The 71,294-nt window shown below is 33.7% G+C and overlaps 7 protein-coding genes and 1 long non-coding RNA gene across 12 annotated transcripts; 3 read left to right on the top strand and 5 right to left on the bottom strand.

Annotated features, from left to right (window-relative positions):
• Positions 1-11,553: 11,553 nt before the first annotated feature.
• On the bottom strand, positions 11,554-23,597 carry LOC114172064 (endoglucanase 17-like). 2 transcript variants are annotated; one of them, XM_085668493.1, is made up of 6 exons: positions 23,365-23,597; positions 12,580-12,705; positions 12,336-12,493; positions 12,159-12,253; positions 11,933-12,058; positions 11,554-11,750 (listed from the first exon to the last, which is right to left on the bottom strand). In XM_085668493.1, exons 2-5 carry the CDS (start codon positions 12,700-12,702, stop codon positions 12,021-12,023), a joined length of 414 nt encoding a protein of 137 aa, XP_085524619.1. In that variant the 5' UTR covers positions 12,703-12,705; positions 23,365-23,597; the 3' UTR covers positions 11,554-11,750; positions 11,933-12,020. The 2 variants fall into 2 exon arrangements, with proteins under 2 accessions (XP_085524619.1, XP_085524620.1); XM_085668494.1 differs by lacking the exons at positions 11,933-12,058; positions 12,159-12,253 and having other exon boundaries at positions 23,365-23,596.
• Positions 17,362-18,624, bottom strand: LOC114170237 (uncharacterized). Its single transcript, XM_028055728.2, has one exon. It carries the CDS (start codon positions 18,622-18,624, stop codon positions 17,362-17,364), a length of 1,263 nt encoding a protein of 420 aa, XP_027911529.2.
• LOC146881649 (uncharacterized) lies at positions 18,964-20,557 on the bottom strand. The gene is made up of 2 exons (XM_085669280.1): positions 19,797-20,557; positions 18,964-19,177 (listed from the first exon to the last, which is right to left on the bottom strand). The coding sequence occupies exons 1-2, from the start codon at positions 20,555-20,557 to the stop codon at positions 18,964-18,966; spliced, it is 975 nt and encodes a 324-aa protein (XP_085525406.1).
• Positions 23,598-30,686: 7,089 nt separating the features above from the next.
• Positions 30,687-32,714, bottom strand: LOC146881648 (uncharacterized). The gene is made up of 2 exons (XM_085669279.1): positions 32,436-32,714; positions 30,687-31,367 (listed from the first exon to the last, which is right to left on the bottom strand). Exons 1-2 carry the CDS (start codon positions 32,712-32,714, stop codon positions 30,687-30,689), a joined length of 960 nt encoding a protein of 319 aa, XP_085525405.1.
• A 15-nt stretch (positions 32,715-32,729) lies between these two features.
• LOC146881647 (uncharacterized) lies at positions 32,730-34,643 on the bottom strand. The gene has a single exon (XM_085669278.1). It carries the CDS (start codon positions 34,641-34,643, stop codon positions 32,730-32,732), a length of 1,914 nt encoding a protein of 637 aa, XP_085525404.1.
• A 1,438-nt stretch (positions 34,644-36,081) lies between these two features.
• Positions 36,082-40,458, top strand: LOC114172065 (uncharacterized). 4 transcript variants are annotated; one of them, XR_003601822.2, is made up of 6 exons: positions 36,082-36,487; positions 37,830-37,935; positions 38,043-38,132; positions 38,650-38,759; positions 39,790-39,845; positions 40,052-40,458. It is a non-coding gene; the product is annotated as an uncharacterized LOC114172065 (long non-coding RNA). The 4 variants fall into 4 exon arrangements; XR_003601820.2 differs by having other exon boundaries at positions 39,790-40,458; XR_003601821.2 differs by having other exon boundaries at positions 38,028-38,132; positions 39,790-40,458.
• Positions 40,459-44,355: 3,897 nt separating this feature from the next.
• LOC114168734 (uncharacterized) lies at positions 44,356-45,370 on the top strand. Its single transcript, XM_085669277.1, has 4 exons — positions 44,356-44,733; positions 44,832-44,953; positions 45,027-45,111; positions 45,193-45,370. Exons 1-4 carry the CDS (start codon positions 44,648-44,650, stop codon positions 45,368-45,370), a joined length of 471 nt encoding a protein of 156 aa, XP_085525403.1. The 5' UTR covers positions 44,356-44,647.
• A 54-nt stretch (positions 45,371-45,424) lies between these two features.
• LOC114170236 (uncharacterized) lies at positions 45,425-46,209 on the top strand. The gene is made up of 3 exons (XM_028055727.2): positions 45,425-45,566; positions 45,657-45,777; positions 45,979-46,209. Exons 1-3 carry the CDS (start codon positions 45,517-45,519, stop codon positions 46,207-46,209), a joined length of 402 nt encoding a protein of 133 aa, XP_027911528.2. The 5' UTR covers positions 45,425-45,516.
• The last annotated feature ends 25,085 nt before the right edge of the window (positions 46,210-71,294 follow it).

The following is a 71,294-nucleotide window of genomic DNA, read 5'->3' as shown; positions in this document are numbered from 1 at the left end:
CTACACAAACAAAACAAACCAAAAAATTAGTTAGAAGCAAAAAAATTGATGTTAACCCTAAAACAATACGAATCGAGAGAATCGTCGAGATGGTTGGACGCGGCAAAAAGGTCCAATGAAGTTGAGAAGGAAGGGAGGTCGATGGCGTAGAAGTGGAGAATGCGTAAAACAGGTTAGGGTTCCACATAGGGAAAGTGAAGAGAGGTGGAGAACGTTATTTGGTGACGCGTTTGTGGAGGAAGAGCGAATAAGAGCGACTGAGGTGGAGGAGGAGGCAGAGAGGTAGAGGCGGAGCCAGAGGTGTGGCTAGGGTTTGAGGAAGAAGATAAGTGGAGAGTGCGTGAAGGTTTGAGAGAGAAAGTGAAGAGATAGAGAGGAAGTGAAAGGTTTGAGGAAGGAGAGAACTGAAGTGTGCGTAAACAGAGAGAGAAAATGAAGAGAGAGAGGAAGTCGAGAGAGATGATTAAAGTGAGTGTGGTGAAACGTGAAAATGGCTGAGACGGGATAAGAAGATGACACGTGTCCCATTTACCTTAAGAGGTAAAAAATTTAAAAATTTTCAAATTGAACAAATTCAGAGAAAATGACACGTGTAATTTTTTGCCTTTTGTGATTCTTCGAATTGTATTATAAATAGATCACACTTTATAACAAAAACTAGAGCATCCCACTACAGTGACTCTTGCTCAAGATAGACAATCTAGCCCATGCGAGATGTCATCTCGCTTAGGCGAGTCAGTCTCTCCTAAGCGAGGCTCTAATAGTGGCAAAAATTAAAAACTAGGCGAACTCTCGCTCAGGCTAAGTTGGCTCGCTTAGACAGGATTGTCTTCTCGCTTAAGCGACCTCAGCTCTCCTAGGCGAGACTTCGCGCAGGATCAGGGGTGGGTTTTCTGGTGTTTTCGCCTGGGCGAGAGCCACCCGCCGAGGCGAAAATACCAGATCACTCACTGTTCCCACAAGAAAAAGCATTGTATTCATGGCAGAATTCGATCAAGCAACCACACATACAATTTTTAGCCATCACTTTAGCACTCAGAGCTTGAATAAGACTCATCAAACATGATTCATGGGTTTAAGTAAGAAAAATTTACAGTTAGCTTCCCTTACCTTTTTAAAATCACCACAAGCAAGACTCAATCACAAGGGCACCTCAATTCCACAACCTAAGGGGCTGAAATTCATAAACTCAGAGTGAGTACAGGACCCTACTTCAGTTTTGGTAAGCATTGAACTCCAGAAATTCCAAAACTGGAGAGAATTGAGGAAAACCGAATTTGGCTTACCGGGAGGAGAAGATGACTCAGCTGGAGGAGGAGTTCTTCTTCTGGTTCCAGGTCCAGTAGCTTTAACAGAAGGGAGGAATGATTAGAAAGGGAAAATTTGAGCTCCTATTAGAGAAAAGGCTGTGTAGTTGGTTCTGAGGGAGGAAATCAGTGATGGTGGAGTGTGGTTTTGTGTTATGAGTAGGAGAAAGAAGAGAGTGTATAGAGAGGGGGAGATAGTGAGTGGGTTCTCACATCACCAATTAGTATATGTATTAATTTTCCAAATCAATCCTTTGCAATCTCTTTAAATTATCTTCTATCATAAAGATAAAGAAAACCGCAAGGTCCAATTTTTTGTTCCTCTCTTCTTGAATTAACCAAACTTCTTCACTTTTTCAAGCTTTTCTTGCCGTCTTCATGCAATGCTTAGCTTGGATTTTTGTGCTTTTCATAATTTCTTATTCTTAGATTTACATTAAGGTGTCATGAAGATTTAATCAATTTATTTCCACACCTCCATGAGCTCAACTTAGCTGTTGCACTAACACACCTCAAAATATCCAAAGAACATTTATGCAACTAAAAAGCTATTTTTAACATGTTTTTGTATCTTATGTTCAATAAACCCAGTTATAGGAAATCCCAATTAAATCAATCTTTAAGCACACAAATTCAATTAAATACCCGTAATTAAACATTAAATTAGGGCAAAAATATGCACTCATCACTTCGATATATACTTTCAGATTTCTTATCACCTTTGATTTTATGTTTGCAGCTGAGTTATTTAGTGATATTTAACCACTGGTAAAATGTTATTGTTTGTTCTCTCAAAAGATGTATTATTTCTTGACAAATCAACAAGAAATGTGAACAATGTGGTCATAATGAGTAAGATTTTATCTTTTGTTTCTATATAAACTTTGCTTAGCTTAAAATTGCAACAATTAATGTTATTTGCCGGACACATATGAGTATTATGTCGAGGAATGCCATTATTTGAAGATGAATGTGCTTCTATTGTTGAATTTCCAAGAGTTTTTTTTACTCTGCTTTTTGTTTTTCTCCTATTTCTTTGTTCAATGGTTCAATGAGTTGATAACTTGTAGAATGTAGACGTTATTACATGGTGCAACTAGAAATTAAGTTGATCTATTTAACAAGTCATTAGTAACATGTTTTTATAGCAAATTCCAGGTGCTAACTGCTTGTAGTTGTATTGTTGAATTTTTTTATTCTTTTCTAGATTACCAAGTTAAATTATATTAAATCAATTGGAGGCGACCTGATGTTGGTAACCGGTGAAGGTTTGTGTTGCAAATTAATAAGTATGTCGGGGTTCGAATGTTGGTTTTCAAGGTAACAATAATACTAGTAAATCATAAACTTATCATGATTTAGAATGAAAGTACAAACACATTTTTAACTTCTTTTATGCGTATTTTATCAAATATTGGTGGTTAGCTGAGGAGCTTTAGTTATTTTTTCGTTGCAGTTCTAGATGCACGACAAAGTTGACCATCATTAGTAGTTTTCCATAGATATAAGCAGAAAACATGTTTATCACAAATTCTTTTGGAAGGGTTGTTAGGTTCGAGTCGTTATAGTAAATCATAAGTTTTATTAGAGGTTTTAATTGTGGTTTTATTATTTAGTTTTGATTTCAACTCATTCTAGATCAATTATTAACTTCTTCGACAATGCCATTGTGATACAATTTTCTTTGTCTCAAATTTTCTCTTAATGGTTTATGTTCATCATGTTTCTGCAATAGGGCTTTGAAATTCTACTACTCAAATTGTGGTATATCTTAATTTTGACTACATCTCCGATTGTATTCAGATGTTAAAATGTTTAATTTTTGTTAGCAACAACATTTCCATGATGTTAGTAATCAATGAAGGTTTGTGTTGGAGATTTTTGGACAAACAACATTAATGGTTCTGAATTATTTATAAATAGTTACGTTTAGATCGATTGGACAAATAGAAAAAATACATTCTTTAAAATTAGTTTTTATTGGATTGTTGAACCTGAACATGTGTCAAAAATAAAGCCTATTAGTCACTATCTTTGACTTAAGTTTTTTCACTTAGATCATCATAGACCATTCTTCTCTAAGTTTTGCTATCGGCTAAAAAATACACATGAATTCAATGAATGGAAGTTGATCGCTTGACATGAATTAAAATGAAAAAAAAAGACAATCATCAAAAATTATGCTATGGTAATGTCTGAATATGTTGTTAACTAAATAACAAGAAAAAAAATGTTACATCTCACTAAGTACTTGGTCAACTATTTAGGTTTTCGTGTCACTGATGGTCAATAGTTTCTATATTGAAAAGAACAATTGATCACTTAGTAAAGCACAAATGTCTGATCACAATGAAAGGTTTTTTTTTTAGTTTTCTTTCCTCCAATTAAATACATATTATTATATTGACATATTTATTAACTATTTTATTATAACAATCATAATAATTAATATCCATAACTTTATAAAAATGTAATTTTGTTAAAAATTTCTTGAATATTTTTTACAAGATTTATACTAATGATATCACAGCTAATCTTTATAAACAATTACACTGAACAAAACAAGATTATGAAACTAATTTTAAAAATATAATAACAACCAAGTTATCATTAGTTAATTGACCAGAAAAATTTTCTTCAAATCATTTGCACAGACTTTAGGTACAAAAGAGTTATTTTTAATTTATCTAATTTAATCATAAAATATTATTTAGATCATATAAAGTATACTTTTAAAAATAATTTCATAAGCTAAGATATATAATTAAATTACAAAAGTTATATACACCTAAGTATGCGCACAACTAACATTCATTTTTTATTAGTTATTAGTAAAAAATTATCATATTGTTTATAATTATATTAACTTTCTTAAAAAATAATAACCTTAAACACATTAGTTTTATTTACATTATTATTAAAAAAATTAGTATTATTATTATTATTATTATTATTTTCTGAAATAAATATTATTTATTACTAAGAATAAATGTAATTAGTTATTTCATTGTTTTTATACAGTTATTCATTGTTTCATCGAATTTGGCAATTTTTTTTTTGCGATCAACTAGGCCAAATTTCAACATGGGATGGACTTGACTGACTTTCAGTCGTGGCTGAATGAATTTTGGTCGAGTCTGACTTGGTCGAATTTGGCAGAATTTTGGTTGGCGTCGACTCCACCAAATTTGAACAAATTTCGGTCGGGGACGACGTGACCAAATTTGGGCCAAGGCCAACTCAACAAAATTTCGGTCGGGATCAACATGACTGAATTTGATCGAATTTCGAGCAAAGCCGATTATCGGTCAAATTTCGATCAGGGTTGACTCCATTGACTTCGTCGGTCTGGGTCGACTCGGTTGAATATGGCCAAATTTTGATCACAATCGACTTAGTTGAATACGACCAAATTTCGTTCAGGGCTGATTCGATCGATTACGTCTAAATTTGGGCCAAGACTAACTCGGCCAATTTTAGTCGATACCAACATGAATGAATTTTGACTAGGGCCAAGTTGACTAAATTCGGTCAAATTTCGATCATGGAAACTCGGTTGATTTCGGCCAAATTTTGATTGTGACCAACTCGTTCGAATATGGTCAAATTTATTTTAGGACAAACTAAGCGCAATGCAGTTAAATTTGGATCAGCATCAACTTAGCCGAATACTTCCAAATTTGGTCCAGAACTGTATCGCGCAGCAGAATGTTTAGCGTTTGGACAAAAACCAAGAGGGGGTGAATTGGTTTTAAGTAATAAAATTAATACTTTAAAATTTTTCCAAAATTTTACCGATTAAATTAAATAGTAATTCCTTTAAACGTAATAGTAGATGAAATAAAGAGATAGAGAAGAAGCTTGAACACAAGTATTTATACTGGTTCAGATCAAAAGATCCTACGTCTAGTTGTTAATCTCTTCAAATAAAGAGATTAACTAAATCAATACCAAATATCATATTGCAATCTGATAAAGAATGAATAAGGAAAGAAAATACCTCTCTTGAAGCCACAATAGATGAACACCTTTCTCTGAATCACATAGAGAATCTTGACCTTAGCTTTCCTAACAACAACAGTAGTACTCAATCTCCTAGAAAACCTCTCAGGAAAAATTATCGCTCTACCCACACTAGGTTTTTCAAAGCTTCTTTTGAGAACACTCAGAGAACTCTCTTTGTAGACACAACACTAGCACTCTAGCTTCTCAAAAAAGGTAAGTTCGGAGTAACTCTGATGTTCCTTAAATAGGGGTTCCAAAAATTAGGTCAAAATTTGAACAGTCACGTTCAAACTGATAAGGAGTGATAATCGATTATTCCAGTGCATTTTTTGAAAACAAAATTTTGAGCAGATAATCGATTATCAGAGGTGATAATCGATTATTTCAGTGCTTTTCTGAAAAATTTGACTCAGCTCAGGATAATCGATTATCCTAAGTGATAATGAATTATCACATTGGTTTTTCGAAAAATACCAGAATTTTGGTCTTGCTTTTTGATTCTAACTATTCTAAGTACAATTTACAAGAGAACTTTAAACATAAAAACACATGTTCTTCATATTGACTTCCAGATGGCTTTTAGGCTTCTTTATCATCATCAAAATCTTGCTTCAACATTTGACTTGTATTTTGCTTTTTCCAACAATCTCCCTCTTTTTGATGATGATCAAAACAATATGTCTAAAGTATCTGCAATCAAAAATCTCATAGGTAGATTTGTTAGTAGCACTATTTGGTTTAAACTTTTAAACTTTTTCTCCCTCTGTTTTGATCATTTGAAAAAAGTTTAAGAAAATGATGCTCCCCCTCAATTGGACAATGGTAAATAAAATGGACTTTTATTAAGAAATTAAACCATGTCATCAGACATTTAACAATGATACAAACATTTAAAATTCTGGACTCATGTCATCATCTTCATCATATTTGTCAAATTTATGTTCTAGATTAGAAATCCTATAATCTAGTCCTCTAATTAAGCCAGTGACTTCTTCATGTCGGGTAGTGGAGATGAGAAAGAATTCTTCAAGTCTCTAGTTTAGATTTAAAATGTGATCCTCTAAAGAAGAGGATGAGCCACCAATCCCACTTGATAAACCAATATTGGTGTCAATAGGATGGATAGGAGCAGTGGGAGGATTATCTTCTTCTTCAGGGTCAGAGGGAGGCAGATCATCCTTGTGAATGTAAGTATTCCCAAAAGGAATAAATTTCATTTGCTTCAAGGAATTTTCCGTAATTTTGTTTGCATAAGTGGTGTTATGAGATTGTTCATCAGAGACATTGACGCCTTTGTACGCACAAATGCGAGAGATTAGTAGAGAATATGGAAGTGGATATTGAGGCAGTCACTTGGCTTTGAGCATTGTGTAAAGAATAATGCTTGGCCAATGAATAAGAATGTGATTGAGCATAACATATATAATCATGAGATCAACTTCACTGCACTGTGCATGATTTGTACCACGTGGACATAAAATCCAGATAATAAGATAGTGAAGTAGACGCTCATCAATTTTTAGAGGTCCTGCTAGCATTTGTTGACCTATTTCTTGATTTGGTCTTCGCAAAAATGATCTATAGGCAAATATTATGTTAAATCCTTCAATGCCAACAGTGCAGATTGGAGAGGTGCCATCATGAATGGGAAATTGAGCAACATTTTCCCAAATATCATCATCCAGAATGATGTCTACCCCTTTCACTTTTGTAAACCCCACTCCATCTCTGAATTTGTAGTTGAAGGCTCGTACCAGATCAGGATAGTAGGTACCCTACATCTCTGTGAAGAATTTGACCCCTTGTTCAACAAGAAAGGCGGGGAATTGTAAAGTGGTGATTTACAAACCATTAAGATTTGATGAATTTTGTAGTGATAAGAGGCTTGTCTTCCCATAAAGTGATGAATTCAGATCTCCTTTCTTCATCTGAAATCTAGCCTTCAATGGATGCAGTCCTAGGTGCAGTTGAGGGTTGAGTGGCATGAGATGCAAGCTTTCTACGAGAAGCTTCAACCATTGTTCAATTTGGAGGAGAAGGAAGCTTGGAAGTTTTTGAGAAAATGGGTGGTTCTTGAGTTTGTGAGGTGAGAAAAGAGTGTACCAGCGACCAAAATGGCTTGCATTTATAGAGAACTGTCTCCAACGGCCATATACACGGAGTTTAATGCAAATATAGCCGTTACAACGGCTAGTTTTTGAAATAATTTGGTCCAATGACGTGTAATAATCAATTATCTGAAAGTAATAATCGATTATTGTTTCAAAAAGCTGTGTAAAACATGAATCCTGACGAACTGATAATGGATTATTCCAGAGTTGTTTTGAAACTTGGCTTAGAATTAATGATAATCGATTATTACATCCAATAATCGATTATTCCATAATGGTTTGGAATTTTTAAGGGAGGCTGATAATCGATTATTGATAGTGATAATCGATTGTTGACGTTGTTTTTCGAATTTTTGAAGGAAATTGAGTTTTGGCACTTTTAAGAGATCTCTAATATGCCTAAGACTCTTCTTAGTTCATAAAATCTATCTTTAGCTAATGGTTTGGTAAAGATATCAGCTAATTGATGCTTTGTATCTACGTATTCTATCTCACAGTTCCCTTTACTTATGTGATCTCTTAAGAAGTGGTGTCTTATTTCAATGTGCTTTGTCCTAGAGTGCATTATGGGATGTTTGGTTAAGTTATTAACACTGGTATTATCACATTTCAGAGGTATATGATTTAGAAAAATATTATAGTCTTCTAATTGTTGTTTTATCCAAAGAATTTGAGCACAACAGTTTCCAGCTGCTATGTATTCAGCCTCTATAGTTGACAAAGCCACACAAGCTTGTTTCTTAGAGTGCCAAGAAACTAATGAACTTCCTAAGAGGTGACAAGTACCACTAGTACTTTTTCTATCTATTTTACAACCATCATAATCAGCGTCTGAATAGCTTATCAAACTAGGAGATGCTCCTGAAGGGTACCAAAGTCCAAAGCATGCAGTTCCTTTTAAATATTTGGTTTAATTAATCGTAAGGTACCCAGTTTGGTACTACTGTGTCAAATTGGTACCCGCTTTTAAAAAAGTGTCAATTGCATCCCAACTTTTGAAAATTGCTTCAATTAGGTACCTTTCAGACAGAGTTGACTAACGTCGTTAGTCAACGTGCCACGTGTCAATCTGTGGTTTTTTTTATTTTTTTAAAAAAATTAATTTTTTTTTAATTTTTAATTTTTTTTTAAATTTTAAAAAAAAAATTAAAAATGCCACGTGTCAAGTCCCTGTGTGTGACACGTGGCATTGTCAGTGCCACGTGGCATTGTAATGCCACGTGTCAGTGTCACTATCAGATGTCATTGTGATGATTTCGATTTAGTCCCCATTTATGTTTTTTCGTTTCAATTTAGTACCTACTTATGTGTATTTGATTCAATTTCGACCTAATAATTTTTAATAATTAAAATATTTTTTAATAAATTAAAAGTAATTAAGTATAAAAGTTTTAAAAAAATTAAGTATTTGATATTTATATTAAACTTTAGTGGTAAAAGTCATTTTATTAAGTCATTTTTAATAAAAAAAATATAGCATAACATTCATACAAATAATAAATTTGGTCTGAAATTGAGAGAAACATTATAAATATTAGTATTTAATTTTGTAAAAATATTTATACTTAATTATTTTTAATCTTATAAAAAATGGATTACACAAATTTTTTAATTATTAAAAAAAAATTGGGACAAAATTGAATCAGATACACATACTTAGATACTAAATTGAAACAAAAAGACATACAATGACATCTAATAGTGACAATGCCACGTGGCACTGACAATGCCACGTGGCACTGACAATGCCACGTGGCACTGACAATGCCACGTGTCACACACAGGGACTTGACACGTGGCATTTTTAATTTTTTTTTTTTTAAATTTTAAAAAAAAATTAAAAAATTAAAAAAAAATAAATTTTTTAAAAAAAAATCAAAAAAACCACAGATTGACACGTGGCACGTTGACTAACGGCGTTAGTCAACTCTGTCTGAAAGGGACCTAATTGAAGCAATTTTCAAAAGTTGGGATGCAATTGACACTTTTTTAAAAGCGGGTACCAATTTAACACACTAGTACAAAACTGGGTACCTTACGATTAATTAAACCTAAATATTTTAAGACTCTTTTCACAGTAGTAAGATGTGATTCTTTTGGATTGGCTTGAAAACGAGCACACACACATACAGATTACATAATATCAGGTCTACTTGCAGTAAGATACAACAAAGAACCTATCATGCCTCTAAACATAGTTTGATTTACCTCTGTTCCTGATTCATCTTTGTCTAAATAGCAAGAGGTTCCCATAAGAGTACTTGCTTCCTTAGTAGTATCTATTCCAAATTTCTTAAGTACTTCTTTATAGAACTTAGATTGAGAAATGAAGGTTCCATTTTCCATTTGCTTAATTTGTAGACCCAAAAAGAATGTCAATTCTCCTATCCTTGACATTTCAAATTCTCCCTGCATTATACTTGCAAGGCCCTTACATAGAGAATTATCAGTAGATCCAAATATTATGTTATCTACATTAATTTGGACTAGTAAAATATGCTTATCTACACTTTCAATAAAAAAGGTTAAATTAATTTTACCTCTTTCAAAATTATTTTCTAACAAAAATGTACTTAATTGTTCATACCAAGATCTAGGTGCTTGTTTTAATCTATACAATGCTTTCTTCAATTTATAAATGTGATTAGGAAACTTATAATCTTCAAAACCATGTGGTTGTTCAACATACACATTTTCTTTAATAAATCCATTTAAGAAAGCACTTTTAACATCCATCTGATACAGTTTTAATTTCATGAGAGAGGCATAAGCAAGAAGTAAACATATAGCTTCTAAGCTAGAAATTGGAGCATATGTCTCATCATAATCTATACCTTCTTCTTGTCTGTATCCCTTTGCTACAAGTCTAGCTTTGTTCTCAGTGATGTTTCCATCTTCATCCAGCTTGTTTCTGAACACCCACTTTGTTCCTATGACTTGGTGTGAATCATCCCTAGGAATGAGTCCCAAACTTCATTTCTTTCAAATTGATTCAGCTTTTCTTGCATTGCTATACACCATTGATCATCTTAAAGAGCTTCTTCTACATTTTTGGGTTCTCTTTGTGAAACAACAGCGATAGTCATACATAAATTTGACATATTTTTAGTTACTACTCCCTTTGCGAGGGAACAATCCCTAACTAATCCCTCGCAGATCCCTCGCAAAACGATTTAGCGAAGGATTAGTGAGAAAACAACGAGGACACTAAACCTTAGCTAAATTATAGGTAGCTAATTAGCGAGAGAACTACTCCCTAGCTAATCCCTAGCTAATGTATAGCTAATCCCTAGCAAACTACTTGAAGCAAATCTCTAGCTAATCCCTAGCAAACGGTTTGTAGCAAATCCTTAGCTAATCCTTAGCAAACGGTTTGTAGCAAATCCCTAGCTAATCCTTAGCAAACTATTTGTAACAAATCTCTAGCTAATCCCTAGCAAACTATTTGTAGCAAATTTCTAGCTAATCCCTAACAAAACGGTTGTAGCAAATCCCTCACTAATCCCTAGCAAAATGTTTGTAGCAAATCCCTAGCCAATCCTTAGCAAACTAATTGTAGCTAATCCCTAGCTAATCTCTAGCAAAATGTTTGTAACAAATCTCCAGCCAATCTCTAGCAAATTAATTGTAGCAAATCTCTAGTTAATCCTTAGCAAATTATTTGTAGCAAATCCCTAACTAATCCCTAGCAAAGTGGTTGTAGCAAATCCCTCGCTAATCCCTAGCAAAATGTTTGTAGCAAATTTCTAGCTAATCCCTAACAAAGTGGTTGTAACAAATCTTTGGTTCATCCCTAGCAAGTGGTTGTAGCTAAAAAGTTCTTTTAAACTTGTTTATAACAATTTATGAAGGCTTAATCCTTCCAGTGAACTATTTAGTCAAATTAACAACTTAACTTAATCTCCACCTTAATACCTTTTTATGCGTTTATATTCTAACCACAATATATTTACCGTATGCATTAATTTATTTCTTTTCTCTTCTCTATCAAAATATATGTACGCTCAATAAAACCAAAGTTGGGGATGTCGATGGTTTTGTGCAAAATGGTGATTGAATAATAGGAAGAAGAAATGTAAGAAATAATGACGTTATAAATACACTTATATTAAATAAACAATTGTAAACAACTCACACTGAGTATTGAATTCTGATTCCATGAAGAAGGAATAATTAACTTTTCTTGCCAGATTTCAATATAAATACATTATACTAATATTAATATGAAATAACTAATATTTATCACTTGTGCTTGGGTAATGATGAACTGAAAAAAGTGAAGAGTCTTCAACCCATGCATTCCATAGATTTTGTCAAAGAAAAAATCCTGCACAAACAAATCAACAGAATTCAGATTGCATATAAACAAATTAAAAACAAGCCTATGAAGAATCACAGTCAACTTTCGGCTTAGTCTGCTAAAAAAACCTAATTGATCATGTTCTTAAATTTTGTATAAATGTTTATTAAGAAATTCATCCTGAAAATTGAAAGATTAATTAATAATACCTAAGTTAAGACTTTGGATGTACATGTCCTTGATCCTATAAGGAAGGGTTGAGCAACTTGAACGCTCTCGGCACGTATCTTTTTCTCTTCAGAAGTTGGTTTCAAATTCTTCAGAAGTTGAACACACTATCATTGGACATAACATACATACACATACATAAGTGTGGTAGCAATAAGGTTTCTAAGGCTTAGTGGTACTGGTACTGGTGTCTCAAATGAACTTCACCTGGGGTATACTGGGTGGAAGAGAAAGAGGTCCCAGGAATTATGGAACAAACGAAATTGTCCGCATGGCCCTTGTAGTCATGGAGGGATTGTACCCTTTGAACCAGGAAAACAAAAACTATAAATTAGAAAACATTATGTTTATAGTTTTGTTTACAGTACAGTGAAGGATAGAAACCTTGGAAACAAGTATTCTTGCTCCAGAATGCTTGTTATCTCACGCAAAGGTGTTGTCAAACTCTGCAGCTCCAAGGATCTGGCCATTAACTTTAAGTTTAGGTACATTGGATTCTTGGTAGCCTTGTGCAGCGAGGCAGCACCCCACAACAGCTCATCCTACCATATTATTCACCAACAAATTTTGAGTAATAAGTATGTATCCTCTTGCTAAACTGAACATCCCTTAAAAGTTGAAAGCTTACCTGATAACCAAAGTAAGAGCAGTAAAAGGGGCACACAAAGGGTTTCAAGGCATTGTTGTAGGACCCCCTGTACTTTTCAGCAAACTGGAATAACTGTGTTGTTCGCTCTAATTTATCTATCATTATCTGAGGAGTGTCAAGCGAAAGGTTGGTTCCATTTAGAAAAGAAGCAATGAAAAAAAGCTAAATACTCTCCCTTATCCAACAACGATAGCAAAACTAGTTGGAAGTCATTTTCATTCACTTTTACTTTATAAATAAACGAATATTCAAAACAAAATAAAAAATGCGTATAAGAAAAACAAATTAAAACCTTCTACGATCCTTTATACAACACGGGACAGAGAAATAATTAAAACACATTCACAAGATAAAACTAAGCAATGAAAAAAAAACACTCACAGTTGAGCAAGATCAGTGTGTATCCTCTTTTGCCCTTACAACTACTAATAGCAACAATACAATCGTAGGGAGCAAAATCTTCCATGGATTGAGCGATATGTATAAGAATTCAGGTATTCATTAAGTTAAAATGCACTTGGAAGAAAAACCGACAAAAACACGCACACTAAATCCTAAATACATCTTTAAAACAACACGTAAATGCATATAAATACCATAAAAGAAATGTTTCGGGTGTAGGGACCAAGAGCCTACTAAGAACCTCTTCAATTTTACTCCCTCCTTCTCGAAATCTCCTTTCTTCACAACTGCGGTAACTTCTTCTCCAATGCGAAATTAAGATCCTCACCAACCTACCTTTGGGCCCTATTTATAGTTTCCAATGTGGGTCTGTGATTAGGGTTTCTTAATCATGGCCCAATGATCCTCTAATCAAAATTACTGACTTGTTTAACGTTAATTAATCCAGTTGACTGGTCTCATTTGGCCGTTCGACCGATGGCCGCTTGATTAGACTGGTTATCTTTTGATTTTAACAACTTAGTGAATAATTAATCTATACAGCCGATCGACCGATTGTCACATATAAGACGCTACGCGAACCAGCTAGGAGACTGATCGATCGATGGATCTCTATGGGTTGATGCGCGATCGACTTGGGGGCCAATCAAACGATTGTCCTTTACAAGTTAAAGCGTTGTTCGTGTGGGACCGAGCAACCGATGGTCCTTTATAGCGATGCGTAATTCATACGTAGGGCCGATCGACCAATGGTCCCTTACGAGGTAATGAATGGTTCGTTTGCGAGACCGATTGATCGATGGTCCCTTACGGAGTACCATGTAATTCATACGTAGGACCGATCGACCGGTGGTCCTATATAGTTCATCTGTGGGGTCGTTCGACCGGTGGACATGTTTTATATACGAGCCCTCCCAGCCTTGTTCGATGGACCGGAGGACTACACATGGCCGATGGCCCGATGGGGCATACGGTACACAAGCCCCCCAGCCTTGAGCGATGATGAAGGTGGAGCGAGAAGGTTTGCAAAGACTGTAGTGCCGATGGGCCGAAGGGGTTTCTTGACAGTTATCTTGCTTCGTAGATCGTGCCTGTCAGTTAGGATGCGAAGCGTTGTGAAGTACGGGCCGTTGATCTACGCGTGATCGTGTGGTCCTGGTGCTGCCACGTGTTCCTAGGCCTTTCTATAAATAGGTGTGTGTGGCCTTTCTTCTCTCTTTCTACCCGAGCCACCGATCGTCTTCTTCTTTCTACAGGTAATAATGTCTTCCAGCGCATCGAGTTCAGACGGATCCTCGGGTGGGGTGGTCGAGGTGTCCGGGGGCGACGAGGTTCCGATGGGGTAATGATCTCGGGGACCTGGTGGAGCGAACTAAGGTTTTTAGTGACGAGGTGGAGGACGGGTTTCTCCGGGTAAAGGTGTGTGCCAGTAACGAGAGGGTCTGCCATGGCAAGGGAGCGGCGAAGCTAGAGTTTTTCTATGTCTATGCTTGCCTATTCCACGATCTGGGTCTGACCGTGCCGTTCGCCGATTGGCAAATGGCGGTTCTACCAGAAATTCAATACGCACCGATCCAGATACACCCGAACGCCTGGGCGTCAATGCAGGCCTTTGAGGTTCTCTGCCGAATGGCTGGTCTGACAGCCACCATGCCTCTGTTCCTGCACTTCTATAAAACCCGACCCACCACGTCCAAAGGCTGGGTTTCCTTTCTTGGGGTGAACAAGAGTTTGTTCACCCTCTACCTTGCCTCGTACAAGGGTTTCAAGACCAACTTTCTCAAGGTTGCATTCCCGGCCGGGGCAGAAAGTACATATTCGATGTGGATGGTCGGTCGAAGTTCCCCCTGTACTGGACGGCGTTTCCTCCGCCTACTGATCCTTGGACGGAGGACCGTTTAACCCCCGCCGAGCGGGCTGACCTAGCCGTCCTCAAGACCCTCCCCGATAAGATCCCACCGAGGCCGCTGCTCCAATGCCTCCGCTCTCTGGACTTGTCGAGGGCGGTTTATGGTTAGTTGTTCTGATCTTTCCGATCGTTGTAGGAGTTGCTATTAACTTACGCGTTTTTTCTTGTTTGTAGATATCATGGCCCGAACGACGATCTCCAATGCTGAGTTCATGGCCCGCGCCCCTTCAGAGTGTTCCCGGTGGTCCCTCGACGGCTCCTTCTCCTGCAACTAATGCGTCGACCGGTGCCTCAACTGTTGTCACCCGGCCTCGATTTTTCGTCATCCACCCCAACTCTACTATTCTTGTCGCTGCGGTGAATAATGGAAAAAAGACTAAGAGGGATGACTCCCCCGCTGGCCGATCGTCGAAGAGGAGTAAGAAGGCCGAGGCTTCCGAGTCCTTGGCCACCGCCTTCCTCAGTAGCGAGGTTCGGCTTGAGGAGGAGGCCTTCTTCCACCTGGGTCATCGCGTCAAGGACATGCTGAAAGACGTATCTAAAGAGGAGGCTTTGCGGAGGGCCGAGGAATTGACCCTTAGGTTGCCTGCAATATATACCAAGTTTCCCCGGGCCGATCGGAGCAGGATCGACAGCCTAGAGAAGAAGCTCGCGGCGACAAGAGGTGAAGGCTTCCACATCGGACTTGAAGACCCAGTTCGATCGGATAAGTGTCATGAAGGCCGAGCATGCTAAGTGCGTCGGCCTACTTAAAGCTTCTGACGAAGGAGTAGCTGAAGGCCAAGGAGGCGGTCGATGAGCTGCGAAAACTTCAAAGGCGCTTTGATGACTTGTCATTGGAGCATTTGGTCGTCGTTGGATCGGCTGCTGACTAGCAGAAGAAAGCTAAAGAGTATCAGGCTGAGTTGCGTATTGCCGATGAGCAAGTCTTTGCTCAATACGAGACGGGCTTCCAGAACGTTGTCGATTAAGCCGTCTTCTTCTACCACTGCTCCCCCGATCGGTTCAATGTTCACTTAGGGTTGGTTGAAGGGAAACTGGAAAGATTTTTCGACCGGCTTGATGAAGCGACCGCTCCTCCTACTGATGACTCTTAGTTTAATTTAATTTTGTGTATATTTTGATATAACCGATCGAGTTCGATCGGCCTTGTGGTCGATCGCGCTCGATCGATTATTAGGCCATTTTTTGACAAACATTTACATGTATATGGCAAGTAACTTTTTCCTTTCTATCTGTTGGTTCGATCTTCTTTTATCGTTGTTGCTGGCGATCGGCCGTTTGATCTTTATTTATCGTTGTTACTGGCTATCGGCCGTTTGATCTTTATTTATCGTTGTTGCTGGCGATCGACCATTCGATCTTTATTTATCGTCGTTGCTGGCGATCGACCATTTGATCTTTATTTATCATTTTATGTTTGGGGCGGTCGGCCTATCCTTTAATAGTTTGATGTTAACGCGCGGGGCCATCGACCCATTTTGTAAACTTAATGTTTGAACAAGTGTGACGATTGGCCGCTATTTTGTGTTTGACTTCAATCGGGCGATCGACCCATGACTTCTTACTTAGTCTTATTTCTTCTATCAATTGTGTTGTTGACTTGGTTTGATTGTTACGCTTACGACACAAACGGTCCGACTTTATTACGCATTCATTTTTTAATTCCTTTAGATCGTTGGCGTCGTGCCTTGATCGTAGCCGACAGCTCGTGTCACTTATTTACCCGTAGGGTTAATTAGATCGCTCGGATCGCTGTTGACCGAGCGGAGCTTCCTCGTGGAAGCCCGCACCTTGATCGGTCAGGCTTTGCTCGGGTCCCATAGGGAGCCCCATCGATCGGTTAGCTGGAGTGGCGTTAAACACTTGTTTTATTGATAGTGTTATCAACAGTAATACATTTTTAAATGTGAAGCGTTCCATGTATTCGATATTTCCTTGTCGCTCAGGTATTCAAGCCGATATGCTCCGTTCTACAAGCTTTCGGTCACGCAGAACGGTCCTTCCCAGTTCGGTGCCAACTTCCCTTGTGTTGATTTCTTGCGCGCTTCGTTCATCTTCCTTCATACCAGGTCTCCTCGGATGAAGCTCCTCGGTTTCACCTTTGCGTTGTACCTTCTTGCCACTATCCTCTTGCATGTTTCGGCTCGCACGGCTGCTCTTTCTCTCTGCTCGGTCGTCCAGTTCAATTCCTCTCGCATGCGTCCGCAATTCACATCAAAGTTTTGCATCTCCCGCCGAAGGGTCTATTCTCCTACTTCAATTGGTAGCATAACATCTGTTTCGTACGTCAGATTGAAAGGGGATTCTACGGTCGTCCCATGCGGAGTGCACCGATAGGCCCAAAGGACCTGCGGAAGTTCGTCCACCCACGCTCCCTTGGCTTCTCCCAATCTTTTCTTCAGCTCCGCCACTATGACCTTGTTCATGGCTTCGGCTTGACCATTAGTCTAGGGATGCTCGACCGAGCTGGTTAGATGGCGTATCCCCACTTGCTTATAAAAATCCCTTAACTTCTTATCGATGAACTGCCGGCCGTTGTCGGTGATGATGGTATGGGGCAGGCCGAAGCGGCAGACTATGTTTCGCCACACAAACGAGTGGACTTGCCGAGCGATGATGTTAGTCAGGGCTTCTGCTTCGACCCACTTGGTGAAGTAATCTACGGTGACTAGTATGAACTTCTTTTGTGCTCTGCCGATAGGGAATGGACTGACGATGTCCATGCCCCACTGTGCGAACGGCCATGGGGCCGTTAGGCTGTGTAGTTCGGTCAGAGCTCTCTTGACATTGTTTCCATGGGCTTGGCAACCTTTGCATTTTCGTATCATAGCCTCACAGTCCTGCTCCATGGTCGGCCAGTAGTACCTTACCCGGAGTATTCGTGCTTTCATCGTCCTCCGTCCGGTGTGCGTCCCGCAAATGCCATTGTGGACCTCGTTCATGACGTATCCTGCTTCTTCCTCCGACAGGCATTTGAGGAGCGGCGCGGTGAAACCTCGTTTGTATAGATCCTCTCCGATAGTGACAAATCGGAGCGCCCGACGCTGCTCGATCGACTTCAGGTCTTTTCTGGCATCGCTTCTTCTCAGAAGTTCCCGCACATCACTTATCCAGTCCGCTGGCCGATCGACTACTGCGCATTCTCCTACCGAGGGTCTCATCAGGGTTTTCCTGATGATGGTTTTCAGCTGACCTTTCTCTTTTCCCTCTGCCAGCTTGGATAGCCTATCGACTCTGGCATTCTCCGCTCGGGGTATATGGTGGATAGTTACTTCTTCGAACTCTTTCATGGCTTCAACCATCTTATGATAATATTGCAGCAGCAGATCGTCTTTAACTTGATACTCCCCTTGCACTTGCCCGACCACGAGTCGCGAATCAGTGTTACATTTTAACCTTCTGGCGCCTAGATCCTTTGCTAGCCTCAGTCTGACGATCAATGCTTCATACTCTGCCTGGTTATTCGACGCTCTGAACTTGAATTGCAAGTAGTGGTCGACCGTAAAGCCACTCGGTCCTTCGATGACAATCCTTGCTCCTGCATTGCGTTTGTCCGACGAGCCATCGACGAAGAGGACCCATGTTTGTTCCGTCGGGGAGATCGGCCCGTGGAGTTCTACTGCGAAATCTGCCAAGTGTTGCCCCTTGACGGATCCTCTCGGCTGAAATTTAAGGCCGAACTCGGAGAGCTCGACCGACCACGCAATCATCCTCCCGGCTAGATCGGGCTTCCTGAGTATCACCTTTATCTACTGAAATGCCTCCTCGCATTGGTCGTCGCATTTATCTACGGTCTGCTTCTTCATGATCATCAGGATCAGCTTGATCTTCTCTGTTAGCTTGGGCAGGAAGCGCGCAAGGGATGTCAGACGCCCGACCAACCGTTGGATCTCCTTCAGATTTCTAGGGCTCCTCATCTCAGCGATGGCGGCACACTTGTCAGGGTTGGCTTCGATCCCTCGGTCAGTCAACATGAACCCCAAGAATTTGCCGGTCGGCACTCTGAACACACATTTCTCCGGGTTGAGACGCATGTTGTACTTGCGCACTTAGTGGAAGACCTCCTTTAGGTCGCGAACGTGACCCTCGACCGTCTGTGACTTTACGACCATGTCGTCTACATATACCTCCATGGATCGACCGATCTGCCCTCTGAAGACCCGATCCATAAGCCTTTGGTAGGTCGCCCCCGCATTCTTGAAATCGAACGACATGACTTCGTAGCAGAAGTTGGCTTGATCGGTGATGAACGCCGTTTTAGATCTGTTTGGACCATACATAGGGATCTAATTATACCCTAAGTATGCGTCCAGAAAGCTTAGGAAATTGTGCCCCGAAGCTCCATCCATAAGTCGATCGATGCTGGGCAAAGGGTATATGATGAAGGATTATCTTGTTCCTTTTTAAGATTATTGAATATGGTGTGAGTTGATTAAGAAAGCTAAGTGAAATCCCCACTGGACATTAAGATAGCAAGCTATCTAGATGTGAAGGTTCCTTTCACAAAACTCAAGAGAAGAAGATGATGGATTGATTCAAAACGAAAAGGAAATCGAAAGCACATAAACCATAGAAAACCAAGAACAATTAAAGGAAGAAGAAAACACAAAATGGAAAGGAAAGAAATGGTAAAAATGTGAGAAGCACGCCACTACAAGGCTAGGCTAGAAGCCATGGCAACCTTGAAGATGAGTGGATGTGTGCGGCCACTTGCTATGCAAGATAAGGCTTAAAAGTATTCACTCCCTAGGCAGGAAACTCTCACAAATGGTTAAGACACAAGAGTGTTTTTACTTCAAAATGTTCAACCCTTTTACATGTCTAGGAGCACCCCTTATATAGAAGAGTTTAGGAGCTTCTAAGCAAATAAAAGATTGCCAACTTTTGGGACATTACGTCAGGATGGATGCTCGGCATATCAGCTGATGACCATGCAAAGAGGTCCTGGTTTTCCAGGATGACCGCGCCCAGGAGTTCCTCCTCGTCCGGCTTCAGAGCTCCCCCTATCTTCGTGACTTGGCCTGGTTGCATCCCGATCGAGATCTCCTTGGTATCTCCCCTAGGTTGAATCTGATCCTCCGTATTCGTTCGGGGATCCAAATCAGTCATGGCAACCTCCGATCGGTGTTGTTTTCTAAGGCGGCTGTAGGGGGTAATCTTTAACCCAGCTGCGTAACACTGCCTGGCGATCTGCTGGTCCGCATGCACGGTGCATATCGTCCCCTTATCCGACGGGAACTTCATGGCCAAGTGTAAGGTTGAGACGATCGCTCCAAAGGCATTCAGGCAAGGTCTTCCTAGCAAGACATTGTAGGAAGTGTTAGCTTCAACTAACAGGAATCTAACCCTTACCTCTCGGCCGTCTCTCCTCGAGCCGATCCGGGTGTGGAGGTCCAGGTAACCCCTCGTGTCTACCCGCTCGCCCGAGAACCCAACGATCTGTTCGTTGTAAGGGACGATCAGGTCCTCAAACAAGTTCATCTTCCGAAAATTTTTCCAATATAAGATATTGACGGAGCTCCCTTGATCCACCAGAACCTTCCCGATTCCATATTTTGCTACCTCGATGGAGATGACCATAGGATCGTCATGATCAAGATCGGGAGCCTTGAAATCCTCATCGGTGAAGGTGATATGGGGCATTGACCACACCTTCTTTTCTACCAGATGGACCAACTTAAGCGCCCGGACGTGCCTCTTTCGAGTACATGAGCTCGATCCTTCTCCAGCGAATCCTCCCGAAATGGTATTGATGCAACCCCTTATGGGCTTATCCCTGCTCCGGCTACGACTCCTCCTCGGGTTCGGTGGACTCTGGACGACTCCCTCCTTCGCCTGTCAGGCTCCTGCTCTCTCCATTTCTCCCACTTGGCCGGTGCCTGCCTTCATGCTGGGCTTCTGTTCCTAACCGGGCTTCGCTGGGGGCGATCCTGCTAAATGTACTTCTTCAAATGCCCTTGTCGAATAAGCTCCTCAATCTTTTTGCGGAGTGTATGACATTCCTCCGTGGTGTGGTCGATCGTCCGATGATACTGACAGTGCTTGTTGCTATCGACGTCTGGAGGTGGAGGCTTCTTTCTGGATGCTGGAAGTGAATCGGTGCTGAAGGCCTCCAACAAGATCTTCGCCCAGGGGACGACCAAGGGGGTGTACGTTGTGAACTTGGGCATTTTCTTCTCGTTGGGCCGAGCAAGGGGTTTGCTCGGTCGAGGGGCGCTCTTCTGGGATGCTGCATCTTCCTTTTCCCTCTTCTTCACCGTAAACTCTTGCACGTCTTCCATCTGTATGAACTTGGCCGCTCGCTCCCTCATCTCCTCCATTGTCTTTGGCTTCTTGCAGCTTATCTTATCTGCAAACACGTCCGGCTGCAGTTCGTATGAAAAGTGATGTCGAGCGATTTCGTTGCTGAGGTCTTTTATCTTGACCGACATGCGGTTATATCGATCGAGGTAACTCCTCAGCGACTCCCCATCCTATTGGCGAATATTTACCAAGTTATCTACCGTTAGGATAGCCGGCCTCAGGGGAGCAAACTGCGTGCTGAACATGGCCTTCAGAGTGGCGAAGGAGTCGATGCTGTTGGCCGACAGCTCAGAGAACCACTCCAACGCCTCTCCGGTCAGGGAAGTCGAGAAAACGCGACACCAGATCAGGTCACTCACGGCATGGAACATCATCTGGTGGGTGAAGACCCGCATGTGGTTGTCAGGGTTTGTCGTCCCGTCATACTTGTCGAACGTCGGCATCTTCCATCTCTACGACAACGGGGTCTCCAATATGAATTGGGTGAAGGGGAAATTCCCCGACGCGTGGATCTGTTGTAGGGAAGGGTGACCTCCCTCGTTGGCCCCAAAACTCTTGGCCATCATGTGAGAGATGTTTCCCCTCGATGCGTGCGTCTTTTCCACCCTCAGGGGCTGCGATTGCTCCTGTCCTGTGGGAGGCAAGCGACTTTCCATCCGCTCGACTTCCCGATGCTGCTGCACACTGCTCAGTCTGAGCGGATCGGGCACAGTGGGGGTCGAAGGGATACCTTCCTCCTTTCGCCGAAGGGCGGCGTTCTCCTCTCGCAGAACTTGCATCTGCACCTCGTAGTTCCTCTGCATTTCATCCATCCTCTGTTGCATCGCCCTGATCATTTCCCTTGTATCTGCTTGATCATCCGCCATTCTTCCTCCGTCCACGTTGCTATTTCGGTTTCTTGTGGTCACCATAAGGGTGTATGGTGTAAAGAAGACTGCTCGGCCCCCCGGTGGGCGCCAAAATGTTTCAGGTGTAGGGACCAAGAGCCTACTAAGAACCTCTTCAATTTTACTCCTTCCTTCTCGAAATCTCCTTTCTTCACAACTGCGGTAACTTCTTCTCTAAGAAATCTATCTCCTCGCTCGATCGGTTGAATAGACGATCGGGGTACCTGTCTAAAAGGCTCCGATGTTTAAGTCAGTTGATGGGCCGATTGGTATATGAGTGTAACTGCAGTAATAAATGCGAAATTAAGATCCTCACCAACCTACCTTTGGGCCCTATTTATAGTTTCCGGTGTGGGCCTATGATTAGGGTTCCTTAATCATGGCCTAATGATCCTCTAATCAAAATTACTGACTTGTTTAACGTTAAATAATCTAGTTGACTAGTCTCATTTGGTCGTTCGACCGATGGCCGCTTGACTAGACTGGTTATCTTTTGATTTTAACAACTTAGTGAATAATTAATCTATACAGCCGATCGACCGATTGTCACATATAAGGCCGCTATGCGAACCACCTAGGAGACTGATCGACCGATGGATCTCTATGGGTTGATGCGCGATCGACTTGGGGGCCGATCAAACGATTGTCCTTTACAAGTTAAAGTGTTGTTCGTGTGGGACCGAGCGACCGATGGTCCTTTACAGTGATGCGTAATTCATACGTAGGGCCGATCGACCGATGGTCCCTTACGAGGTAATGAATGGTTCGTTTGCGAGACCGATTGACCGATGGTCTCTTACGGAGTACCATGTAATTCATATGTAGGACCGATCGACCGATGGTCCTATATAGTTCATCTGTGGGATCGTTCAACCGGTGGACATGTTTTATATACGAGCCCTCCCAGCCTTGTTCGATGGACCGGAGGACTGCACATGGCCGATGGCCCGATGGGGCGTATGGTACAAGAAACATTGCATTTCATAACCGAAAAAATAATCAACAATCACAGCTAAAAACAAGTCAATTGTTAAAAAAACCAATAAATGTCAGAAAATCAAGCAAACATCATCACGCACAAGCAACTAAACGCGGGAAATCTTTCAAATTAAGCAAAGGATAAAACTCCTAAAACAAAGAGAATGTGTTTGTGCATGTAAGGAATAAGTGTGTGTGTGTGTGAGTGAGAGAGAAAAAGAAAGAGAAACAAGCAAAGGAAGGAGAAAGTTGAAAGTAAGAAGAGGATAAAAATGCAAGAACCTCGACGGCAGCAACGAAAGGATGACGAATTTTGAGGAGGCAGTTATTGCGGAGCTCCTATGGATGCGAAACCCTAGAAGGAGAAGCGACGCGGTTGTGGTTGAGAGGAAAACAAATAAAAAAGCGAAGGAACGACGGAAGTGTACAGTGCTGCTTACGAACGAAGGAACGAACAGAGCTCCCATCAGCATTTTTTTTATTTCATTTTAAACTATGTAATTAATTACTATTGTTCAGTGCTGCTTGCGAAAGTGCAAGGAAACTAAACAAAATAATAGTGTTTTTATTAATTCTTCTAATATAAATATTTAAATTTTAAATGAATTTTTAAGTGTATAATTAAATTAAGTTAAATATTCGTATTTTATAAATAAAATACATACATACAATTTGTTTTTATTTATAATATATCATAAACAATTTATTTCATATTTAAAATGTTTAAAAAATTAAATAATATAAAACAAATTATACCATAAATATAATAATATATATAATAACATGTAACAATATAAATTAATTAATAATCCTTTTATTTGAATAAATTAATATAAAAAATATAAAAAAGCAGCGTAAAGATAATAAATTTTTAATCAAAATAATAATTAATCATTTGATTTTAAATATAATTAATAAGAATTGTTTTAATACCTTTTATAATAATATTTAACGGAAAGAAATATATTGTATTAGTTAAATTTTAGTTATTATTTTAATATATATATATATATATATATATATATATATATATATATAATAAATATAATTAACAAATAAAAGATTAATTTATATAAAAATAAAATATGTTTTGATAATTTGTTAATATATTGATAGTTTTTATAAATTTACTTAATAAATTCATATTTTATAGAATAGTTTGTATATTATTATTTTTAATTACAAATTCTATTTATTAGCTTTGGATTTCCAACAAAATCATTAATCATAATTAATTAGCTACCATACTATGTTGTATCTAATCTCTAATTAATTATAGCTACAATTTAGCTACCATATTATGTTGTGTTTAATCCCTAACTAATTAGCTATAATTTAACTACTATATTATGTTGTGTATAATTCCTAACTAATTAGCTATAACTTAGCTACAATATTTATGTTGTATTTAATCCCTAACTAATTAGCTACAACTTAGCTACCATATCATGTTGTGTATAATCCCTAACTAATTAGCTATAACTTAGCTACCATATTTGTGTTGTGTTTAATCCCTAACTAATTAGCTACAACTTAGTTACCATATTATGTTGTGTCTAGTCCCTTGCTAATTAGCTGCAACTTAGCTACCATATTTGTGTTGTATTTAATCTCTAACTAATTAGGTACAACTTAGCTACCATATTATGTTGTGTATAGTCCCTCGCTCATTAGCTACAATTTTAGTTTGTCGCTAATCCTTCGCTAATTAGCGAGCACAATTTTTCCTCGCAAATTAGCAAATTTCTTGTAGTGCAATGACATTTTCCAAAGACAATCCTCTAGGTGATTTCCAGCTTTTGGCAAGATCTTCAGGTTCAGCCAATGGGTTCTCATTTAGGTACATCGATCAAGAGCTTCTTTAAAATATTCTTCATCACCTGCATTTGTTTTATTTGACTCAAAAGGGTTCTCCTCAAGGTCCACAGTTTCATCAAAAACAACATGCATAGATTCTTCTACATTCAAGGTTCTTCTATTAAAAACTCTATAGGCTTTACTAGTAAATGAATATCCTAAGAAAATAGCTTCATCTGCTTTAGAATCAAATTTACCCAAGTTTTCTTTTCCATTGTTTAGGACAAAACATTTACATCCAAATATTTTTAAATGTGCTACATTAGGCTTTCTTCCTTTAAACAATTCATAAGGGGTATTTTTCAATATTGGTCTAATAAGCATTCTATTTAGTACATAACATCCCGTGCTCACAACATCAACCCAAAAATATTTGGGCACTTCATATTCGTTCAACATTGTGCGAGCTAATTCCTCTAAGGATCTATTTTTCCTTTCTACAACTCCATTTGGTTGAGGAGTTCTAGGTGCAAAAAAATTATGCATAATTTTGTTTTCTTCACAAAAGTTTTCAAACGATTCATTTTGAAATTCTCCTCCATGATCACTTCTCAAAACTTTAATTTTCAAATCTTTTTCATTTTGAATCACTTTTGCAAATTTCTTAAAAGCTTTATAGGCCTCACTTTTTAGTGTGAGAAAGAAAGTCCATGTATATCTTGAGTAATCATCAACAATAACAAGAGCATAGTAATTTCCCCCAAAACCTTTTGTCCTTGAAGGACCAAACAAATCCATATGCAAAAGTTCTAAAGGCTTTCATGTAAAAATCACATTTTTTGAATGAAATGATGATTTTACTTGTTTTCCTTTTTGACATGCATCACATAGTTTATCTTTTTCAAACTTTATTTTTGGCAATCCAATTACTAATTCTTTAGAAATTAGTTTGTTTAATTGTTGCATGTGAATATGAGCAGCTCGTTTATGCCATAACCAAGGATTTTTTTCTTCTTTAACAACCAAACAAGTTATATCACTAGATGATGCAGTATCAAGAAGTAAATGTTATTGTGTCTCATACCTTTCAAGGCTACTTCTTTGGAGTCCTTTTGATGAATAGTGCAGTAGTCACTCTCAAATATTACTTTGAGTCCTTTATCACATAATTGGCTTATGCTGAGAAGATTGTGCTTTCATCCTTCCACAAATAGTGCATCCTTGATCTCCAAAGTATTTCCTCCACCTACATCACTCGTTCCAAGTATTTTTTCCTTTGTTGTTATCCTCATATGTAATAAATCCTTGTTCCTTTCTTTTAAAGTTCTTAAACTTCGTTTTGTCTCTAGTCATGTGTCTTGAACAACCATTGTCAAGATACCACATTGATCTTCTTGATTTAGAAGTCATATGCAAAATAAGGAAACAATTCATTTAGGTCCCCAACAACTTGTTTGGGTCCTTGGGGTTAGAAGAAAAATATCTACTTATGAATAGGCACCCAATGATACTTCCGATTTGGAACACCAAAATGTTTAATATTGCATTTATTTGAAGTATGACCCTTTTTCATGCAATACAAACAAGTAGCAGTATGTGCATATGTATTCAAAGTATAAGAAGTTCCTTTTCTACTTAAACCTTACGAGTTCTATTAGTTTTTTTTTCTTATTATGAGTATGAGCATGTTTGATCTTATTTGGATTTTTCTTGAGATCAAATTTTTCACAGTTTTTATTTTCCAAAGCATCTTCAAGATGTTTCTCCAAAATACATATATCAAACATGTAACTTTTACAGCAAGCACATTCAACCGTTTCTTTTTCTTTATTTTCTAATATTGAAATTTTATTTTTCAAAATTTCTTCTTCTTCAAGAGATTTTTCAAAGTTACGTTGCAAATCTTTAAAATCAGATTTTAACTTTCTATGAGTAGTATCCAATTTACTAGATTTAACAAGTAATTGTTGAAATGTGCATCATACAGATCATCATAGTCATTTTCATAGCAAGTAGAATTTACCTCACTGTCAGAATCATCGTGATTATCTATCAAACAGATTTCGAACAGGTTTTGAATGGAAATATACTTGTTGGAAGAGTCCAGATGATCCATCTCCAGGAGACTTTTCTCGGGTTTTAAAACTCTACAACTATCCTGAATTTTATATAATGAAGGGAACACAAAAGTGGTTCAGGTTTGGACCTTGGAATGGCCTACGTTTTACAGGATCACCAAGTGTATATAACAACACCATTTTTTATATCAATATTTGGAGAGCTATTTTTCTGAAAAGTACAGAATCAGGGAGTTAGGAATGGTTTAGGGGTTTTGGACACCCTATGAGTCAGTCTTAGGTCCAACTGATTTGTGGAGATCCTTAAACATTGGGGTAGAATTAACTGGGCCTTACAAAAGTACTTCTAATTTAGTTCTTAAAATTTTCTATTGGCTAACATTTTGAATTGAATGGATCTTTACAAGGGCAGAGGTAAGATACAATTCGTAACTCGATGAGTATGAGGCACGACTGATTGAGTGTAAAGAAAATAGAGGAAAAGTACATACCATATGTAACACAAATTTTACTATACAAATTGTTCAATGAACTTAAAGCTTAGAGAATGAAACTTTTAAATATTGATAATGACAATCATTCACAGAGAGGAAACTGTTAGTTAAAAATAACTAGCATGGATTTAGTTAAAATTAATTAGCATGGAGATTTCTATAACTATAGCATGAATTAGTTAAAAATAATTTAACCGCAGGAGACTGTTAAAAATAAAAATTCAATCGAACCATGAAGACTTTTAAATGGTAATCATTTTACACTTTGATTTCATTCAAATGTTTGGTAAACGTGAAACCAGACTATGTAAGTCAGGGCTTTTAGCTTATACAATTACTTTGATATTGAAAAACTAACACCAAATTACCAAGCAAAAATGTTTAAATTACTCTTAACATTATTTTTGTAGTCGTGTTTTAATTTGTTGCTGTATTTTATACTGTTTTGTGTAACGTTACATGCGGACGTGATTTTATTCACTACAAGAATTTACTGTCTTTTCTTCGAATAAAAACGGATGTCACTACCAAAAAACAATGATAATTGGATGAGAGTGTGGTTCAACGACAACATGGACTACGTCTATTACCTATATGCAAAAGTCGTTTGCATAATGGAGACAAACACACAAATAGAAATTTGCTAAATAGTAACTGAAATCAATAATTGAAAAATTCAATTACAGTTAGTGACCAAAAGTTACTTTTATAATTTAGTAACCGAAATAGTATCAAATTTTTAGTTACAATAAATTACTCACTAAATTGATTACTAAATAATTATTAATTATACTATTTGTTTTATTTTAATTTTAGTTTTATTTTTTTTTATTTCCCCCTAATCTTTGGTTCCCTCCAAAATTTCACAATTTTATCCCAAATGAAAACTCTTTTTGCATGGACAATAATAAATTATCATCGGACTTAAATTTTATATTATCACAATCTTTGGACTTCTAGATTTTTAATAATTAGCTGAGTAAACTGTATTTTTTCTATTCTAAGTATCTTTAATTTGCTACTCATATTTTATAACATTATTCTAAAGGCCTTCATTGGTTTTTAGAAAAATCATTGACAGAACAATGCGAAGACAATTTGGACGTCCAAATGTTTGATCTATTCACCATTACTACAGCCACTAACAACTTTTTCGATGAAAATAAAATTGGCCAAGGTGGTTTTGGACTTGTATACAAGGTAATAGTTTTGAGCCTAGTAACTAAATAAAAGAACATTGATATATATATATATATATATATATATATATATATATATATATATATATATATATATATATATATATATATATATATATATATATATATATATATATATATATATATATATATATATATATATATATATATATATATATATATATATATATATATATATATATATATATATATATATATATATGGGTTAATTATGATTTTAGTCCCTCAAGTATGGATAATTTTTGGTTTTAGTCCCCCACGTAACGTTTGGTAATATTCAGTCCTCCACGTTTTAAATCTAATAGAATTGGTCCCCAATTTTAAACTCCGTTAATTTTAATTCAGACGTGTCTAACGGATGGCCACGTAAGGATCCCGTTTTCAGTTGAGTGGAATTGATGAACAACACGTGGTCTTGATATTATGAGAAGCGTTTTAAAAGAGGGATTTAGGGGTCATTCTAAAACCCTAAAATTGGAGTGTGCGTGTTGTACGCAGAAGAGCAGTGGTTCGAAACCATTGGCAACCAAAATTGAAGTTTGAAGATCGTTTTAGGGTGATGAAAAGTGGGAGCAGAGGGATTCATTGTACGCAGAGGAGTAGTGGTTCGAAAATTTCACAGACATGTTCATCGTCGTCGGATATGACTTCCAAACTGTGTGGGTGTGGGGAAAGATTACTGCTCCTAAAGGCAACGACTGTGAAGAACAACGGGAGATTATTTTGGAGATGTAGAAATTGGGCTGTAAGTGACAATGGTTTAATGATTGGGCGAACTTGATTTCGTTTGATGTGTTAATGGTTTTGTTTTATTTATGCAGTCCAATTCTCACTGCAATTTCTTCGAGTGGTTTAATGAAGAGGATTCGAAATATGAAGGGAACGCACCGGACTTTGAAGACAGTGGTAGAAGACGAACTGAAGAAGATGAAGTGTGTTTGGAGAAGGAGAAAGTTATAGTGGAGTTGATTAAGAAAAATGAGAAATTGAAGGCGAAATTGCAAGAAGAGAAAAAGTTTGGGAGATTCATGCAAGTTTTTTTCCTTTTGTCGTGGACATTAACAATTATCTTTGTTTTTATGTTGCTGTTCAAGTTGAATTGCAACTAGTTATTTAGTAACTTTTATTTAGCTGTGATTAGTTATGTATGGAACTTTAATAGTTAAGTAAGTTTGAGGTAACTTCTGTTGGGGAAGTGTTTTGTATTTGTAATATGCCAGTAATGAATGAAATGAGAAGTTCAATTGTGTTTTACATGGTTGTGTTTTATCCTGTAATTCAATTGTGTTTAACAACTGTGCTGTAATTAAATAGCAGTGGTTATATGGTGTGACTTTTATCCTGTAAGGTTCCCTTTGATGTTAACAGGATATACATTTAATTGATTTCATCAAATTATTCCATACACAAATTTTTACTGCATTATCACAATACACAAGTACTCCATACACAAAGTTTCACTGCATTATCACAAAACACAAGTAATCCATACACGAATTTTTACTTCATTCACAAAACAGAAGTAATTCATACACAGGTTTTAATGGACACCAGACATGTGGTCCACAATCTGAATAAAATAAGTTTAACTACATTCAATAAAGTATTGGACACCAGACATGTGGTCCATACATCTGAATACAATTTTGCTTTAATCCAAAAAGTTGTCCAGTATGATATTGCCCACTGCTACAAAAAGTCGTCCACCATTAAAAGCAACCAAAACAGTTTGATTCCTCCTTGTATTTCACGTGGGTTGAGCAGAGGTTGCAGTACTTGCTTGAGACCCTATCACTTGTGCAGTCATGCTTCTAGTTTGGGTTGTTGGTGGTCTTTCTCCCTGGTTCACGTTTGCAGCAACTCTCAGTCTGGGTCTTCTTCTACTACTGCAGCTTTGGGTAGATGGTCCTGCAACGCTGCTAGGTGCACTAGCACTTGGAGTTCCTTGCGATTGTGCTTGTGAATTGGGTATGTTTTACAGCTCCAGATTTTGTTCGTTTCAATGAAAAAAAAAATTAAATGATAGGTCCAGTTTGTGTTCTTACCTTTCTGTGCCTGATTCCCCTTCTGCAGCTCCTAATGTTGTGTCCCATCTGCTTACACCTGCTGCACTTCATGATAAGATTTTTCTTTGATAGCTTGGAATGACTGACATGTTCATCAGCTTCCCTTCTTCTTAGTTTTTTGGGTCTCCCTGGTGGTGTTTTATAAATTGGTGGGAGTAGTTCAGGTTGAGTGCTTTTAGGCCATAATTGTTGTCCATTGATTGGGGTTATTTCTGGGCTATAGCATGCCTCATATGCAACTCTTTTGTAATATGGATGCACATATGCTTCAGGGTTTTCCACCTTATAATTAATTGCTGCTACAGCATGTCTACAAGGTATGCCTATCAAATCCCAAAAGTAACACGTGCAAGTATGGTTACTCAGATCTACCACAAACTTCTCCATGGTGAACCCTTGTGTGACTTCAAACTTTGCACCCCCTGCCCACACTGGAAGCCAATTGCCACTTTTGTCCACTTCCCTATCAAGCCTTTTTTGTGGCTTAGGCATAACATTACCAAGATATGCATTTAATTTTTCTCTTAGTGTTGCAAATCTACTCATTGTGTATGACCTAATCCATTCCATCATACTAATTATTGGTTTATCCCTAGCTAATAAGATAGTACTATTGAATGACTCAGACAATGATGAAGGATTATCTTGTTCCTTTTTAAGAATATTGAATATGGTGCGAGTTGATTAAGAAAGCTAAGCGAAATCCCCACTGAACATTAAGATAGCAAGCTATCTAGATGTGAAGGTTCCTTTCACAAAGCTCAAGAGAAGAAGATGATGGATTGATTCAAAACAAAAAGGAAATGGAAGGCACATAAACCATAGAAAACCAAGAACAATTAAAGGAAGAAGAAAACATAAAATGAAAAGGAAAGGAATGGTAAAAATGTGAGAAGCACGCCACTACAAGGCTAGGCTAGAAGCCATGGAAACCTTGAAGATGTGTGGATGTGTGCCGCCACTTGCTATGCAAGATAAGGCTTAAAAGTTTCACTCCCAAGGGAGGAAACTCTCACAAATGGTTGAGACACAAGAGTGTTTTTACTTCAAAATGTTCAACCCTTTTACATGTCTAGAAGCACCCCTTATATGGAAGAGTTTAGGGGCCTCTAAGCAAATAAAAGATACCTAAGGATGTCTCTACAAAAACCTAACCCTAGCTTCTAGAAACTAGGTCAAATAAGGTTACAAAAATGAGAGATAAAAGAGCTAACTATGGTGTGTGCAAGGCTAATTTCGTTCTAGCACAAAAGGAGACAAAGAATGTGTCTCATATGTCTCCAAAAAGTGGTCAAAGTGTGCTAAAAACAAAGGAGACCAAAGGTACATAGGTACACTTGCTTCATGCCTTTTACTTTATGCTTTATGCCTTTGCTTTACTCTCTCCTCCACATCATTTATGCTCCCCAATCACCATGCGCCACCTAGCATTGCTTTCTTACTCCTAATTAACCTACAAAGCAAATAAACATAGATTAGCATGTTGGCTTAAGTCAAGTCAACTATAGTGAACAAGTCAAACCTAGTCAAAGGTCAACAAGTCAACTAAAGTTGATTCAACTAAGTCAACTTAGGGAATCAAAAATAACAAACACAAATGAAAGGGATGAAGGATTAGTGAACTTCCTTTTTAAACATGCTTAGTCTTCTTAAGCATGTACCTTCATCCTTGGTTGGGGTCAATCCTTCATCAGACAAGTTATTCATTAATACATCACATCTAGGATATATGCTGAATGCATGCTTACACCATGAGCTTCTAGGTATGCCAATTAACCAGTTATAGGCTTCAGGGTTAATGGTTCTTAACTCACCCATTTTTTTTTCCCAACCTGCGTAGAATGTTGACTTGACTGCCCCCATCATGAGATCTCTGATAACTATCACACCACCAAATTTCTTCTTGAAATTACTATAAAGATGCCTCAAGCAGAAACGATGCTCCACCCCATTCAGAATTTCATCAAATACTGTCATAAGTTCCTGCAAAAGTTAATTGTTGTGTGTTAGAAAATAGTCTGAATGAATGCTATATAAATTGAATGGAAGTAAGTTGTTTACCTTTTGTTGATCTGAGATGAAAACCCAACGATGGTTTTCAATGTCCCCAATATCTTCTAGCAGTAGTGAAAGAAACCACCTCCATGTCTCCTTACATTCGTTTTCTACAACAGCAAATGCAAGTGGAAAGTATTGATCATTAGGGTCCCTTCCCACTGCAACCAAAAGTTGACCACCATAAGCTGTTTTCAAGTGGCATCCATCAACCCCTATAAAGGGCCTGCACCCAGCCAAAAACCCATTCTTACAGCCTTCTAAGCACATGTAGAAACAACCAAACCCTGGTGGCAGACTTGGTTGAGGCTGATTGATCTTAATTTTGAATGTTCCAGCCTTTACTCTAACCAATTCAGCTACATAATCATGTAAGCGACTGTACTGTTTTTCTCCATCCCCAACCAAATAGTCCATTGCTATTTGCTTAGCTTTTCCAGCCCTCCAAGGGGTTATACCCACACTGTATGCCTTCTTCATCTCCTCAATAATTTGACTCACTGTCATTACACCCACATTCATAAACCTGTCTACTAAGACTTGTGCAATCCAATCACAGTTAGCATTTTTGTTCCCAAATACCCTGCCACATCTATGACGCCCAACCAAGGTCTTGATCTGAAAAGTTTCCATGCCACCAACTTTGCTAGCCATCATTAAGAAACCACATTTTTTTTTACATACAGCCCTGACTCTCTTATGATCATTTTTTACAAATTGTACTTCTTTACCATTTAAAACACTATGCTCCATTAATGCTTGCTTGAAATCTTTCAAAGACGAAAATTCCATTCCTAATTTGAACTTGAAGTCCTTTGTCATATCTTCAGCCCTATATCTGGAAAATTTTGGTCCATCACGACGAACACCATCCTCACTATCAGCATCTGAATCCAACTCATCAGTATCATATTCATCACTCATGTCATGTTGTCCAACTTCCTCATTAGTCACAAATGAACCAGGTCCCACATCTTTTTTACTCCTCACAGTGCTTGGATTTCGTTTCATTGCTCTCCACCTATCCAAAACAGGCCCAATTTTTCTGACCTCAGACTCAGTCTGCATCCCAAAACCGTCATCATCATCTGCCACCCTTTCTTCTTCACTCTCATCTAGTTTATCTGCAACAGAACCTTCATCCTTATCAGACACATCCTCAACTATCACATCCTCATCACCCCCCACTTGTGGTATCTCAACCTCTTGTTCTGCCTCAACCCCTTGTTGTGCCTCAACCCTCTGTTTTGGCTCACCATCTTCTTGCTCAACCCCTTGTTCTACCTCAACCTCCTCTTGTTGTACATGAACCTCTTGATCACCCTCAACTCCTATGTCTGTCTCACACCTTTGTGCCTCAACCTGCTGTTCTACCTGAACCTCTTCATCACCCTCAACACCCTCAACTCCTATGTCTGTCTCACCAACCGGACCACCATCAACTCCTATTTCGGTATCACACCTCTGTGCCTCAACCCCAACTTCTTCCTCACCAACTTCTTCATCCATTCCAGGACCAATAATAAAATGAACCTCCTCAGGCTGACAAGGAATGTGTTGGACATATATATCTACTTCTTCATTCCTATCCTCCGCATACTTAGCCAACGCCAATGCCTCCTTATCGTCACTCAACAATCTTAGGTTGTTCAACAACGTTTCCTTCGAGCCCTTCCACCAAAGTCTAACATCTCCAGCGTATTTGAACTCCTTGACGATGCCCAATGCTTCAAAAAATGACCACATATCTGGGTCGATACCCGATACTACATGGATTTCACCCCCCACATACTTCAATCCCCTATTGCGTTCAAACCTACCCATGTGATGGAACGCAACCGCGAACCCCATTTCCAGCCCTACATTTGAAATCGCATCACAAACCAACCCAATCCAATATTCAACCACATAAACGGTGAAGAGAAAAGTGAACGTTAAACCAAAGAAATTCAAAATGCATAAACGACTAACCTCACTTCTTCGTCCACCAAATGCGAGCAGTTACCACCACCTTCTTCGTCGTTCAAAGCTTGCTTCGTGGTGCCTAGGGTCTGTCTTCTTCCGTCGTGCCTAGGGTCTGTCTTCTTCGTCGTGCCTAGGGTTCTTCCAAATCTCCTCAGCTGAGATTTTTTACAAATGAATAAAGCTTAATGACTTTCTAACATAACCCCAATTCAGCACCTAAGTTAGTTTAGTGAAGTTAATGACATTTTAATGCTAACTATTAACGAGTAACTAAACGTGCAAAAAAATTCCTTATTAACCCCAATTCAGCTAAGTTCTTTTAATCACATTAATGACATGTGCCTTGTTAACGAGTAACTAAACGTGCATCATCAATTCCTCTCAGCTGAAAACGGGATCCTTACGTGGCCATCCGTTAGACACGTCTGAATTAAAATTAACGGAGTTTAAAATTGGGGACCAATTCCATTAAATTTAAAACGTGGAGGACTGAATATTACCAAACGTTACGTGGGGTACTAAAACCAAAAATTACCCATACTTGAGGGACTAAAATCATAATTAACCCTATATATATATATATATATATATATAGGAAATATTAGTAGATAAGCAAGAGATTGTTGTAAAGACTCCGTAAAGAGCTCATCGCAAGGAGTGATAGAGTTCATAAATGAAGTCAAATTGATTGCAAAGCTTCAACATCGAAATCTTGTTAAACTTTTTGGTTGTTTACATTCAAGGACAAGAAAAAAATGCTAGTTTATGAATACATGGCAAATGGCAGCCTAAACTCCTTTATATTTGGTATGGGTCATCAACAAAGCATAGATTTGGTTTGGTTGTCAACGATATAAACATATTACTCACATTGAAGATTCCATGTATAATAACTTTTTTGCTTGAAGGAAGCACTAAATATACTAGTTGGAAACTAGTGAGTTTTTCATGTGTTTTTACTTTTTGCAAATATTTGTGAAAGTTTCTTTTTATAAAAAAAGTGGTTATTATCTACGAAATATTTTTCATAAATAATTTTATTTTATCTACGAAAATTGGTCATAAATAAAATTAAAATTCGTTGATAAAATAAAAATAAATTATATACGAAAATTTTGTAAATAAACATGATCAAAATCTTTGATATAAAAAATTATTTATGAAAATAGATGTAAAAAAGTAAATATAATAAAATATATATATATATATATATATATATATATATATATATAAAATATTTTAAAAAAAATTACCTACGACAAAAGTTCGTACGTAAAATTTATATCATTTTTTAATTAAAAATACTATTTCTGCATATTTTCATTTCAGCCTAGGTTTAGGTTTTATATTTCTCTTCTCTCGGTCTCAAACCCCCAACCGAAGTTATTCAACTTCCGATCAAAAAGGTTTTGATTCTACATGACCAAGTCCGTCGCTGACGACATCGATCACCATCAAAGCCTTCGCCGACCGCCCCGCGATGTTCCCTTTTTCACTTTCTTCAAAAATCCAAACGTAGAACAAGTGGCAACAACCATCGTGAGAAGCTTCCTTGACCTCCAGTAGCCACCATTTCAACAGTCGCCGTGGCGAGTTCTTCATCTCTGACGAGCCTCCATGTGTTGTCGTCGTTAACCTTGTAATGCCGTTGGAAAAAGGTGACATCGTCGTCGCAACAATCATCGTTGTTGCCACCACACTTGGGGTTTCTCGTTCCATCTTCTTCTAGGGTCAGGCAACAAGTTCCTCTTGAACTATTGGAATACACAACTATTTTTCATTGATTTAATTTATTGAGTGAGGTTCGAGTTTCTGTTTTAACTAGTTTCTCAAGTAAAGAATTCGAAAGCGAGATTATTAAATTTCATGATTTTAGATGTTTATTTATTTAGTTTTTGTGATTCGGGTACCAGAGGATCGGTTGGGGCAACTATTGCAGCGACATTTTTAGTTTGTTAGTTCATTTTCGATCTTCAAACAATGCTTCATTCTCCTACACTTGCACTCAAAGTGAGGCACTACAAGCAAAAACACTTATCAAAATCCAAAAAGTGTAAAGGGTAAGAGAAATCAAAGCAAGTGTAGTAGGGTTAGAAGATTTGGGAGTTGACTATCTAGAGCAACTTCTAAGCATATCCGATCAAAGTGCAATTCTTAGCTACTTTAAGTAAATCTTGCTCACTTTCTTTTTCTTTTTCCTTGATTTTTGGATTTTTTACATAATCAATAATTTCCAGCTTAGGTCTGTGTATGTATTATGACCTATCATTACTAATATACAAGTCCAATGCCAATTCTTTTGTGATGTTGCCCAATTAGAAAATTTCTACAAGTATTATTTGATCCATTAAGAAAATGTTATCATTGTGTTAGTGGTTGAATCTTTACTACAACAATTGGGAGCATGATTTACATTTTGTCCACTCTGCTTTTTAGTTGAACCTAAAAAAATTGTGGAGATAGTAGAATGTGGAAGTTGTAGTTGGAAGGAGTATGTAGTAGTTGTAGCGGTGAGTGCTGTGCTAGAAGTGGTCTTAGTTCTTATCATTCATCAAATGATTGAGTACAGGTATTTATAGACCTATAGAGTATTCTAGAAAGTGCTAGTCACAACTTGTGTGAAATGTTCTAGATTTTTTCCTATGTAGAATGTTCTTGATATTTTCTTCATATCTTAGGCTTTTCTACTTTGTTCTAGAACTTTCATTACATTTCAATACTTTTATCTTAGGATTTTCTAGATTCTTCTAGAATTTGCATTACACTTAATAGGATTATACCTATCATTGACTGTGTATAAAAATTCCAGTTTTTTCTGTGTTTTCTTTTAATGGTAATGAATCATTGAAGTTTGAAATAGTGGAGTTTTCCTTTCGGAGTAAATACCACATGTTGTTAATAAAATTTATTAAGAAACTTCATTTTCTTCCTTTTTGTAGCTCATTTATGTTCTCTACAACCCAGAGGGATCAATGAAGCTCTATCAGTTTATTTTATTTTATTTTCTTTAGTTATTAACTTGATGTCTAATAGCCTAAAGAGAAATATTCATCCTTTTTTTTATTGCTAAAGGTCCCCTGTATCTGCGGACATCGTAGAGCGAGTAGCTTCCATGGAGAATGGCTTGAATGCATTTTCAGTTTTCTAGGGAGGTCTTGTTTGAATTGATGTATTGAAGGTTTTGATTATACACTTACAACTTTTACATCTTGCCATACAACTATTTAATTTTCAATTTACTCCCTTTCCTTTTCTAAATAATTTCAGCAGTCCTCATAATTTCAGGGTCTCCCAAAAACTTGTTTCACATTTTATGGGCCCAAGGGACTACATATTCATATGGTTCGCACAGAGTAAGCAGATGAGTTTTATCAGGTATCGTGGTTCAATGTGTTTTGAGAAACCATTAGAGATTTAACTCAACACTGTTGCTTACATTTGGACTTATAATTCGTGAAATGCATGACTTGTTTATGCTTCCAAATTTGGGCAACTAAGTGTATGTTCAATCCTAAGAATGATTGGAAAAATAGTGTTGCTTCAGTTTTTGTGGTGTTATAAAAAAATTGAGAATTTGAGTTGTGATATTGATTTATTGCTACCAATTTGTAGCTTCTGCTTCTGTTTACTTGAACATTATTCCTGAACAAAAGAACAAATTTTGATGCTACTACTGCCACTATATTTTCATGTGTTTTGTCTAATTATTAGAGTATTAGAAGTGAATAAGCTATATCAATTCTATAATGTTATATAGATTGCGTTAACATACTTAGGTGGAATTTATAACTACTACTAGTTGTGTACATGTAGAGTTGCAGTAGACTATGAAATTTTCTGCTGAATTGTAAGTTTATGCATATTGAATGAGGGTTTCTCTTTATTGTCTCAGAAAGAACTTGGTGTTCTCTTCACTCCACCAATTGGAGGAGAAAATGTTGAGAGTTGGAAAGGACTTGAATCAGAACTTAAATTGGAATTAAAATTCGAAGATGTGGAAAGGTATGATCCCGTGTTAGTTCTGTAATTGGTAGCAGCTTTTAGAGGTAAAGCAAAAGGTTTTGATTTGGTATATGAATTTTGAAACCCTTTTTATCTCATTCTTTCAATTGATTTATGTCATTTAAGAAACAAATGGTTTTATTTATGCATAGTTGTTAAATATGAATTCCTCGTTTTTGTTGTCAACCATTATCAAGTTTAAATAAGTTTATTTTCCTACTTTAGTTTTAATGCGATTTACTATTTTATCTTACTAAATACTATATAGACCACTGGTTTCATATATATAATTATTAAAATAAGTTAATAATCTATAATAAATGTAGTTACAATGACATTTGGTTAGTTAGATTTATTATAAATTATTAATTTATATTAATAATTATATAATAACATTCCTTACCAAATTTATTAGTTTTAGTAAACATTTTTTTTGTTACATTTATTAAAATTATCATTATATATAAATTTTATTTACCGTAGTAATAAGATGATGTTAGGAAAATACTTATATGTTTTATTTCATATATGATAAATTGATTTTCGATCAACAAATGATTGAATTGCAACAACTTTGGATATCTTTTGTTATGAATAAGAGATTCGGCACTTAGTTACTACAATCTAATTTTTAGAATAAAAAGATTCAAATATAGATTATCTTAACTTCAAAATTATTTTTAATTCAAAATGAACTTTGTAAATGTTCATCCAAGCTCCCACTTAAGTGTATGAAGTTTGGGCAATGGATAATATATTAATTAGAAAATGATTGATTGTGTGCCCTTATAATTCATAGGTTCTCCAGTCATTGAGTGCTCATACCAAAGTTTCAGTTCCTAAGGTTTTCTATTTGTACAACGATACAAGTGTTATCGGAATTGCATTTTATATCAAGGAATATTAGGAGGGGCGAATATTTATTAACTCTAAGTTACAGTTATGGTTTTCTTTCTAGTTAATTTTGTTTTCCTTAGTCATTACTTAGTCGTCATTGGTTTGATTATGTGACTTGGTTGTAAATAATCAGGGTGTGGCATCTTAGAGGAGGAAAGTAGTTTAAAGTTACAAACATTCACACAACAGGTTTTCTTCTTTCACTGTTTGCTTTGGGTTTTTGAAATATTAAATGATATTTTCTGCTATTAAGTATTCTAAATTGGTGAAGAATTGTAAAAGAGAGCAATTGGAGTAGTTTAGGTGGTGTTTATTATCAGGTTAAGATAGATTCAATTTGGAAGCTTAGAACTTAGAACTCAACTTCCATTATTTTTCCTTTTTCTATGGTGTAGTTAACTTGAAATAATTTGTTCAAGATGTAAGTTGAGTCATTCATTATTGAAGAGCTGAAATTGCCAATTGAAAGGAGTTGCACTTGGAACGTGTACCTGTTGAACCAGTGAAGACTACTTCTTGCTGCCAAGTTAGAAGTGAAAGAAGCAACATAGCCTAGTCCATTGCAACTTAAGACAGCCTATCAACTACACATTAATTCATTGGAACCGGAAAAGTCAATTGAATTGCTGACTTGCAATTGGAGTAATAAATAGTTAGGGTAGTTAATCTTAGTGAGATGTGTATGTAAAGTTTCTTTTCTGTTTCTAGTATTATAGTCCTATAAATAGAATAACTTGGCTTTACTTTTTTAGTCTATAAGATTATTGATGTAAATATTCTACATGCACTTTCATTTTATGCTTATCACTTTTCTATTTAATGCAAAAGTAAGTATTAAAATGAATTGGGGCATGAATATATATATATATATATATATATATATATATATATATATATATATATATATATATATATTTATAATACAATTCAAAGAATCACAAAAAGCAAAAAATTACACGTGTAATTTTTTTAGAATTTGTTCAATTTCAAACTTTTAAAATTTTTTACCTCTTAAAGTAATTTGGACACGTGTCATCTTCTAAGGAAGTCTCAAGCATCTTTCTCGCTTTTCACCACACTCACGTTTTTCCTCTCTCTTTACTTCCTCTCTCTCTTCACTTCGTCTCTCTCTTCACTTTCTCTTTCAGGTCGTTTACACACTCTCCACTTCTCTCCTTCCTCAAACCCTAGTCACCTCTCTGCCTCCGCCTCCACCTCAGTCGCTCTGTTTCGCTCTTCCTCCACAAACGCGACACTAAATAACGTTCTCCACCTCTCTTCACTTTCCCTCTCTCCAAGCCTACCCTGTTTTACGCATTCTCCACTTCTGTGCGTCCTCAAACCCTAGCCACCTCTCTGCCGTCGCCTCAGACGGTCTCTCTCGGTCTTCCTCCACAAATGCGATCCACTTCCCTTCCTTCTCAACTTCATTCGACCTTTTTGTCGCGTCCAACCATCTCCACGATTCTCTCCATTCAAACCCTCTCCATTCGAATCGCACTCTCCCCCTTTCTGCCTCCTCAAACCCTAGCTACCTCTCTGACGCCGCCTGAAACGCTATCCTCGAACCCTAATTTTTTTTCTTAATCTCATTCATTCCAACTTTTTTAACATCAATTTTTTTTTTTGCTTCTAACTCATTTTTTGGTTTGTTTTGTTTGTGTAGATGGTTTTTGTGCTTTAGACGTTCTGTCTCGCTCTTCCTCCACAAACGCGATCCATCTCTCTTCCTTCTCTACTTCATTCGACATTTTTGCCCTGTCAAACCATCTCCACGATTGTCTTTACTGAAACCCTCTCCACTTTTGTGCCGCATGAAACCCTCTCCATTGGAATCGCACTCTCCCCCTTTCTGCCTCATCAAACCCTATCCACTTCTCTTACGCCACCTGAAACGCGATCCTCAAACCCTAATTTTTTGTTCTTAGTCTCAGTGAATCCAACTTCGTTAACATAAATTTTTTTGTCTTCTAACTCATTTTTTGGTTTGTTTTGTTTGTGTAGATTGTTTTTGTGCTTTTGTGCGCCCATCTCTCTAACGCTGCCTCAAACGCTCTCCATCGCTCTTGGGTAATAACTTTGATCTCTTCACTTTTAATTTTGAAACCCTAATTTTTCATTTCTTACTCATGTTTTTCTTTGTGTAGATTTTTTTTGGTGTTCTGTACCTTTTGAAACCCTCTCGATGTCTCTGCTGAATCAAACACTCTCCACTTCTTTGTGGATGTAGACTCAAACCCTACCATTTCAATCTGATATGTTGTTCTAACTCATGTTTTTGTTTTTTTGGTTTATGTAGTTTGTTCTAACTTGATTAACTCTAATAAGATAATTTCATCCTGATGTGCACTACGTATTCCAGTTGTTGATCAAATTTCTTTTTCTCCACTTCTAATGAGAATATGTTGTAATGAAATGAATTCCTTTAATATGTTGTATTGTTTAATTGTTTAATTCATGTGGTTTGATTAAACATGTCTTTCTTTGTTATTGATTTTCTGATGTCTAATGAAGAAGTTTGAGCTTGATCTTATTGTCCCTCAACTTTAAATGCAGAATCTGTTGCCATCTTATGTCATAAGATAATTTGTTGTTGATTCTTTATGAATTATTTATGAATTTGTTGTATTGATTTCTTTTGTTGTTGTATCTTTCATTCAAAGATTTTCCATAGTACAGTTTTAAAAATCTATTTTTGTGGCCTATTGCATGTTTTATTGGTTTCTATTAACTGAGAAAGTTGCTTCACTTCTTAATCTTTTTTATTCTTAATGTTTGCTCAAATTTGATGTGATTGTACATCAACTTTCAAGAAATCCCACCATTTCAGTTTTGCTTAATTCGAAACCCAACAATTGATGTTTATTTCATTTTTATGTTATTTTTATATTTTCTCTTACTTCATCAATCTGATATGTTGTTCTAACTCATTTTTTTGTTTTTTTTTGTTTATGTAGATTGTTTTTGGGTTCATTCCTTCATTAACTCTAATAAGATAACTTCATCCTGACGTGCACTACGGATTCCAGTTGCTGATCAAATTTCTTTTTCTCCATTATAATTAAATTTATAATTGAATTCCTTTAATAAGTTGTATTGTTTAATTGTTTAATTCATATGTTTTGCTTAAACATGTCTTTCATTGTTATTGATTTTTTGATGTCTATGAAGAAGTTTGAGCTTGATCTTATTGTCCCTCAACTTTTAATGCAGAAACTGTTACCATCTTATGTCATAAGCAAATTTGTTGTTGATTATTTATGAATTTGTTGTATTGACTCTTGACTTAATCTTTTTTATTCTTAATCTTTTTTATATTTTCTCTTACTTTCCGTTCACCTTAACTTTCACGACACGCCAAGATTTCAGGTATAATTTTGTTGGAATGCAGAAACTGTTGCCATCTGAAGTCATAAGCAAATATGTTGTTGATTAGTTATGAATATTGCATTCATGTAAGTAGAGACCAAGGAGTATTTTGTAATGGTAACTAACTTTTAAATGTAAGTCAATAATATTGATATAATGTAATCGCTTTAACATTTTTTTTTGTATTGTTTTATTGTTGATTCAAAGAAAGTCCATACTACCGTTTCAAAATTTATTTTTATTGACCTATTGCATATTTTATTGTTTTCAATTACATGAGATAGTTCATTTATAATATTAGCCGGATGTAATTTGACCTTTTATTCTTAATGTTTGTTGAGATTTGATCTAATTCTACCTCAACTTAAAAGAAACCCCAACATTTCAGGTTTATTTAATTCTTATGTCTTTGGATATGCATACATCAATTGAGTTCTTTCCTTTCTCATTTACGTTACAACATTTTTCTTACTTTTTTCATTACTTTCAAATGTTCAAATTACATCTTTATTTGAAATCAGATCTTTATTTCCTATTTTCGTTGATTTGTCAACCTTTTCCAAAATTTAAAGTTACTTTTTGTTTTCTTTTTGTACTGCTTTCTGCCATATTTCCTTTTATTGCACAACATTGAGCCATGTGAAAAACAACTTTTGTTTTTTTCTGTGATCTTCGTATTTTCGTCAGTCACTTTTCCCAGTTTTTACTCCATTTGTTTAACCTAAACCACAGTTTGTGTGTTGTTTTAGTAAATATCTTTACTCATGTCAAAATCTGCTTTTGCTTTTGCAGATTGTTTCTAAATTTCTGAAATGAAAACCAGAGCATGCGTATGGTGTTGTTTTGTATTTATGATCTTCCAATATATTTTTTTTTTATGTTTTTATGTTTTGTACAAATACATTTCTGCAGACCTTTCTTCATTCCTTACTATACTATAATTTCCCTCATTTCCCTCATTCCTTCAACCATGTCTGTTATCCAAAAACACACTCACTCTTTACAAGAACTCAACCCTGAGACGGAGAGTTGGAATATCCTTGCAAGAGTTGTAAGGTTATGGTTTGTTGAAGATTACACAAAAGGAAAAACTCCATTTTCCATGGAAATTGTTCTTCAAGACCAAGAGGTATCTTCCTTAAACTATAAACGCCTTTTATTTTTTGTGTTTTCCTAATTTTTTTTTTTACCCAAAAGTTTAGATATGTTTTTGTAAGTTTAAATCTGCTTCTATTTTTTCATTTATGAATCTATTTTTTCAGGGTGTACTAATCCATGCATCTGTTAGACGCACCTTGATATACAAATTCCAGTCATAAATCAAAGAGGATAAGGTTTACACCATCCAATCTTTCAGTGTTTCATGTAATGGTGGTTCTTATAGAACCACAAAACATGCCTATAAGATCAACTTCCAATTTGGAACCAATGTCAATATGGTGCAAAGTACCTTAGTTCCGAAAACTACAACTTCATACACCCCTTTTTCAACAATCATAGTTACTGGTTTTGACACAGATTACTTAGTTAGTAAATATGTTTTGCTTATTTTTCTTCATTTCTTTGTATAAATTTTTGTTAATTTTTTTTCTCTTTTTCCTCTTTCTGTAGATGTGATTGGGATGTTTACTAGTGTTGGAATAGAGAGGGAGCTAGAGAAAGCTGGTAAGAAAACCAAAATGAATGTCATCCTTATTGAAGCTGATGGGTAAGCAGATTTCATTTGTTTTTGTTCTTTATTGTTTTTTATTTTTGCTCATGTATTTCATCTGCTTATCTTTTTATGTGATTTTTAACATTCAATAGTTTGCAACTGGAGTGTACTTTATTTGGTCAATATGTTGATATGTTAAATGCATTTCTGGCCTCTGGAGAGGATCAACATGTTGTCATTGCTTTGCATTATTGCAAAGTGAAGACCTTCCAAGGTAACTAACATAAACTACATTATTACAGTTGTATTAATGAATAAAAATCTTTTTGACCTTTTCTCTTTTGTAGATAAAGTTTCTATTCAAAACTGTATGAACTGTACCAAGATAATTTTTAATTGTGATGGAGAAGATGCAACCAAGTTGAAAAAAATGTAAGTTTATATACATAACATATATCTTTGTTTATAGATAGATATATGTATATCTTTGTAATATAACATTTTTTAACGTAGGATGTGGGATAATACTGAATCTCCTTCTCAAGCTCTTACCCAACTTTGTGCTTCTTCTAAAGTTAGCTTAGAAGATGATTTCATTAAGCTGCATCCTAGGAGTTCAATTGAAGGTTTAAAAGATTTTAAGCAGGTTCAAATATTTGTCTCTATGTTGCACATAAATTTTTTTATTTAATGACTTTTTTTTTTCATGATTTGATATTCTTTATTTTACAGGAAAGTACTTTTGTAGTAAAAGCTACTATCAAACATGTGCTAGATCATGATGATTGGTGGTATACAACATGTATCTGCAACAAAGCAGTTTATCCTGATTCCAAAATGTTTTTTTGTGAAAAGTGTAACAAGCATGTCATTAAGGTTACACCTAGGTAATATTTTCAATATTCAGAACATGATTTTATTAATATAATATTGAGAAAACTTAATAATGTTCATAATGTCTTTATTGTTTTTTTTAGGTATAAACTGAAACTTCGTGTAATTAATGCTACGGATTCTACAACTTTTGTTATATTTGATCGTGATGCAAGTGTAATGTTGAAGAAATCATGCTTTGACATTCTTGACTTGCAAGACAAGGTTAAGTTTTTAATCTAATCATTTCTGCTTATATTGTTGACATTTAACTTAAATGTTTTGTTTGATTTTCAAATGAATTCACAATCAATTATTTCCTATTCTATATTGGGTACTTCGTTTCCACTTATTTTACTCATTATTGTTGTACAGTAATTTTTTTACATTAATTTACATCATTTATATTAATCCTTTTTTTAATAGAACACTACTGTTGGAGACTTGCCTAAAGAGTTTGAAGTCCTAATTGATAAGACCTATCTGTTCAAAGTTGAGTGCAAGAATGATTATAATACCAAATTTGAACAATCATTCAGAGTTAAAAAAGTTTGCATGGATGAAAAAGTAATTGAAAGCTTTTCTGATGTTGAAATTAAGTCTTCGGTAAGATTTTTTTTTATTTTTTTTCAAGTGTTAGCCTATTTTTTTCTTTAACTTTTTTATTATTAATATTGTATACAATTTTTAGGATCTATACTCTGCAAATGAAGAAGAAAGCAAATTAAATGAGCGAACAAATCAAATCTCATCTGATTCCATTGCAGAGGTAGTTGAAGATTACAATTTAACTTATTTTGTAAAGCTTTGTATATGCTAATCTGTTTTTTTTTTAGGATTTGTTGATCAAATTCACAGAAGAATCAAATGATGTTGAGACTCTAAGTGATGATTTGAACAATATAGTATCAAGCCATGTTCCTCCCAAAGAATCCTTGAAAAATAAAAATGTAATTGATGTTCAAATTCATGAGTTAACCCGCAAAGAATCATCTCATCTGGACAATCTTGATTTGGCTACTCAACCACCTCTTCCAGCACTTAAAAGACAAAGTCGATCTATGGTTCAAGAAAACAAGAAGATTCCAGTGAAGATGTTGAAGAAGAATATAAAGATTGAAAAGTGATATACTTTATTTGGATTTTTATGTTTATTATGTTATTTTTTGAAAAACATTTGCTGCTGTTATGTATTTGTACTCATGACCATTATTTTCTGTTTGTCTTTGGCTGTTATTTTGAAAACAATATTACTTCAACTATGTTTTAATTTAATTATGAATAGATTTCATGCTTATTTTTAATTTTGTACTCTATCTTTACATTCAAAATTTGCTAGCTGAATCAAAGTGTGTTGATATAATTTGACATTGTCAACACCATAATCATGCTAGCTACATTAATTTAATTAATTTCAGCATAGGTTTTTCCTTTTGTTTTGGTTTATAAAAAATTGTTTATTTTCACTATTTTTTTTACCTTTTTTAAATAGATTTCTATAAATTTATATACCTTTTGTTGTATATGCTTATTTTTTAAATTTAGTATATATTACTAGCCTAATGTCAAAGTTTTGATATTAGTTTTAATGTCAACTACATTATGATGCTACCTACATCAAAGTCATTAAATTTTTATCTATGTATATTTTTCAACTACATTATTGTTTTCGTAACATATAAAATTTATTTCATGTTTTGAAAACCATTATTCCTTCATCAAACAGATTGATTAACAAATCAAAAAACATTTGTAACTTTGCATTTAAAGGATAAAAGTTGATTTTGATTTTCTTAATCATAATTGTACAATTATTTAAATGTTATCTTCTATTCTTTTATGTGTTATTACTCTTTCAACTTCTTATTTGTTTTTATTTATTAAAAAAATGTTTATTCCTTTATAATTTTTTTAAAGTTATTTTTACTTTCACCAAATTAATTTAAAAATTTTATTAAGTATCATTGCATTTTGAAAAACCCTTCTTTAATTTCTCTTTAATTACAAGTCTTTTCATATCTATATATTAACTTTTAATATTATCTTTTATTCTTTTATTAATTAGTTATATTTTTTTTGAATATTTTATTATATTATTTTTATCTGTTATTACTCTTTCAAATTCTTATTTGTTTTTATTTATTTCAAAAATGTATATTATTTTTAAAGTTATTTTTACTTTCTCAAAATTAATTTAAAAATATTATTAAATATGATTCAATTTTCAAAAAGCCTTCTTTAATTTCTCTTTAATTACAAGTCTTTTCATATCTATATAATCGTATGTTTTCCTTATTTACTATCAAGTTTTATGTTTTTACAAAATCACTGAAAAAGAAAGGTCACTCCCGTACACTTGCTTCCATGGATTCCTCTTTGAGTGTCACTGCCAGAAAAACTTTAGGAAGGTTCACCACGTATCATTTTGTTCATAATCAGGTACGTCTACTTCACAAAAACTTAAAAAAAAAAATGTGCTTTGCTATTTTTTTTAAGGTTAGACCGTACTACATTGCTTCTTCATCCATCTTAATCGTTCAAAAACATGTATTTCTGTTTTCACTTTTTACACAATATTACTTATTCTCGATTTTCTTTCTAAAAATTCAAACTTTATGCAATAATCGTTCAAAGGTCGTTTTTTTCTGTTTGTTTCCCATGCTTCATGTATGTTAATCTATATTTTCCTTCATCATCTATTCTCCAAATCTTACTTCATTTCATTTGTTGTTATCAAAATGTCATCTTTTTTCAATAATCGTTGAAATCAGTTAAAACTTCTGTTTTTGATGCATTTGTCATCTATATCAACCTTTTTTCTCTTTCATAAGTCAACTTCTATTTTTACTTTGTTTGAACTCTTACTTACTATTGGTTTCTTCTAAAGATGTCAACTTTTTTCATTAACCATTCAAATTCACTACTTTTCTGTTTTTTGTTTTTATCAGTTTTACATCACCCATGCATGTTTTTATTCCTGGATTTTAATATTTATGCTTTCATCATCAGTTTCATATTTGTCTTATTCATCTTTTTGACTTCTCTATCTGTTTTTTGTCTCATTAGGAGTTTGGACATGTTGATCCAATATTTTTCGCTAGTTTTGGTGAGGAATTAGGACCCGTTTGGCACTTGGAAGATATTGAAGGGAATCAACATCAATTAACCTTTAATATGGATGTGAATCATCCCGTCCTCACGGATGGTTGGTATAGCCTACGGGTTTTTTTATAAATTGCGACATATACATCAAATTGTATTTAGATATGTTGGCAATTCTGCCTTCCACATCACTGTATTCCCCAACATGTCTACAATATCGACTGGTGCCAAATTTCTTTCAAACCTAATTCGGTTGCACTGCAGATGGGAGATATTAATTTCGCACTGCAGCAGTGATATTATAGGTTTTCCTCTCTTGTTCTTCTCTATCTGAAAGCTTTGTTGCTTTGTTATTTGGTTGGATGTTGGCACTAATTTGTGCTATTGATTGAGACTCTATTGTACTCTTGTTGATCATAGTGGAGCTATTTCTTTGGTCTGGACGACTCGAGTTTTTTACCCTTGATTTGAGGGGTTTTCCATGTTAAAAATCTTGGTGCCTTTATTTGTGTTTTTGGTGATTTATTATTGCTGCTCTTTGATTATTGCTCCTCATAGATTCTTGCAAGTTAGGGAAATTATATCCGCTGCATTCTCTGGTATATTGTTTGTTGTTGTTTTCCCCATCAAAGAGATAGAAGGAAACGGAAAACCATTTCTAGAAAAAAAAATTCTACAACATTCAACTTAAAATAGAGTAAGACATATTTGGATAGAGCAAGTAGTTTGTACACCAACATTCCAGGCCATCTTTACCCAGATTTCATGTGAAATATAAAATGAAAAACTAAAAAAAAACATAAACAAAAACTAACTTCAAATAAAACAATTTAAGAATACAAATAGCTCCCACAAATTTAAATGCGTACAAAATTTTACTTAAATAAACTAAAGTGCGTAAAAATTTAAATGAAATATATTATAGGATCTAAAGATAGGTATTGAATGCACAGAAGTTTAAATATTACCATATCTTTTTGTCATCCATTCCTAGAGCTTTGAGTGAGCACAAATATAATCTCATAGGTAGCTTGAAAAATTAGAAAGACAAACCAAAGATAACTTATGGAAGATTCCCCAAACTGTTCATCAAAAAACTATGATTAAACCATACCAATAATATATGTGAAAAAGAACAATAATATTAATAATCAACTTTAACATTAACATAATTTTTTTGCTCATCAATTTTAAATACTCAATTTGACAGGTTAATCATTAATCTTAGCTAACTAAGAAATGCAAGCATATACCAAAAAGAGATCGAAGCAAACATAAAACCATTTCTAGAAAAAAAAAATTCTACAACATTCAACTTAAAATAGAGTAAGAAATATTTGGATAGAGCAAGTAGTTTGTAGCCAACATTCCGCGCCATCTTTAGCCAGATTTCATGTCAAATATAAAACGAAAAACTAAAAAAAACATAAACAAACACAAACTACAAATAAAACAATTTTAGAATGCAAATAGCTCCAACAAATTTAAATACGTACAAAATTTTAAATAAATAAACTAAAGTGCATAAAGATTTAAATGAAAAATATTAAGGGATCTAAATATATGTAATGAATGAAAAGAAATTTAAATATTACCATATCTTTATGTCATCAATGCCTAGAGCTTTGAGTGAACACAAATATAATTTCATAGTTTGCCTGAAAAATCAGAAAGACAAACCAAAGATAACTGATGGAAGATTCCCCAAACTGTTCATAGAAAAAACTATGATTAAACCATACCAATAATATATGTGAAACAGAACAATAATAATAATAAAAAAAACTTTAATATCAACAAAATTTTTCTGCTCATCAATTTTAAATACTCAACTTGACAGGTTAATCATTATTGTTAGCTAACTAACAAATGGAAGCATATACCAGAAAGAGATAGAAGCAAACTGAAAACCATATCTAGAAAAAAAAAATTCTACCACATTCAACTTAAAATACAGTAAGACATATTTGGATAGAACAAGTAGGCTCTAGGAATTGATGACTTAAAATATGATAATATTTAAATTTCTGTGCATTCATTACCTATTTTTAAATAATTTAATATTTTTCATTTAAATTGTTACGCAGTTTAGTTTATTTTTTTAAAATTTTGTACGCATTTAAATTTGTGGGACCTATTTGCATTATAAAATTGTTTTATTTGTAGTTAGTTTTTGTTTACGTTTTTTTTTTATAGTATTTCATTCTATATTTGACATGAAATATGGGTTAAGGTGGAGTGGAATGTTGGCCTACAAACTACTTGCTCTATCCAAGTATGTGTTACTGTCTTCAAAGTTGAATGTTATAGAATTTTTTTTCTAGACATGATTTTCAGTTTGCTTCTATCTCTTTGTGGTATATGCTTCCATTTCTTAGTTAGCTAACAATAATAATTAACCTATCAAGTTGAGTATTTAAAATTGATGAGCAAAAAAATTATGTTAATATTAAAGTTTATTATTATTATTATTATTTTGTTTAACATATATTATTGGTATGGTTAATCATAGTTTTTGTATGAACCGTTTTTTGGGAGTCTTCCATAAATTATCTTTATTATTTTTCATATAAATTCTTACGCTCTTTAGTTTATTTATTTAAAATTTTGTACGCATTTTAAATTTGTGGGGCTATTTGGATTCTACATTGTTTTATTTGTAGTTAGTTTTTGTTTATGTTTTTTTGACATGAGATATGAATAAAGATGGCGTGAAATCTTGGCCTACAAAATACATGTTCTATCCAAATATATTTTACAATCTTTTAAGTTGAATATAGTAGATATCTTTTTCAGAATTTTTTTTTGTTTGCTTCTATCTCATTGTGGTATATTCTTCCATTTCTTAGTTAGCTAACGATAATAATTAACTGTCAAGTTGAGTATTTAAAATTGATAGCAAAAAAAATATGTTAATATTAAATTTTATTATTATTATTATTATTATTATTATTATTATTATTATTATTCTGTTTCATATATATTATTAGTACGGTTTAAGTACCTATGAAAATATATTTGTATACACTCAAAGCTCTAGGAATTGATGACTAAAAGATATGGTTATATTTAAATTTCTTTGCATTCATTACCTATCTTTATATCCTTTAATATTTTTCATTTAAATTTTTACGCACTTTAGTTTACTTATTTAAAAATTTGTATGCATTTAAATTTGTGGGAGCTATTTGGATTCTAAATTGTTTTATTTGTAGTTAGTTTTTGTTTATGTTTTTTTTAGTTTTTCATTTTATATTTCACGTGAAATCTGGGTAAATATGGCCTGGAATGTTGGTGTACAAACTACTTGCTCTATCCAAATATGTCTTACTCTATTTTAAGTTGAATGTTGTAGAATTGTTTTTTCTAGAAATGGTTTTCAGTTTGCTTCTATCTCTTTGTGGTATATGCTTCCATTTCTTAGTTAGCTATCAATAATAATTAACCTGTCAAGTTGAGTATTTAAAATTGATGAGCAGAAAATTATGTTAATATTAAAGTTTGTTATTATTATTTTTCTGTTTAACATATATTATTGGTATGGTTAAATCATAGTTTTTGTATAAATTATCTTTGGTTTGTCTTTCTTAGTTTTCAAGCTAGCTATGACAATATTTTTGTGTTCACTCAATGCTCCACGTATTGATGACATAATAATATGGTAATATTTAAAGTTCTTTGCATTCTTTACCTATCTTTAGATCCTTTATTATTTTTCATATAAATTCTTACACACTGTAGTTTATTTATTTAAAATTTTGTATGCATTTTAAATTTGTGGGAGCTATTTGGATTCTACATTGTTTTATTTGTAGTTAGTTTTTGTTTATGTTTTTTTGACATGAAATATGAGTAAAGATGGCGTGGAATGTTGGCCTACAAAATACATGCTCTATCCAAATATATTTTACAATCTTTTAAGTTGAATATAGTAGATATCTTTCTCAGAATTTTTTTTAGTTTCCTTCAATCTCTTTGTGGTATATTCTTCCATTTCTTAGTTAGCTAACGATAATAATTAACCTGTCAAGTTGAGTATTTAAAATTGATAGCAAAACAAAATATGTTAATATTAAATTTTATTATTATTATTATTATTATTGTTCTGTTTCATATATATTATTAGTATGGTTTAATCACCTATGAAAATATATTTGTATCCACTCAAAGCTCTACGAATTGATGACTAAAAGATATGGTTATATTTAAATATCTTTGCATTCATTACCCATTTTATATTTGACATGAAATATGGCTAAAGATGGCGTGGAAAGTTGGCCTACAAAATACATGCTCTATCCAAATATATCCTACTCTCTTTTATGTTGAATCTTGTAGAATTTTGTTTTTCAGAAATTGTTTTCAGTTTTCTTTTATCTCTTTGTCGTATATGCTTCCATTTCTTAGTTAGCTAACAATAATGATTAATCTGTCAAGTTGAGTATTTTAAAACTGATGGGCAAAAGAATGATGTTGATATTAAAGTTTTTTATTATTATTATTGTTCTGTTTCACATATATTATTGGTATAGTTTAATCACCTATGAGATTTTATTTGTGTTCACTCAAAGTTTTAGGAATTGATGACTTAAAGATACGATAATATTTAAATTTTTGTGTATTCGTTACCTATCTTTAGATCGTTTAATATTTTTCATTTAAATTTTTACGCACTCTATTTTATTTATTTAAAATTTTGTACGCATTTAAATTTGTGGGACCTATTTGCATTCTAATTTTTTTTTATTTGTAGTTAGTTTTTGTTTATGTTTTTTATAGTATATCATTTTATATTTGACACGAAATATGGGTTAAGATGGCGTGGAATGTTGGCTTACAAACTACTTGCTCTATCCAAATATGTCTTACTCTATTTTAAGTTGAATGTTATAGAATTTTGTTTTTTCTAGAAATGGTTTTCAGTTTCCTTGTATCTCTTTGTGGTATATGCTTACATTTCTTAGTTAGCAAACAATAATAAGTAACCTGTCAAGTTGAGTATTTAAAATTGATGAGCAAAAAATTTATGTTAATATTAAAAGTTTTTAGTATTATTATTGTTCTGTTTCACATATATTATTGGTATAGTTTAATCACCTATGAAATTATATTTGTGTTCACTCAAAGTTCATGGAATTGATGACTTAAAGATATGATAATATTTAAATTTCTGTGCATTCATTACCTATTTTTAGATCATTTAATAATTTTCATTTAAATTGTTACGCAATAAAATTTTGTACGCATTTAAGTTTGTGGGACCTATTTGCATTATAAAATTGTTTTATTTGTGGTTAGTTTTTGTTTACGTTTTTTTTATAGTATTTCATTCTATATTTGACATGAAATATGGGTTAAGGTGGAGTGGAATGTTGGCCTACAAACTACTTGCTCTAGCCAAGTATGTGTTACTGTCTTCAAAGTTGAATGTTATAGAATTTTTGTTTTCTAGACATATTTTCAGTTTGCTTCTATATCTTTGTGGTATATGCTTCCATTTCTTAGTTAGCTAACAATAATAATTAACCTGTCAAGTTGAGTATTTAAAATTGATGAGCAAAAAAATTATGTTAATATTAAAGTTTATTATTATTATTTTTCTGTTTAACATATATCATTGGTGTGGTTAAATCATAGTTTTTGTATGAACCGTTGTTTGGGGAGTCTTCCATAAATTATCTTTGGTTTGACTTTCTTAGTTTTCAAGCTACCTATGAGATTATATTTGTGTTCACTCAAAGCTCCACGTATCGATGACATAATAATATGGTAATATTTAAAGTTCTTTGCATTCTTTACCTATCATTAGATCCTTTATTATTTTTCATATAAATTCTTACGCACTTTAGTTTATTTATTTAAAATTTTGTACGCATTTTAAATTTGTGGGCTATTTGGATTCTACATTGTTTTATTTGTAGTTAGTTTTTGTTTATGTTTTTTTGACATGAGATATGAATAAAGATGGCGTGAAATCTTGGCCTACAAAATACATGCTCTATCCAAATATATTTTACAATCTTTTAAGTTGAATATAGTAGATATCTTTTTCAGAATTTTTTTTAGTTTGCTTCTATCTCTTTGTGGTATATTCTTCCATTTCTTAGTTAGCTAACGATAATAATTAACCTGTCAAGTTGAGTATTTAAAATTGATAGCAAAAAAAATATTTTAATATTAAATTTTATTATTATTATTATTATTATTATTATTATTGTTCTGTTTCATATATATTATTAGTACGGTTTAATAACCTATGAAAATATATTTGTATCCACTCAAAGCTCTAGGAATTGATGACTAAAAGATATGGTTATATTTAAATTTCTTTGCATTCATTACCTATCTTTATATCCTTTAATATTTTTCATTTAAATTTTTACGCACTTTAGTTTACTTATTTAAAAATTTGTATGCATTTAAATTTGTGGGAGCTATTTGGATTCTAAATTGTTTTATTTGTAGTTAGTTTTTGTTTATGTTTTTTTTTGTTTTTCATTTTATATTTCACGTGAAATCTGGGTAAATATGGCCTGGAATGTTGGTGTACAAACTACTTGCTCTATCCAAATATGTCTTACTCTATTTTAAGTTGAATGTTGTAGAATTGTTTTTTCTAGAAATGGTTTTCAGTTTGCTTCTATCTCTTTGTGGTATATGCTTCCATTTCTTAGTTAGCTATCAATAATAATTAACCTGTCAAGTTGAGTATTTAAAATTGATGAGCAGAAAATTATGTTAATATTAAAGTTTGTTATTATTATTTTTCTGTTTAACATATATTATTGGTATGGTTAAATCATAGTTTTTGTATAAATTATCTTTGGTTTGTCTTTCTTAGTTTTCAAGCTAGCTATGACAATATTTTTGTGTTCACTCAATGCTCCACGTATTGATGACATAATAATATGGTAATATTTAAAGTTCTTTGCATTCTTTACCTATCTTTAGATCCTTTATTATTTTTCATATAAATTCTTACACACTGTAGTTTATTTATTTAAAATTTTGTATGCATTTTAAATTTGTGGGAGCTATTTGGATTCTACATTGTTTTATTTGTAGTTAGTTTTTGTTTATGTTTTTTTGACATGAAATATGAGTAAAGATGGCGTGGAATGTTGGCCTACAAAATACATGCTCTATCCAAATATATTTTACAATCTTTTAAGTTGAATATAGTAGATATCTTTCTCAGAATTTTTTTTAGTTTCCTTCAATCTCTTTGTGGTATATTCTTCCATTTCTTAGTTAGCTAACGATAATAATTAACCTGTCAAGTTGAGTATTTAAAATTGATAGCAAAACAAAATATGTTAATATTAAATTTTATTATTATTATTATTATTATTGTTCTGTTTCATATATATTATTAGTATGGTTTAATCACCTATGAAAATATATTTGTATCCACTCAAAGCTCTAGGAATTGATGACTAAAAGATATGGTTATATTTAAATTTCTTTGCATTCATTACCTATCTTTATATCCTTTAATATTTTTCATTTAAATTTTTACGCACTTTAGTTTACTTATTTAAAAATTTGTATGCATTTAAATTTGTGGGAGCTATTTGGATTCTAAATTGTTTTATTTGTAGTTAGTTTTTGTTTATGTTTTTTTTAGTTTTTCATTTTATATTTGACATGAAATATGGCTAAAGATGGCGTGGAATGTTGGCCTACAAAATACATGCTCTATCCAAATATATCCTACTCACTTTTATGTTGAATATTGTAGAATTTTGTTTTTCATAAATTGTTTTTAGTTTGTTTCTATCTCTTTGTGGTATATGCTTCCATTTCTTAGTTAGCTAACAATAATGATTAACTTGTCAAGTTGAGTATTTAAAATTGATGGTCAAAAGAATGATGTTGATATTAAAGTTTTTTATTATTATTATTGTTCTGTTTCACATATATTATTGGTATAGTTTAATCACCTACGAGATTTTATTTGTGTTCACTCAAAGCTCTAAGAATTGATGACTTAAAGATATGATAATATTTAAATTTCTGTGCATTCGTTACCTATCTTTAGATCGTTTAATATTTTTCATTTAAATTTTTACGCACTTTATTTTATTTATTTAAAATTTTGTACGCATTTAAATTTGTGGGACCTATTTGCATTCTAAATTTTTTTTATTTGCAGTTAGTTTTTGTTGATATTTTTTTTAGTATATAATTTTATATTTAACACGAAATATGGGTTAAGATGGCGTGGAATGTTTGCCTACAAATATCCAAATATGTCTTATTCACTTCAAAATTGAATGTTGTAGAATTTTTTTTTCTAGACATTGTTTTCAGTTTGCTTCTCTTTTTGGTATATGCTTCCAATTCATAGTTAGCTAACAATAATAATTAACCTGTCAAGTTGAGAATTTAAAATTGATGAGCAAAAAAATTATGTTAATATTAATGTTTCTATTATTATAATTTTTCTGATTCACATATATTATTGGTATGGTTTAATCATAGTTTTTATGAACAGTTTGGGAGTCTTCCATAAGTGATCTTTGGTTTGTCTTTGTGATTTTTCAAACTACCTATGAGATTATATTTGTGTTCACTCAAAGCTCTCGAATTTATGACTTAAAGGTACGGTAATATTTAAATTTCTTTGCATTCATTACCTATCTTTAGATCCTTTAATATTTTTCATTTAAATTTTTACGCACTTTAGTTTATTTATTTACTACTTTGTACGCATTTAAATTTCTGGGAGCTATTTGCATTCTTAAATTGTTTTATTTGAAGTTAGTTTTTGTTTATGTTTTTTTTAGTTTTTCATTTAATATTTCACATGAAATTTGGGTAATGATGGCATGGAATGTTGGTGTACAAACTACTTGCTCTATCCAAATATGTCTTACTCTATTTTACGTTGAACGTTGTAGAATTTTTTTTTTTCTAGAAATGGTTTTTCAGTTTCCTTGTATCACTTTGTGGTATATGCTTACATTTCTTAGTTAGCAAACAGTAATGATTAACCTGTCAAGTTGAGTATTTAAAATTGATGAGCAAAAAATTTATGTTAATATTAAAAGTTTTTAGTATTATTATTGTTCTGTTTCATATATATTATTGTTATAGTTTAATCACCTATGAAATTATATTTGTGTTCACTCAAAGTTTATGGAATTGATGACTTAAAGATATGATAATATTTAAATTTCTGTGTATTCATTACCTATTTTTAGATAGTTTAATATTTTTCATTTAAATTGTTACGCAGTTTAGTTTATTTATTTAAAATTTTGTGCGCATTTAAATTTGTGGGACCTATTTGCATTATAAAATTGTTTTATTTGTGGTTAGTTTTTGTTTATTTTTTTTTATAGTATTTCATTCTATATTTGACATGAAATATGGGTTAAGGTGGCGTGGAATGTTGGCCTACACTCTACTTGTTCCATCCAAATATGTGTTATTGTCTTCAAAGTTGAATGTTATAGAATTTTTATTTTCTAGACATGATTTTCAGTTTGCTTCTATCCCTTTGTGGTATATGCTTCCAATTCATAGTTAGCTAACAATAATGATTAACATGTCAAGTTGTGTTTTTAAATTGATGAGCAAAAAATTTATGTTAATATTAAAAGTTTTTTGTATGATTATTGTTCTGTTTCACATATATTATTGTTATAGTTTAATCACCTATGAAATTATATTTGTGTTCACTCAAAGTTCATGGGATTGATGACTTAAAGATATGATAATATTTAAATTTCTGTGCATTCATTACCTATTTTTAGATCGTTTAATATTTTTCATTTAAATGGTTACGCAGTTTAGTTTATTTATTTAAAATTTTGTACGCATTTAATTTGTGGGACCTATTTGCATTATAAAATTGTTTTATTTGTGGTTAGTTTTGGTTTACGTTTTTTTAATAGTATTTCATTCTATATTTGACATGAAATATGGGTTAAGGTGGTGTGGAATGTTGGCCTACACTCTACTGTTACTGTTTTCAAAGTTGAATGTTATAGAATATTTTTTTCTAGACATTATTTTCAGTTTGCTTCTATCCCTTTGTGGTATATGCTTCCAATTCATAGTTAGCTAACAATAATGATTAACCTATCAAATTGATGAGGAAAAAAATTATGTTAATATTAAAGTTTTTTATTATTATTATATTTGTGTTCAGTCAAAGTTCTAGGAATTCATGACTTAAAGATATGGTAATATTTACATTTCTTTGCATTCATTACCTATCTTTAGATCGTTTAATACTTTTCATTTAAATTTTTACACACTTTGGTTTATTTATTTAAAATTTTGTAGGCATTTAAATTTGTGGGACCTATTTGCATTCTAAAATTGTTTTATTTGTAGTTAGTTTTTGTTTAGGATTTTTTTTAGTATTTCATTTTATATTTGACATGAAATGTGGGTTAAGATGACGTGGAATGTTGGCCTACAAACTACTTGCTCTATCCAAATATGTCTTATTCTCTTTTAAGTTGAATGTTGTAGAATTTTTTTTTCCTAGAGATGGTTTTATGTTTGCTTCTATCTCTTTGTGGTATATGCTTCAATTTCTTAGTTAGCTAAGAACAATGATTAACCTGTCAAGTTGAGTATTTAAAATTGATGAGCAAAAACATTATGTTGATATTAAAGTTTTTTATTATTATTATTGTTATGTTTCACATATATTATTGGTATGGTTTAATCATAGGTTTTTTATGAACAGTTTGTAATATTTAAAGTTCTTTGTATTCATTACAGATCTTGAGATCCTTTAATATTTTTCATTTAAATTTTACGCACTTTAGTTTATTTATTTAAAATTTTGTATGCATTTAAATTTGTGGGAGCTATTTGGATTCTAAGTTGTTTTATATGTAGTTACTTTTTGTTTGTATTTTTTTTCGTTTTTGATTTTATATTTGACATGAAATCTGGGCAAAGATGGCATGGAATGTTGCCCGACAAAGTACTTGCTCTATTCAAATATGTCTTGGTTTATTTTAAGTTGAATGTTGTAGAATTTTTTTTTTCTAGAAATGGTTTTCAGTTTGCTTCTATCTCTTTGTGGTATTTGCTTCCATTCATAGTTAGCTAACAATAATGATTAACCTGTCAAGTTGAGTATTTAAAATTGATGAGCAAAAAAATTATGTTAATATTAATGTTTCTATTATTCTTATTTTTCTGTTTCACATATATTATTGGTATGGTTTAATCATAGTTTTTTGTGAACCGTTTGGGAGTCTTCCATAAATTATCTTTGGTTTGTCTTTCTTAGTTTCCAAGCTACCTATGAGATTATATTTGTGTTCACTCAAAGCTCTAGGAATTGATGACACAATAATATCGTAATATTTAAAGTTCTTTGCATTCATTACATATCTTTAGATCCTTTAATATTTTTCATTTAAATTTTTACGCACTTTAGTTTATTTATTTAAAATTTTGTATGCATTTACATTTGTGGGAGCTATTTGGATTCTAAGTTGTTTTATTTGTAGTTACCTTTTGTGTATGTTTTTTTTAGTTTTTCATTTTATATTTCACATGAAATTTGGACAAAGATGGGATGGAATCCCAACAAAGTACTTGCTCTATTCAAATATGTCTTGCTTTATTTTAAGTTGAATGTTGCAGAATTTTTTTCTTTCTAGAAATGGTTTTCAGTTTGCTTCTATCTCTTTGTGGCATTTGCTTCCAATTCATAGTTAGCTAACAATAATCAAGTTAAGTATTTAAAATTGATGAGCAAAACAATTATGTTAATATTAATATTTCTGTTATTATTATTTTTTTGTTTCACATATATTATTGGTATGGTTTAATCATAGTTTTTTATGAACAGTTTGGGGAGTCTTCCATAAGTTATCTTTGGTTTGTCTTTGTGATTTTTCAACGTAGATTATATTTGTGTTCACTCAAAGCTCTCGAATTTATGACTTAAAGATACGGTAATATTTAAATTTCATTGCATTCATTACCTATAGATCCTTTAATATTTTTCATTTAAATTTTTATGCACTTTAGTTTATTTATTTAATACTTTGTACGCATTTAAATTTGTGGGAGCTATTTGCATTCTAAAATTGTTTTATTTGTAGTTACTTTTTGTTTATGTTTTTTTTAGTTCTTCATTTTATATTTGATATGAAATCTGGGTAAAGAGGGTGTGGAATGTTGGGCTACAAACTACTTGCTCTATCCAAATATGTCTTACTCTCTTTTAAGTTGAATGTTGTAGAATTTTTTTTTCTAGATATGGTTTTCCAGTTTGCTTGTATCTCTTTGTGGTATATGCATCCATTTCTTAGTTAGCTAACAATAATGATTAACCTGTCAGGTTGAGTATTTAAAATTGATGAGCAAAAAAATTTTGTTGATATTAAAGTTTTTTATTATTATTATTGTTTTGTTTCATATATATTATTGGTATGATTTAATCATAGTTTTTATGAATAGTTTGGGGAATCTTCCATAAGTTATCTTTGGTTTGTCATTCTGATTTTTCAACCGAACTATGAACTTATATTTGTGTTCTCTCAAAGCTCTAGGAATTGATGACATAAAGATATGTTAATATTTAAAGTTCTTTGCATTCATTACCTATATTTAGATCCTTTCATATTTTTCATTTAAGTTTTTACGCACTTTAGTTTATTTATTTACAATTTTGTATGCATTTAAATTTGTGGGACCTATTTGGATTCTAAGTTGTTTTATTTGTAGTTACTTCTTGTTTATGTTTTTTTTAGTTTTTCATTTTATATTTGACATGAAATCTGGGCAAAGATGGCATGGAATGGTGCCCGACAAACTACTTGTAGATATGGTTTTCAGTTTGCTTCTATCTCTTTCTGGTTTATACTTCCATTTCTTAGTTAGCGAACAATAATGATTAAACCTGCCAAGTTGAGTATTTCAAATTGATAAACAAAAAAATTATGTTAATATTAAAGTTTATTATTGTTATTATTATTGTTACATACATTATTGCTATGGTTTAATCATTGGTTTTTTAATGAACAGTTTGGGGAGTCTTCCATAAGTTATGCTTGGTTTGTCTTTCTGATTTTTCAAGCCACCTATGAGATTATATTTGTGTTCACTTAAACTCTAGGAATTGATGACTTAAAGATATGATAATATTTAAATTTCTGTGCATTCATTACCTATCTTTAGATCGTTTAATATTTTTCATTTAAATTTTTACGCACTTTAGTTTATTTATTTAAAATTTTGTACGCATTTAAATTTGTGGGAGCTTTTTGCATTCTTAAATTGTTTTATTTGAAGTTAGTTTTTGTTTATGTTTTTTTTAGTTTTTCATTTTATATTTCACGTGAAATCTGGGTAAAGATGGCATGGAATGTTGGTGTACAAACTACTTGCTCTATCCAAATATGTCTTACTCTATTTTAAGTTGAATGTTGTAGAATTTTTTTTTCTATAAATGGTTTTCAGTTTGCTTGTATCTCTTTGTGGTATATGCTTCCAATTCATAGTTAGCTAACAATAATAATTAACCTGTCAAGTTGACTATTTAAAATTGATGAGCAAAAAATTTATGTTAATATTAATGTTTCTATTATTACATTGTTCTATTTCACATATATTATTGGTATTGTTTAATGATAGTTTTTATATGAACAGTTTGGGGAGTCTTCCATAAGTTATCTTGGGTTTGTCTTTCTGATTTTTCAAGCAAACTATGAAATTATATTTGTGTTCAGTCAAAGCTCTAGGAATTGATGACATAAAGATATGGTAGTATTTAAAGTTCTTTGCATTCATTACAGATATTTAGATCCTTTAATATATTTTATTTAATTTTTTATGCACTTTAATTTATTTATTAAAAATTTTGTATGCATTTAAATTTGTGGGAGCTATTTGGATTTTAAGTTATTTTATTTGTAGTTAGTTTTTGTTTAGTTTTTTTTTTTTTTTTAGTTTTTCATTTTATATTTGACATGAAATCTAGGTAAAGATGGCGTGGAATGTTGGCCTACAAGCTTTGAGTGAACACAAATATAATCTCATAGGTGATTAAACTATCCCAATAATATATGTGAAACACAACAATAAAAATAATAAAATACTCTAATATCAACATAATTTTTTTGCTCATCAATTTTAAATACTCATCTTGACAGGTTAATCATTATTGTTAGCTAACTAAGAAATGGAAGCATATACCACAAAGAGATAGAAGCAAGCTGAAAACCGTATCTTGAGAAAAAAAAAAATCTACAACATTCAACTTAAAAGAGTAAGACATAGTTGGATAGAGCAAGTAGTTTGTAGGCCAACATTCGATGCCATCTTTACCAAGATTTCATGTCAAATATAAAAGGAAAAACTAAAAAAAAACCTAAACAAAAACTAACTACAAATAAAACAATTTTAGAATGAAATAGCTCCCACAAATTTAAATGCGTACAAAATTTTAAATAAATAAACTAAAGTGCGTACAAATTTAAATGAAAAATATTAAAGGATCTATAGGTAATGAATGCAAAGAAATTTAAATATTATCATATCTTTAAGTCATAAATTCTAGAGCTTTTAGTGAACAAAAATATAATCTCATAGGTACGTTGAAAAATCACAAAGACAAACCAAAGAAAACTTATGGAAGACTCCCCAAACGGTTCATAAAAATTTATGATTAAACCATACCAATACTATTTGTGAAACAGAAAAATAATAATAATAGAAACATTAATATTAACATAATTTTTTTGCTCATCAATTTTAGATTCTCAACTTGACCGGTTAATCATTATTGTTAGCTAACTATGAATTGGAAGCAAATACCACAAAGAGATAGAAGCAAACTAAAAACCATTTCTAGAAGAAAAAAAATTCTACAACATTCAAGTTAAAATAGAGCAAGACATATTTGAATAGAATAAGTACTTTGTCGGGCAACATTCCATGCCATCTTTGCCCAGATTTCATGTCAAATATAAAATGAAAAACTAAAAAAAAAACATAAACAAAAAGAAACTACAAATAAAACAACTTAGAATCCAAATAGCTCCCACAAATTTAAATGCATACAAAATTTTAAATAAAGAAACTAAAGTGCGTAAAAAATTAAATGAAAAATATTAAAGGATCTAAAGATATGTAATGAATGCAAAGAACTTTAAATATTACCATATCTTTGTGTCATCAATTCCTACAGCTTTGAGTGAACACAAATATAATTTCATAGTTTGCTTCAAAAATCAGAACGACAAACCAAAGATAACTTATGGAAGATTCACCAAACTATTCATAAAAAAATTATGATTAAACCATACCAATAATATATGTGAAACAAAACAATAATAATAAAAAAAACTTTAATATCTACATAATAATTTTGCTCATCAATTTTAAATACTCAACTTGACAGGTTAATCATTGTTGTTAGCTAACTAAGAAATTGAAGCATATACCACAAAGAGATAGAAGCAAACTTCAAACCATCTCTGGAAAAAAAAATTCTACAACATTCAACTTAAAAGACAGTAAGACATATTTGGATAGAGCAAATAGTTTGTAGGCCAACATTCCATGCCATCTTTACCCTGATTTCATGTCAATTATAAAATGAAATACTAAAAAAAACATAAACAAAAACTAACTACAAATAAAACAATTTTAGAATGGAAATAGGTCCCACAAATTTCAATGCGTACAAAATTTTAAATAAATAAATTAAAGTGCGTAAAAATTTAAATGAAAAATATTAAATGATCTAAAGATAGGTAATGAATGCACAGAAATTTAAATATTATCATATCCTTTAGTTATCAATTCCTAGAGCTTTGGGTGAACACAAATATAATCTCATAGGTGATTAAACCATACCAATAATATATGTGAAACAGAACAATAATAATAAAAAACTTTAATATCAACATAATTTTTTTGCTCATCAACTTTAAATACTCAACTTGACAGGTTAATTATTATTGTTAGCTAACTAAGAAATGGAAGCATATACCACAAAGAGTGATGGGTAATGGGCTCCCTTCCTATGTGGTGAAAAGGCCCAAAAAACTTGAGAAGCCCATGTCTCATTTAACCTAGTGGAGAGGGGGCTATAAAATAAAGAGAGAGGCAGAACAATAGAGTCAGAAGACACTGAAAGCCCTAACATATAGAGGGAGAGGTAGAGGGAAAATTCTGTTCACATTTTTCACAGAGTTGTCACAGTAGAATCGGCGTTGTGGATTCGTTCACCGTTAGATCGGGCTGAAATTTTTACAGCAGATTCAGAACTCATTGCTCTTCATTCTGACGGTCGGATCTTTGATACGAGGTATGAGTTGTGAGATATTAATTTTGCACTGCAGCAGTGATATTATAGGTTTTCCTCTCTTGTTCTTCTCTATTTGAAAGCTTTGTTGCTTTGTTATTTGGTTGGGTTTTGGCACTAATTTATGCTATTGATTGAGACTCTTTTGTACTCTTGTTGATCATAGTGGAGCTATTTCTTTGGTCTGGACGACTCGTGGTTTTTACCCTTGATTTGAGGGGTTTTCCACGTTAAAAATCTTGGTGCCTTTATTTGTGCTTTTGGTGATTTATTATTGCTGCTATTTGATTATTGCTCCTCATAGATTCTTGCAAGTTAGGGGAAATTATATCCGCTGGATTCTCTGGTATATTTTTTGTTGTTGTTTTCCCCATCAGAGTGGCATCAGAGCTCTTGGTTGGGCTATATTTACTTGCTTGAATGATGGAGGCAAATGCAAAGATGGTTGCTTTGAATGGTACAAATTATCATTTGTGGAAGGGCAAGATAAAAGATTTATTATTTGTCAAGAAATTGCATCTTTCGGTCTTTACTACACAGAAGCCAGATTCTATGTCTGAAGAAGAATGGGACTTTGAGCACCAACAAGTATGTGGTTTTATTCGGCAATATGTTGAAGATAATGTTTATAATCATATTGCTAATGAGACACATGCCAGAGCTTTGTGGGAGAAGATTGAGTCTTTGTATGCTTCTAAGTCAGGCAATAATAAATTATATTTGTTAAATTGCTTGATGAATTTGAGGTACAGGGAGAATTCTTCTATTTCTGATCACTTAAATGAGTTTCAAGGGCTCCTAGATCAATTGTCAGGAATGAGCATAAATTTTGATGACGAAGTTATGGGATTATGGTTGCTTAATACTCTACCAGAGTCTTGGGAGTTATTTCGGGTTTCAATTACGAACTCTGCCTCGAATGGTGTTGTTTCTTTTCAGATGGCAAAAAGCGGTGCTCTTAATGAAGAGATGAGAAGCAAGGCACATGGTTATTCATCTCAGTCTAAGATGCTTGTTACAGAAGCTAGGGGGAGAAGTGAGAAAAAGGAACATAAAGGTGGTAGAGAGAAGAGTAGGAGCAAGTCCAAGTCAAGATACAAGAATTTAGAGTGCCATTTTTGTCATAAAACTGGGCACATTCAGAAATACTGTTTTAAGTGGAAAAAGGAGAACAAAGACAAGAAGGGCAAACAGAGAGAGAATGACCATGATGATGATGATCGTTTCACTACTACTACAGATGGTGATCTTGTTCTTCTTCGTGACTGTGAGTCCGTTAATCTTGTATCTGATGAGAGCATGTGGATTATTGATAGTGGTGCTACACTGCAAGTTACACCTAGGAAGGAGTTCTTCACATCTTACACTTCTGATGATTTTGGAGTGTTGAAGATGGGTAATGATGGTGAGTCTAAAGTGATTGGTGTTGGTGATGTTTGCCTGCAAACCAACATGGGAGTGCAGTTGTTGCTTAAAGGAGTCAAACATGCTCTGGATGTTCGTTTTAATTTAATCTTTGTGCAGTTGCTTGATGATTGTGGTTATGACAATCACTTTGATTCTAGTAAATGGAAGCTCACTAAAGGTAACTTGGTTATAGCCAAAAGGGAGAAACAATCTAAATTGTACTGGATTAAAGTTTTGGTTGCTAAAGACAGTGTGAATGCTATGTATATGGAGGCATCTTTGTGGCACCGGAGGCTTGGTCATATAAGTGAGAAAGGGCTTAACTGCTTAGCTAAAAAAGATGTGCTTATGGGATTGAGAAATGCACAATTGGAGAAATGTTCTCATGGCATGGCTGGTAAACAAACCAGAGTATCTTTTAAGAAGCATCCTCCCTCAAGGAAGTCAGAATTGCTTGAATTGGTGCATTCTGATGTTTGTGGCCCATTAAAGGTAAAGTCATTTAGTGGTGCACTTTACTTTGTTACTTTTATTGATGATTGTTCCAGGAAGCTATGGGTCTATGCTCTTCAGCGAAAAGGTCAAGTACTTGAAAAGTTCAAGGAATTTCATGCTATAGTTGAGAGGCAATCAGGCAAGAAGCTGAAATGCATCCGTAGTGATAATGGTGGTGAGTACCGTGGACCTTTTGATGTTTATTGCAGGTAGCATGGTATTAGACACGAGAAGACTCCTCTTAAAACTCCTCAGTTGAATGGTCTAGCGGAGAGGATGAACAGGACCTTGGTTGAAAGGGTTACATGTATGCTTTAGGAAGCAAAGTTGCCTAAGAACTTTTGGGGAGAGGCATTGCTTGCAGCTGTGCATGTTATTAATCTCAGTCCTGCAGTTGCTTTGAATACTGAGGTGCCAGACAAAATTTGGTTTGGTAAGAATGTTAGCTATGATCATTTGCGTGTCTTTGGTTGCAGGGCATTTGTTCATGTTTCTAAGGATGAAAGATCCAAGTTAGATAAAAAGACAAGGCAATGTATCTTTATTGGCTATGGTGAGGATGAATTTGGCTACAGGTTTTATGATCCTATTGAGAAGAAGCTTGTTAGAAGCTGTGATGTACAATTCATGGAAGACCAGACCATTGAAGACATTGATAAGGTGGAGAAGACCACACCCGAGAAAGACAATAATCTCACTGATGGTAATCTGATGAGGTTGTCCGCTCACATTTTGGAGAATGTTGAAACGGAAGCTCAAGACAATGAGCAACATGGTGATGTTAATGATCAATAGTTTGGAAGTGGAGTAGAGGTTCCAATTGATGATGCTCAAGAGGAACATGATGATGATGATGATCTTGGTGATATACCTGAATCACCTCAAGTCCAACTCAAGAGGTCTAATAGACAGAAACAACCTTCTACAAGGTATTCTTGTGATGAGTACATAACCTTGACTGACGGTGGAGAACCTGAGTGTTTTGAAGAGGCTTTGGGTGGTGAAGAGAAGAAACAGTGGCTGGATGCAATGCAAGATGAGATGAAATCTTTGCATGACAATCACACTTACAACTTGGTAAAATTGCCTAAGGGCAAAAAGGCATTAGAAACTAGGTGGATTTTCAGGGTGAAACAAGATTCAAATTCTACACTTCCAAGGTACAAGGCCAGATTAGTGGTGAAAGGTTTCAGACATAAAAAGGGTGTTGATTTCAATGAGATTTTGTCACCTGTGGTGAAAATGTCATCCATCAGAACTGTGCTAAGTTTAGCTGCTACTCTTGATCTGGAGGTTGAGCAGATGGATGTGAAGACAACTTTCCTTCATGGTAATTTGGAGGAAGAGATATACATGAAGCAACCTGATGGTTTTCTTGTTAAAGGCAAGGAAGATTATGTGTGTAGACTAAGGAAGAGTCTATACGGTTTGAAGCAGGCCCCAAGGCAGTGGTATAAGAAGTTTGAGTCTTTTATGTGTGAGCAAGGTTACAAGAAGACTACTTCTAATCATTGTGTCTCTGTTAAAAGTTTTTCTAATGATGACTTTATTATCCTGTTATTATATGTTGATGACATGCTTATTGTTGGGAAAGATATTTCCAAAATTGACAGGTTAAAGAAGACACTTGGCGAGTCTTTTGCCATGAAAGACTTGGGAGCTGCTAAAAGGATTCTTGGCATACATATCTCACGTGATAGGAGAGAAAAGAAGATTTATCTATCACAAGAGCAATACATTAGGAAGGTGTTGCAGAGATTCCAGATGGAAAATGCTAAAGCTGTGAGTACTCCTCTTGCTACTCGTTTTAAACTGAGTGTCAAACAAAGTCCTTCAAATGAAGTTGAGAAGACCAATATGAGTCGAGTTCCTTATGCATCTGCAGTGGGCAGTTTGATGTATGTGATGGTGTGTACAAGACCAGATATTGCACATGCTGTTGGTACAATTAGTCGATTTTTGTCAAATCCAGGTAGAGAGCATCGGAATGCTGTGAAATGAATTTTGAGGTATCTTCATGGTACAATTAATATGAAGCTTTGTTTTGGAGGTGATAAACCTACTTTGATGGGTTACTCAAACTCAGATATGGCTGGGGACATTGATTCCAGAAAGTCCACTTCGGGCTATTTGATAAAGTTTGCAGGGGGAGCTGTGGCTTGGCTATCAAGACTACAGAGGTGCGTAGCGTTGTCTACCACAGAGGCAGAGTTCATTGCTATTACTGAAGCATGCAAGGAGTTGTTATGGTTGAAGAAATTCTTACAGGAGCTTGGTTTTAGGCAAGATAACTATTCATTGTTCGTTGATAGCCAAAGTGCTATCCATCTTGGTAAGAATCCAACTTTTCATTCTAGATCCAAACATATTGATGTGAGGTATCATTGGATACGTGATGCTTTGGATGCTAAGTTGTTGGAGTTGGAAAAAGTTCATACAGATGATAATGGTGTTAATATGATGACTAAAGCATTTCCAAGAGGGAAGTTTGAAGTTTGTTGTGAGATCGCCGGTTTAGCGGTTATCTCCACATAGTTATGAGGGGGAGATTTGTTGAATATTGGGCTCCCTTCCTATATGGAGAAAAGGCCCAAAAAACTTGAGAAGCCCATGTCTAATTTAACCTAGTGGAGAGGGGGCTATAAAATAAAGAAAGAGGAAGAACAATAGATTCAGAACACACTGAAAGGCCTAACACAGAGAGGGAGAGGTAGAGGGAAAATTCTGTTCACGTTTTTCACAGAGCTGTCACAGTAGAATCGGTGCTGCGGATTCGTTCATCGTTGGATCGAGCTGAAATTTTTACAGCAGGTTCGGAACTCATTGCTCTTCATTCTGACCGGTCGGCTCTTGGATACGAGGTCTGAGATGGGAGATATTAATTTCGCACTACAGCAGTGATATTATAGGTTTTCCTCTCTTGTTCTTCTCTATTTGAAAGCTTTGTTGCTTTGTTATTTGGTTGGGTGTTGGCACTAATTTGTGCTATTGATTGAGACTCTATTGTACTCTTGTTGATCATAGTGGAGCTATTTCTTTGGTCTGGACGACTCGATGTTTTTACCCTTGATTTGAGGGGTTTTCCATGTTAAAAATCTTGGTGCCTTTATTTGTGTTTTTGGTGATTTATTATTGCTGCTCTTTGATTATTGCTCCTCATAGATTCTTGCAAGTTAGGGAAATTATATCCGCTGCATTCTCTGGTATATTATTTGTTGTTGTTTTCTCCATCAAAGAGATAGAAGGAAACTGAAAACCATTTCTAGAAAAAAAAATTCTACAACATTCAACTTAAAATAGAGTAAGACATATTTAAAATAGAGCAAGTAGTTTGTACACCAACATTCCAGGCCATCTTTACCCAGATTTCATGTGAAATATAAAATGAAAAACTAAAAAAAAAACATAAACAAAAACTAACTTGAAATAAAACAATTTAAGAATGCAAAAACCTCCCACAAATTTAAATGCGTACAAAATTTTAAATAAATAAACTAAAGTGCGTAAAAATTTAAATGAAAAATATTAAACGATCTAAAGATAGGTAATGAATGCACAGAAATTTAAATATTATCATATCTTTAAGTCATCAATTCCTAGAGTTTAAGTGAACACAAATATAATCTCATAGGTGGCCTGAAAAATCAAAAAGACAAAGCAAGGATAACTTATGGAAGACTCCCCAAACTGTTCATTAAAAAAACAATGATTAAACCATACCAATAATATATGTGAAACAGAACAATAAAAATAATAATAAAAAACTTTAATATCAACATAATTTTTTTGCTTATCAATTTTAAATACTCAACTTGACAAGTTAATCATTGTTGTTAGCTAACTAAAAAATTGAAGCATATACCACAAAGAGATAGAAGCAAACTTAAAACCATCTCTGGGAAAAAACAATTCTACAACATTCAACTTAAAAGAGAGTAAGACATATTTGGATAGAGCAAGTAGTTTGTGGGCCAACATTCCACGCCATCTTTACCCAGATTTCATGTCAAATATAAAACGAAAAACTAAAAAAAACATAAACAAAAACTAACTACAAATAAAACAATTTTAGAATGCAAATAGCTCCAACAAATTTAAATACGTACAAAATTTTAAATAAATAAACTAAAGTGCGTAAAGATTTAAATGAAAAATATTAAGGGATCTAAATATATGTAATGAATGAAAAGAAATTTAAATATTACCATATCTTTATCTCATCAATGCCTAGAGCTTTGAGTGAACACAAATATAATTTCATAGTTTGCCTGAAAAATCAGAAAGACAAACCAAAGATAACTGATGGAAGATTCCCCAAACTGTTCATAAAAAAACTATGATTAAACCATACCAATAATATATGTGAAACAGCACAATAATAATAAAAAAAAAACTTTAATATCAACAAAATTTTTCTGCTCATCAATTTTAAATACTCAAC

Source organism: Vigna unguiculata, chromosome 11 (genome assembly GCF_037176805.1).
Source record: "Vigna unguiculata cultivar grain cowpea cultivar isolate G323 ecotype 2 chromosome 11, ASM3717680v1, whole genome shotgun sequence".
In the NCBI taxonomy this organism is placed as follows: Eukaryota; Viridiplantae; Streptophyta; class Magnoliopsida; order Fabales; family Fabaceae; genus Vigna; species Vigna unguiculata.
This window is presented reverse-complemented; position numbering and strand designations above follow the sequence as displayed.

What these genes read in the sequence shown, in the direction of transcription:
- LOC146881647 (XM_085669278.1), bottom strand. Translation starts at nt 34,643, where the DNA reads ATGGGGTTCGCGGTTGCGTTCCATCACATGGGTAGGTTTGAACGCAAT.
- LOC114172064 (XM_085668493.1), bottom strand. Translation starts at nt 12,702, where the DNA reads ATGATAGATAAATTAGAGCGAACAACACAGTTATTCCAGTTTGCTGAA. An exon ending in CAAGAATACTTGTTTCCAAG is followed by an intron (nt 12,254 to 12,335) that starts GTTTCTATCCTT and finishes CCTGGTTCAAAG; the next exon opens with GGTACAATCCCTCCATGACT. An exon ending in TTCCACCCAGTATACCCCAG is followed by an intron (nt 12,059 to 12,158) that starts GTGAAGTTCATT and finishes GTCCAATGATAG; the next exon opens with TGTGTTCAACTTCTGAAGAA.
- LOC146881649 (XM_085669280.1), bottom strand. Translation starts at nt 20,557, where the DNA reads ATGCCCCATATCACCTTCACCGATGAGGATTTCAAGGCTCCCGATCTT. An exon ending in CCTGACGTAATGTCCCAAAA is followed by an intron (nt 19,178 to 19,796) that starts GTTGGCAATCTT and finishes TGGTCCAAACAG; the next exon opens with ATCTAAAACGGCGTTCATCA.
- LOC146881648 (XM_085669279.1), bottom strand. Translation starts at nt 32,714, where the DNA reads ATGACAGTATTTGATGAAATTCTGAATGGGGTGGAGCATCGTTTCTGC. An exon ending in GTGATGTATTAATGAATAAC is followed by an intron (nt 31,368 to 32,435) that starts TTGTCTGATGAA and finishes AATCCTTCATCA; the next exon opens with TTGTCTGAGTCATTCAATAG.
- LOC114170236 (XM_028055727.2), top strand. Translation starts at nt 45,517, where the DNA reads ATGTTTTTTTGTGAAAAGTGTAACAAGCATGTCATTAAGGTTACACCT. An exon ending in GTCATTAAGGTTACACCTAG is followed by an intron (nt 45,567 to 45,656) that starts GTAATATTTTCA and finishes TGTTTTTTTTAG; the next exon opens with GTATAAACTGAAACTTCGTG. An exon ending in TTCTTGACTTGCAAGACAAG is followed by an intron (nt 45,778 to 45,978) that starts GTTAAGTTTTTA and finishes TTTTTTTAATAG; the next exon opens with AACACTACTGTTGGAGACTT.
- LOC114170237 (XM_028055728.2), bottom strand. Translation starts at nt 18,624, where the DNA reads ATGATTGCGTGGTCGGTCGAGCTCTCCGAGTTCGGCCTTAAATTTCAG.
- LOC114168734 (XM_085669277.1), top strand. Translation starts at nt 44,648, where the DNA reads ATGTTTACTAGTGTTGGAATAGAGAGGGAGCTAGAGAAAGCTGGTAAG. An exon ending in ATCCTTATTGAAGCTGATGG is followed by an intron (nt 44,734 to 44,831) that starts GTAAGCAGATTT and finishes AACATTCAATAG; the next exon opens with TTTGCAACTGGAGTGTACTT. An exon ending in CAAAGTGAAGACCTTCCAAG is followed by an intron (nt 44,954 to 45,026) that starts GTAACTAACATA and finishes TCTCTTTTGTAG; the next exon opens with ATAAAGTTTCTATTCAAAAC.